The 72,089-nt window shown below is 38.6% G+C and overlaps 1 protein-coding gene, 1 long non-coding RNA gene and 1 pseudogene across 2 annotated transcripts; 1 reads left to right on the top strand and 2 right to left on the bottom strand.

Moving 5' to 3' along the window:
* Window positions 1–18,738: 18,738 nt before the first annotated feature.
* Window positions 18,739–19,219, bottom strand: LOC145077178 (uncharacterized). The gene is made up of 3 exons (XR_013693005.1): window positions 19,123–19,219; window positions 18,890–18,958; window positions 18,739–18,788 (listed from the first exon to the last, which is right to left on the bottom strand). It is a non-coding gene; the product is annotated as an uncharacterized LOC145077178 (long non-coding RNA).
* A 3,130-nt stretch (window positions 19,220–22,349) lies between these two features.
* Window positions 22,350–47,850, bottom strand: LOC145076361 (protein EARLY-RESPONSIVE TO DEHYDRATION 7, chloroplastic-like; annotated as a pseudogene).
* A 5,357-nt stretch (window positions 47,851–53,207) lies between these two features.
* Window positions 53,208–60,372, top strand: LOC145074487 (putative glycosyltransferase At3g07620). The gene is made up of 4 exons (XM_079020856.1): window positions 53,208–53,553; window positions 53,650–53,918; window positions 58,550–58,898; window positions 59,608–60,372. Exons 1-4 carry the CDS (start codon window positions 53,287–53,289, stop codon window positions 60,271–60,273), a joined length of 1,551 nt encoding a protein of 516 aa, XP_078876982.1. The 5' UTR covers window positions 53,208–53,286; the 3' UTR covers window positions 60,274–60,372.
* The last annotated feature ends 11,717 nt before the right edge of the window (window positions 60,373–72,089 follow it).

Here is a 72,089-nt window from a genome sequence, read left to right as displayed (position 1 = left end):
GATATGCTGACTAAAGACTAAGGACACAAAGGACCTACTCGCACCGAGTCAAATAACACTAAGGCAGGCATAGAGTTCACAAGGAAAGTACCTACGCATATAATAACATAAGCATAACATCTCGACGTTAAAATAAATACATGAATTACAACATACCTGCCACGACATCGGGCGCAGCGTGGACCTCCTCTGCAGTCAGCTGAAAGGCTCTTCCCCGAGCCCTCGGGGCCTCGGCCTTCACCGGTCGAGTCGCAGTAGCTCCGGCAGCAGGTGCAGATCCCTGAAGAAGCTGAGGGCACTCGGCCTTCCTATGGCCTGTCTGGTTGCAATGAAAGCAAACCGTAAATCCCTTGGGACACTCCCTAGCAATGTGCCCCTCCTTGCCACACTTGTAGCAAGCACCAGATCGACACACCCCCTCATGACCCTTGCCGCACTTTCCGCAAGTGCGGCCCTTCGAACCTCCTTTGCTCGCATCGGCGGACTTTATCCGCTTGGCTGCCGGCTGGAACTGAGCCGGTCGCCGGTTTACCCGCTGAGACACGGCCTCCTCCCTGGCCTGGGTCTCCAACTCAATCTCGCGCTTCTTGGCATTCGCCTGAAGCTCAGCAAAAGTATGGTAAGTGGAGTTTGACACAAACTCCCGGATATCCCTCCTCAACACTCCCAAGTACCGGCTTATCCGAGCCTGATCAGTGGACACCAGCTCGGGGCAGAACATCGCCCTCTCGTGAAACTTCCGCGTGATCACCGCAACAGAATCAGTACCCTGCTTGAGGGTTAAGAACTCCTGAACCAATCGTTCCCTCTCCACCGGGGGAACGTACTCATCCCTGAACATGGTAGTAAACCCCTCCCATGTCACTGCTGTAGTCTCTGCCAAAGTGAAGTTCGCCGTCACGAACTTCCACCAGTCCTTCGCTCCCAGACGGAGCTGGTTCAATGCGAACCGTACCCTCAGGTGCTCCGGGCATGAACAAGTGTAAAAGCACCCCTCTATATCCGCGATCCACCTCATCGCAGCAATCGGATCCTACGTCCCATCGAACTCTGGTGGCTTCGTGTTGCTGAACTCTCGGAACAGCAACGAGTCACCCCCCTGTGGCCTAGCAGCGGCCACAGCTGCGGTAGCTGCAGCGGTTGCAGCCTCAGTCAATGTGGCGTACCGCTCATCAAACGTCTCCATCAGGGTGGTCTTAATAGACCCAAACATCTCCGGGATCTCAGCCCGGATCGCCGCCGCTACCTCCTCGTGAATCATCTGACGAATCTCCTCGTCACTCACACCGCTCGAACTCGCTCCGTGGCGCGGTCTAACCATGATATCTCTGAAATACAACATAAAACTATCAGAGATTCCACCGAGTATAATCGTACTCGATACGCAACCCTACTCAGTCCCCGATATCCAGGGATTCTTACTTGGGTCTCCCACTGACCCGGTGTCCTCGGTAGTACAGGCCCAATACTACCGACCACACCGCATCAGCATTCATCCCAAGTCTTCCTCCCCAAACTCCGGATAGTGAGTACTCTACTTCTGATATGCACTATCTACCCGCATACTAGCAAAGCATCTCATATAGGCAAACTTCCCTAGACTAAGGCATCACAAATCAGGCCACTCTAGTCCTATCATGAATACCTAGTCTTCTAGCATGCATAACAATTCATATCATATAATATTGTAAGGTATTTTGGGGATCTTTACCGTTCGGGCGCTGACTGATCGTACACACTGCTTCTTTCTTGCTTACCACAAAACCATTTACAAAAGTTTATGCCTTTATTTAAAAAGTTTCCTCAAATCCTCGGTTTGAGTTCAGTTACCCCCGAAGGTGAACCCGAATCCCTCAATCCAAAGCTCTGATACCAATTGTAACAGCACAAATTCTCAAACAAAATTTTTCATTTTAAAAATGAATTTATTTCCATTCAAAACAAGGCATAAATAGTTTAAGTATTCTGTCAAATACAAATAATCAAAATCCCAAGATCATAAAAGCGTTCTTCAGTGTGTATCGATCACGCCGGCGCCTTCCCACGGTCCTCGCTAGTACCTGAAATACATGCACAACAACTGTAAGCATAAATGCTTAGTGAGTTCCCCAATATACAACTTACGCACATACGCCTTTCCACGCCGACTTTCCGGTCCATCACACAACATATCGCCTTCCGGCCCATAACATATTGCCTTCCGGCCCATAATATATTCGCCTTCCGGCCCATAACATACATAGCACATATAACAAATAACTTACCACATATAGCATACCTATCACATATCATATCCGACCTTCCGGTCACACAGTCAAACCCTTCCGGGTACAGTATAGTGAGAAGACTCACCTCGTAAATGCTGAAAGCTAGCAAATCCTAAAATCACTCGTGCACAATCCGACGAGCTACAACCTCCCTATAACATCACATATCTCATTAACACTTATATCTTCTAAGTGTGACTATCCCTAAGAAGTCAGACTTAGGTCAACTCTGGTCAACGGTCAACGGTCAGCTCGACCGGACTCGACGAGTACCATGGCGACTCGGCGAGTCTAGATGTCCTCCAACTCTCTGGGATTCCCTATCTACTCGTCGAGTATCCTCCTTGACTCGACGAGTTACTCCTGGAAGAATCGCGGGGCCACCCCGATTCAACTCGTCGAGTCTGAAGAACAACTCGACGAGTCCCAATTAATCTTCAAGCTACTCGCCGAGTCTGCTCATCGAACTCGGCGAGTCCATGCCATGCAACCGCTCAAACTGCATCCTAAGGTCAGAACTGCTTCGACCATTCCTAGGTATGGCCTTCCTAGGATGATCCACCACGTGAAGCCCTCATTTCAGTGCTCATGATACACCATGTGATTCATAATTTACATTTTGACCTAAGGCATAAGGATTCCAATCCAAAACCTTCATTAATTCCCGAAATGCATAGACATGGGACATTCTGGACCTCCATAGGTCTCAATACAGGGTTACACTCGTTTAGGGGACTAGGGTAACAGTCAATCTAATCATACAAGGGTTCCATAAACCCTAAATCCATAAATACATCAATATAGCAGAGCATACACGAATTCTTACCTGGATGATGTATTCTCTGTATCCCCAATCCTCAGAATGTGACCCCCTTGCTGCTCCTTTAGCCAATCCCTTCTCTTCCTTGCACAACCACTCTTCTATAATCAACAATGGCCTAAGATCCTTGCTCCAGATGCACCCAATCGATTTAGGGTTCTTCTCAGAAGGCTAAAATGAATAATGACGGCCAATAAGTCTCCTTTATACGTCCCAAACCTGAACGGTTAGGGTTTTCGCTAAACAGCGTAGACTCGCCGAGTCCATATCTGGACTCGTCGAGTCCAGTCGCGAACCCGCGACCAATTCTGCGATCCTACTCGGCGAGTCTAGGCTCCAACCCGCGACCAATTCTGCGATTCTGCTGGGTAAACCTTCTGGTCCTACCCACGCCGACCTTCCGGTCCATCACACAACATATCGCCTTCCGGCCCATAACATATTGCCTTCCGGCCCATAATATATTCGCCTTCCGGCCCATAACATACATAGCACATATAACAAATAACTTACCACATATAGCATACCTATCACATATCATATCCGACCTTCCGGTCACACAGTCAAACCCTTCCGGGTACAGTATAGTGAGAAGACTCACCTCGTAAATGCTGAAAGCTAGCAAATCCTGAAATCACTCGTGCACAATCCGACGAGCTACAACCTCCCTATAACATCACATATCTCATTAACACTTATATCTTCTAAGTGTGACTATCCCTAAGAAGTCAGACTTAGGTCAACTCTGGTCAACGGTCAACGGTCAGCTCGACCGGACTCGACGAGTACCATGGCGACTCGGCGAGTCTAGATGTCCTCCAACTCTCTGGGATTCCCTATCTACTCGTCGAGTATCCTCCTTGACTCGACGAGTTACTCCTGGAAGAATCGCGGGGCCACCCCGACTCAACTCGCCGAGTCTGAAGAACAACTCGACGAGTCCCAGTTAATCTTCAAGCTACTCGCCGAGTCTGCTCATCGAACTCGACGAGTCCATGCCATGCAACCGCTCAAACTGCATCCTAAGGTCAGAACTGCTTCGACCATTCCTAGGTCTGGCCTTCCTAGGATGATCCACCACGTGAAGCCCTCATTTCAGTGCTCATGATACACCATGTGATTCATAATTTACATTTTGACCTAAGGCATAAGGATTCCAATCCAAAACCTTCATTAATTCCCGAAATGCATAGACATGGGACATTCTGGACCTCCATAGGTCTCAATACAGGGTTACACTCGTTTAGGGGACTAGGGTAACAGTCAATCTAATCATACAAGGGTTCCATAAACCCTAAATCCATAAATACATCAATATAGCAGAGCATACACGAATTCTTACCTGGATGATGTATTCTCTGTATCCCCAATCCTCAGAATGTGACCCCCTTGCTGCTCCTTTAGCCAATCCCTTCTCTTCCTTGCACAACCACTCTTCTATAATCAACAATGGCCTAAGATCCTTGCTCCAGATGCACCCAATCGATTTAGGGTTCTTCTCAGAAGGCTAAAATGAATAATGACGGCCAATAAGTCTCCTTTATACGTCCCAAACCTGAACGGTTAGGGTTTTCGCTAAACAGCGTAGACTCGCCGAGTCCATATCTGGACTCGTCGAGTCCAGTCGCGAACCCGCGACCAATTCTGCGATCCTACTCGGCGAGTCTAGGCTCCAACCCGCGACCAATTCTGCGATTCTGCTGGGTAAACCTTCTGGTCCTACCCACGCCGACCTTCCGGTCCATCACACAACATATCGCCTTCCGGCCCATAACATATTGCCTTCCGGCCCATAATATATTCGCCTTCCGGCCCATAACATACATAGCACATATAACAAATAACTTACCACATATAGCATACCTATCACATATCATATCCGACCTTCCGGTCACACAGTCAAACCCTTCCGGGTACAGTATAGTGAGAAGACTCACATCGTAAATGTTGAAAGCTAGCAAATCCTGAAATCACTCGTGCACAATCCGACGAGCTACAACCTCCCTATAACATCACATATCTCATTAACACTTATATCTTCTAAGTGTGACTATCCCTAAGAAGTCAGACTTAGGTCAACTCTGGTCAACGGTCAACGGTCAGCTCGACCGGACTCGACGAGTACCATGGCGACTCGGCGAGTCTAGATGTCCTCCAACTCTCTGGGATTCCCTATCTACTCGTCGAGTATCCTCCTTGACTCGACGAGTTACTCCTGGAAGAATCGCGGGGCCACCCCGACTCAACTCGCCGAGTCTGAAGAACAACTCGACGAGTCCCAGTTAATCTTCAAGCTACTCGCCGAGTCTGCTCATCGAACTCGGCGAGTCCATGCCATGCAACCGCTCAAACTGCATCCTAAGGTCAGAACTGCTTCGACCATTCCTAGGTCTGGCCTTCCTAGGATGATCCACCACGTGAAGCCCTCATTTCAGTGCTCATGATACACCATGTGATTCATAATTTACATTTTGACCTAAGGCATAAGGATTCCAATCCAAAACCTTCATTAATTCCCGAAATGCATAGACATGGGACATTCTGGACCTCCATAGGTCTCAATACAGGGTTACACTCGTTTAGGGGACTAGGGTAACAGTCAATCTAATCATACAAGGGTTCCATAAACCCTAAATCCATAAATACATCAATATAGCAGAGCATACACGAATTCTTACCTGGATGATGTATTCTCTGTATCCCCAATCCTCAGAATGTGACCCCCTTGCTGCTCCTTTAGCCAATCCCTTCTCTTCCTTGCACAACCACTCTTCTATAATCAACAATGGCCTAAGATCCTTGCTCCAGATGCACCCAATCGATTTAGGGTTCTTCTCAGAAGGCTAAAATGAATAATGACGGCCAATAAGTCTCCTTTATACGTCCCAAACCTGAACGGTTAGGGTTTTCGCTAAACAGCGTAGACTCGCCGAGTCCATATCTGGACTCGTCGAGTCCAGTCGCGAACCCGCGACCAATTCTGCGATCCTACTCGGCGAGTCTAGGCTCCAACCCGCGACCAATTCTGCGATTCTGCTGGGTAAACCTTCTGGTCCTACCCACGCCGACCTTCCGGTCCATCACACAACATATCGCCTTCCGGCCCATAACATATTGCCTTCCGGCCCATAATATATTCGCCTTCCGGCCCATAACATACATAGCACATATAACAAATAACTTACCACATATAGCATACCTATCACATATCATATCCGACCTTCCGGTCACACAGTCAAACCCTTCCGGGTACAGTATAGTGAGAAGACTCACATCGTAAATGCTGAAAGCTAGCAAATCCTGAAATCACTCGTGCACAATCCGACGAGCTACAACCTCCCTATAACATCACATATCTCATTAACACTTATATCTTCTAAGTGTGACTATCCCTAAGAAGTCAGACTTAGGTCAACTCTGGTCAACGGTCAACGGTCAGCTCGACCGGACTCGACGAGTACCATGGCGACTCGGCGAGTCTAGATGTCCTCCAACTCTCTGGGATTCCCTATCTACTCGTCGAGTATCCTCCTTGACTCGACGAGTTACTCCTGGAAGAATCGCGGGGCCACCCCGACTCAACTCGCCGAGTCTGAAGAACAACTCGACGAGTCCCAGTTAATCTTCAAGCTACTCGCCGAGTCTGCTCATCGAACTCGGCGAGTCCATGCCATGCAACCGCTCAAACTGCATCCTAAGGTCAGAACTGCTTCGACCATTCCTAGGTCTGGCCTTCCTAGGATGATCCACCACGTGAAGCCCTCATTTCAGTGCTCATGATACACCATGTGATTCATAATTTACATTTTGACCTAAGGCATAAGGATTCCAATCCAAAACCTTCATTAATTCCCAAAATGCATAGACATGGGACATTCTGGACCTCCATAGGTCTCAATACAGGGTTACACTCGTTTAGGGGACTAGGGTAACAGTCAATCTAATCATACAAGGGTTCCATAAACCCTAAATCCATAAATACATCAATATAGCAGAGCATACACGAATTCTTACCTGGATGATGTATTCTCTGTATCCCCAATCCTCAGAATGTGACCCCCTTGCTGCTCCTTTAGCCAATCCCTTCTCTTCCTTGCACAACCACTCTTCTATAATCAACAATGGCCTAAGATCCTTGCTCCAGATGCACCCAATCGATTTAGGGTTCTTCTCAGAAGGCTAAAATGAATAATGACGGCCAATAAGTCTCCTTTATACGTCCCAAACCTGAACGGTTAGGGTTTTCGCTAAACAGCGTAGACTCGCCGAGTCCATATCTGGACTCGTCGAGTCCAGTCGCGAACCCGCGACCAATTCTGCGATCCTACTCGGCGAGTCTAGGCTCCAACTCACCGAGTCCCCTCTTAAATTACCCCAAAAACATAATTTAATAATACCTGAGATTTCGGGCTATTACATGTTGAGGGGAGGAGTAGTGAGTGCATTTGCTCCGGCTACTTTGAGGATCACTAATGGTCGTGAGGGTAGGGCTGGAGCCCCAGCAGAGAGGAACCGGTCATTGCAGTCTCAGATAGGGGAGGCCAGGACTCTAGCATGCAATATTGTGAGTATGTTATCTTTTTCCTTCTTTTGGTTATGATCAATATTTATGTATTTGAGATTTTTGTATCGGTTTGGGTAAGCTTCATTTGTGGTTTAGTTCTTGGCTATTGATTTCATTGTATCATTAAGGACTGTTATATGCCATTTGCATGCCATGAATTATTAGTGGGTGAGTGAGGGGTTGTATCTCGTGTAGTGAATTCCGAAGTATTTGGTTGTTGTTATGGTTTTGGTCGAGATCAATTCAGGGGTATTGTGTGGAAGGTCTATGGTCAGGACTCAGTGGGTTAGTTTCCTAGTATCATCAGGATTCGGTGGATTTAGCAATTGTGCTTGGTTGGCTCTTGGGGGTGCCAAAGGAAGTGGTCTATTGCCGAGGTTCTGGTCTAAGCATCTGTTCAGAGGAATTCAGGATTTGAGTGTTGGTTATCAGTTTGGTTGGGATTTTGGGGAGTGTTCTTCATGGTCTTCTGGGGTGGTGCGGTCTTTTGGGTTTGTCTAGTAATGGATCATTAGCATTGGTAAGCGCATGCGGTCAGCAATTTGATCATTAGAGAGTAAGATAGACTAGAAATCCTTCAAATCTTGTGTGTTATAAGAACTTAGTCGAACCACAGTCGGGGAGAACCATTCAGGTATTCAGGAACAAAAGCATGCATGAAACTAGGATAAGTTCACATCCCTGTCGGGGATGAAGGCGGCCCAAGTAACCGTCTTGGTGATTGTCCGAGTGCGAGTTAGGGAAACTACCCAATGGTTGGTTAGCGCCTTCTTGATGATGGTTAGCATGATTTTGATGGACATAGGTTGGGGATCCCAGTCATGTCTCTAGTTCAGTTTGGGTGCTTAGTTGAATGCGTGTTCGACTATGGGTATGTTTAGATTGATATATGAGCGATAAGACCATGGGAGGTGGTTATGGAAAAGTAGAAGAGTTGTAAGACTGCGGGGTGGCCCGTAGCATTCACTAGTGGCCAGTTAGGGGTGGAAGTGTTTTAAGACTGTGGGGTGGCCCGAAGCATTCACCGGTCCCTATGCAATGGTGAGAGGGTGGCAAATCTATGATTTGGTCATAGATTTCTTCAGATAGTTTAGACCAGGGTGGGTCCGTTCGCAAGGTTGTGGGAGGGCCACAACATGTTTGGAATCATGAAATGGTAGGTCGTTGGGGACTTGATATGATATAAGACTACAGTTCGTCATGTAGCATCCATTTTAGCATTGGTTTTGGTGGCGAGATGGCTTGTGCACTAATTGCCAAATAAGCTTTCTCTCAGAAGTCGCGTAGGGCTACTGTGCTTGTGTGACTTTCGACTCAGCAACCGGCCAGGATTCCGATGTTTCAGATAGTTGGCAAACAAGTTGGAACCAAGGAGGTCTTGGTTACTTTTGGAAAGCAGCTTGTAACGACCCAATTTTTCACAGAAATTTTTTTCATTTTTAATTAATCAAAACCATTTGTCATAACCATAAATCCCCAAAACATTTGTTTTCAATTCCGCATTCATTACATCATCATTTTACTTTTAAAACATCAGAGTGTCCCAAACACACGAGTAAAAGAGAGATAGAGTGCATGACGCGCCATCGCGCCTTGCCCTTGCCCTTGGGCTCAGAAGTACCTGAAACAAATCAACAACCTGTAAGCGAAATGCTTAGTGAGTTCCCCCATATCACACCATACACAATCCAAATACACATATCTTGTTAGCTATTAAAGTTATACACAAACCACAAAACCATGCAAATACGAACCAACAAGAATGTCATGGGCTACCCCACATGGTCTTTACCTAGGACTGCTGTGGGCTACCCCACATGCTCTTACATCCAATGCCATGGGCTACCCCACATGGTCTTCACCTAGGACTGCCATAGGCTACCCCACATGGTCTTACATCCAATGCCATGGGCTCCCCCCGGGGTCTTCCATGCAAAACACAGAATCACATATCATATCAAGTCACATAATGACCAACTCCCATAACATATTCACATAATGACCAAAACATTTAACATAATCACATAATGGGCCGACCTTGGTGCCTTAGACCCATGGGTATGGTGAGAAGACTCACCTCAGACTTCTGAATACAAATACTGCTCTCCTAACTGTCCGCAACCTCCCGAGCTAAATCATAATAATAATAACATAATCAATATTATGACTTTAGATTAACCAAGGGGACAACCCAACCTCCAAACCCTCACTCAAGACCCAAATCCCTATCCTTGCTAATGGGCCCCAAATTCCAAGTCCAATATCCTTAATGGGCCTTTTGGACCAAAAGGCCTAACCATTGAATCCATGGCCCATAACAGATGAAAAATCCCTAACTCACAGAATCCAATCAAGCCTAAAAATCAAATGAAGTCCAAAGGCTCAAAGACCCAAAACAGTTTAGGGCCCAACTGTGCTGCGTACGCCCAACGTACCACCCTGGTACGCGTAGTGTACTAAGGGTTTTGGGACTACGTGCCGCGTACAGCTGGTTACACCCAGCATACAATCAGTTTAAGCACTTTCTCCATTAAGTGCTTAATGCTCGATTCCATCACGTCCAAAAGTCAGATCTAGACTTATTTAAACATCCTAAGGCATAAAGTTGCCAACTTTATGCCCTTGCATGTCTTATAAACACCCAACACTTTCATTAAGACCTTTCCAAGGTCCTTAATCCATGCATGAGACCAATACATCCATCAAGATCCCATTTTTATGCTTCTAAATGACTAAGGGACCTCATATCTGACATTCCCACCTCATGGAGTTGCTTAACTCACCAAAAGAGGTCCATAACCAACCAAAAGGGGGTAAACTAGAAATCCCTAGCTGGATCTAAGGATTTAGAATGGAAAGGTGCAAGCTTTTTACCTCTAGAAGTCTAGCAAGATGACCACAACACAGATTCTTGAAGCACCAAACCGATGCAAGCTTACCTAGCAACTGCCTTCTTGAAAGAACTCCAAAATGCTCACCAAAACCCTCTTCTTAAGCTCAAACTCTCACTCACACTCTATCTCAGCTGAAAGTAGACGAAATGGGGCTAAATAGGTTGATAGGGTTTGGTCCAAGAGGCCAAAAGATGTTTAAATAGGGGTTCAAGTCCGAATTTAGGGTTTTAGCCTTCACTTGCGTACGCCCGACGTACCATTATGTACACCTCGCGTACATGAAATGCCCCCGCGATCATTCATGCAGAGTAGGCTAAGCGTACTCATAAGTACGCCCAGCGTACTCCAAGGGACCATTTATGACAAAATTGGAGTTCTTTGAGGGTTTTCAAGCCATACCTGATTTAGGGCGTTACAACTCTCCCCCACTTGAACTAGACTTCGTCCTCGAACTCTACAATTGTAAATAGATCAGGATAATGCTCCCGCATCTCCTCCTCCGGCTCCCATGTCCATTCGGAGCCCTTCTGGTGCTGCCTTTGCACCTTTACCAACTTCACTTCTTTGTTGCGAAGACCCTTCGTCTTCCTATCCAAGATGGCGACCAGCTTCTCGACAAAATTCAGGCTCCCATCCACCTGAATGTCGTCAAAGGAAACAACTGTGGTCTCGTCAACAACACACTTCCGAAGCTGAGACACATGGAAGGTATTGTGAATCTGACTAAGGTCCTCTGGAAGCTCTAAACGATATGCCACTTTTCCTACTCGAGCTGTAATCCTGAACGGGCCTATGAATTAAGGACCCAACTTGCCCCTCTTACGAAACCTGATAATCCCTTTCCAGGGCAACACCTTCAGCAAAACAAAATCCCCCATCTGAAACTCAATATCCGAACGCCGTCGGTCAGCATAACTCTTCTGTCGATTCTGCGCGACTCGCAGCCGATCACGCACCTGCTGAATCAATCTGGTAGTCTCGAGCGCTTCCTCAGCGCTCCCCATGACCCATTGCCCAACCTCGTCCCAACACACTGGGGTCGTGTACCTCCGCCCATATAACATCTCGAATGGAGCCCGATCAATACTGGCATGATAACTGTTATTGTACGAAAACTCTGCCAATGGGAGGTACGTGTCCCAACTCCCTCCAAAATCCAGCACGCATGCTCGCAGCATGTCCTCTAATGTCTGGATTGTCCTCTCACTCTGACCGTTAGTCTGAGGGTGATATGTCGTACTGAAATGCAAATAAGTACCCAGTTCCTCATGGAACTTCTTCCAAAACCTAGATGTGAACCGAACATCTCTATAAGAAACCGCAGAAACTAGCACCCTGTTCCTAGCCACCACTTCTCAAACATAGATGTCCTCCAACTTCTCTGCGGATATACTCTTGGAGATCGGAATGAAGTGGGCACTCTTCGTCAGCCTGTCCACAATAAGCCATATGGCATCCACTCCCCTCGGCGTCCTTGGTAGCTTCGTAATGAAGTCCATAGTGATCTCTTCCCACTTCCACATGGGAATGGGTAGCGGCTGAACCTTTCCATGAGGCCGATGATGCTCGGCCTTGACCTTCCTGCAGGTAAAGCACCGCTCCACAAACCAGGCGATCTCCCGCTTCATGCAGGGCCACCAATAACTCAGTCTCAAGTCCCTATACATTTTCGTTGCACCTGGATGTATAGAGAACTTCGAATTATGTGCCTCGTCCAGTAGCTTCTGCATCACTCCCCCTAATACTGGCACCCATACATGGCCACACTGCGTCAAAAGGTCGCGCCTATCCTTAACAAACAAAAGATATTGCCCCCGAATCCGCTCTATCTTCCAATTTTGCTTCTTCACTCCCTCGACCTGAGCCTCCTTAATCAAATCCAACAGAGTAGAAATCACCGTCATCATCATACAAACGTTCCTAATTAGGAACCCTGCCATCTTGCGGCTCAATGCATCGGCCACCACGTTGGCCTTCCCGGGATGGTATAGGATCTCGCAATCAAAATCTTTCAACACATCCAACCTCCTCCTCTGACGCATGTTGAGGTTCTGCTGATCCATCAAATACTTTAGACTCTTATGGTCGGTGTAGATGGTGGCCGCACCCCGTACAAATAGTGTCTCCAAATCTTGAGGGCAAACACCACTGCCCCCAGTTCCAAGTCATGCGTGGGGTAATTCGCCTCGTGGGGCTTCAACTGCCTCGAGGCGTAAGCAATCACATGCCCCCTCTGCATCATCACCACACCCAACCCTATTATCGACGCGTCATAATACACCACTAAATCATCTAGCCCCTCAGGTAGAACTAGAACCGGAGCCTCGCATAACCTCCGTCTCAGGGTCTCAAAAGCCATTTGTTATTCTGTACCCCACCGAAAAGTCACATTTTTCTTGGTCAAGCGGGTCAATGGCACAACAATCTTGGAGAAATCCTGAATAAATCTTCGATAGTAACCCGCTAAGCCCAAAAAGCTACGAACCTCTGATGCATTCTTCGGTACTTCCCACCGCATCACGACCTCAACCTTAGCTGGATCAACCGAAATACCCTCCTAATTGATGACATGCCCCAAAAACTGCACTTCTCTCAACCAGAAATCACACTTGGAGAACTTTGCATAGAGTTTCTCCGCTCTCAGGGTCTCCAGTACCTCCCTCAAGTGTTGCTCATGTTGCTCGTTGGTCATGGAATAGACCAGAATATCATCAATAAAAACGATCATTGACCGGTCTCGGCCTACATACCTGGTTCATGAGATCCATGAATGTTGTCGGGGCATTGGTGAGCCTAAACGACATCACCACAAACTCATAATGCCCATATCTAGTCCTGAAAGCCATCTTCGGTATATCCTCAACCCGAATCCTCATCTGATGATACCCGGACCGAAGATCAATGTTGGAGAACCAAGATGCACCCTGAAGCTGATTAAATAATTCGTCGATCCTTGGCAAAGGATAACGGTTCTTCACCTTCAGTTTGTTCAGCTCCCTATAATCGATGCACATCCTGTGCGATCCATCCTTCTTTTTCTCGCAAAGGACCAGTGCATCCCATGGAGAACTGCTCGGACGGATGAACCCTCGATCTAGTAGCTCTTGAAGCTTCGTAGATAGCTCTTGCATCTTGGGCGGTGCCAATCGATATGGTGCCTTGGCTATCAGAGCCGCACCTGGCACTAAATCAATACGAAACTCCACCTGCCTCTCTGGTGGTAGTCCTGGCAACTCTTCGGGAAAAACATCATGGAAATCCTGTACCATTGGCATACTGCCCATATCTAACACAGTCTCTACTCTCGTATCCGAAACATAAGCCAAAAATCCCGTGCAGCCCTGCTGTAAAAACCTACTAGCCCTCGCAGCCGAACAGAGGGTCGATCCCTCCGAGGCCCTCTCACCAAGAATAACCAGTTCTCCCCCGCTTGGGGTTCGAACTCGGACCAACTGCCGCTCACAATCAATCATGAGTCCATCCCAATGATTACCTTCAATCCTCGCAACGGTATAGGAACTAAATCAACGTGGAACCTATCGGCATGCACATTCAAGACACATTCCTGATATACCCTCGCAGCACTCACGGTGCGATCATCTGCAATCTCTACTTCGAGCGGGGTATCCAGAGTCCCCGGAGCGTCTCGGAATCTCTTGCTAAGTGCAAGGGACACGAAAGATCGGGTAGCACCCGAATCAAACAAAACATGTGCCAACATACCATTGACCAAAAAGGTCCCTATACAAGCATGATATACATATATATATATATATATATATATATATATATATATATATATATATATATATATATATAAGCACTTCAAATAAATATAAAATTGAAAAGAATAGACATGTACCAGCCACAACATCCCGCGCTGCCCGAGCCTCCTCGGTAGTCAGCTGGAATGCACGACTCTTCACCACTGGAGCTTCCGCCTTGACACGACGGCCATCGGTAATCCTCATAGTAGTGGGCGCGAGCGCCGCCACTGCTCCTCCCCCTCCCTGCAACCTCGGACAATCGGCCTTTTTATGGCCTGTTTGGTTGCAGTGAAAACATATGAAGCCCTTCTTGGGGCAATCCTTGCTCATGTGGCCTTTCTGACCACAAGAGTAACATCCCGACGTCACAGCTATCCTACATGCCCCACTATGAGACCTCCTGCACTTGGCACACCTACCCCGGCCCTGATTGCCCCTACCCAAAGAATCAGAGGTCTTAGGCTTCTTAGCCTGAACCCCTACTCCCTGCACCTGCTCAGTCTTTCGCTTCGTGCAGGACTCCAACTCCATCTCCCTCTCACGGGCCTTCTCCACCATCTCATTCAGGGTTTTACACCCCATAAAGGTCAGAAACTCCTGAATATCCTCCCTCAGCATGGAATGATATCGGGTCCACCTCATCTCCTCATCAGTAACATATTGTAGGATCAACAAAGCTTGCTCTCGAAACTTGGCGGTGATCTCCGCCACAGTCTCGGTGGTTTGCTGCAAACCGTGAAACTCCCTTACCAACCGTTGCACCTCAATAGGCGGTGCAAACTCTGAGTTGAAACGTCGAACAAACTCAGCCCATGACATCTCAGCCACACATGGAAATTGTTATGAATACCATCTAGTTCTTCTGGTAGTTCTAGCTTGCAAGCTTGGTTCCCAATTCTCTGAAGAACTTTGAATGGTCCAATAAACCTTGGACTCAACTTTCCTCTTTTCCCAAATCTTATAAGTCCCTTCCAAGGTGAGACTTTGAGCAAAACTGAATCTCCAAATTTGAATGTCATCGGCCATCTCTTTTTGTCAACATAGCTCGTTTGATGATCTCGAGCTGCTAACATCATTTCTCTAATCACCCTCAGTTTTTCAGCAGTCTTATGGACTATCTCGGGGCCCACAAACTACTTTTCTCTGGCCTCAAGCCAACAAGACGGTATATGACACTTTTGCCCATACAAAGCTTGATAAGGTGCCATCTTGATGCTCAAATGGTAATTATTGTTGTAGGAAACTCTACCATGGATAAACGCTCATCCCAGTTACCTTGAAATTCTATGGTACATGCTCTTAGCTTATCTTCCAGTGTTTGAATCATTCTTTCGCTCTGACCATCAGTTTGCGGATGGTAGGATCTATTTAAGCACAACTTCGTACCTATTTCCTCTTGTAAACTCTTCCAAAATCTAGATGAGAAACAACTATCACGATCCGATACAAACGTTAAAGGAACATCGTGAAGTCTCACTACCTCCTTCACGTAAGCATTTGCAAGCTTATCCATAGACCATCTCTCATTGGCTGCTATGAAGTGTTCACTCTTAGTAAACTGATCCACGATTAACCAAATCATGTCGTGACTGTTCTTCGTCCTAGGTAGTTTAGTCACAAAATCCATGGCGATGTCTTCCCATTTACCCATGGGTATAGGTAAAGGTTCTAAACTCTCATACGGTTTCTGATGTTGTACCTTAACTCTTGCACATGTTACACACTCTGCCACTTACTTTGCAACATCAAGCTTCATCGTCAACCACATTTTAGTGCTGCCGGGATGAATCGAGTACATGGTCTTGTGAGCTTCTTCCATCAGAAGTTCTCTTATTCCTCCCATCTTAGGTACCTAAATCCTCTCTTTGAATACCTTCAATCCTTGATTATTTGTATCGAACACCAATGTTTTGCCTAAACGTTCTTCCTTTCAGTCATTTTTCTCTGAAGCTTCTTCCTAAGCTTTCTTAAGGCTTTCCACAATTGTCGAGAAAATTTCTATTCTTAATGCTCTTGGCCTTTTTCTTTCAAGGTTTAGTTTTCGACTTAGAGCATCAGCTACAACATTTGCTTTACCAGGGTGGTAAAGTATCTCACAGTCGTAATCCTTGAGTAACTCTAGCCAGCGTCGTTGTCTCATATTTAATTCCTTCTAATCAAAGAGATATTGGAGACTCTTGTGATTAGTGAAGTGTTTGCACTTTGTGCCATAAAGATAGTGCTTCCATATCTTTAATGTGAATACTACCGCTGCTAACTCCAGATCATGAGTGGGGTAGTTCTTTTCATGCTCTTTCAATTGTCGAGATGCATATGCTATCACCTTATCCCTCTGGGTCAGAACACATCCCAACCCAACTCCCGATGCATCGCTATAGACTATGAAGTCTTTAACTCCATCAGGTTAAGAAAGAATCGGTGCTTAACACAACTTCTTCTTTAGCTTCTCGAATTCTTCTTTGTGTTTCTCACTCCATGTATATGTAGCTCCTTTATGGGTCAAAGATGTCAATGGAGTAGCCGTTGAAGAAAAGCCTTGGATAAACCTTCGATAATATCCAGCTAATCCTAGAAAGCTTTGAATCTCTGTGGGACTTTTCGGATGTTCCCACTTCATCACAACTTCAATCTTTGTTGGATAAACCATTATTCCCTCTTGGTTAACCACATGACCCAAGAATTGGACTTCTCGAATCCAAAAATCACATTTTGAGAACTTTGCATACAACTTCTCCTTCAAAACTTCCAATACTTCTCGCATGTGCTTGCCATACTCCTGCTAGCACTTTGAGTAAATCAAAATGTCTTCTATGAACACTATTATGGATTTATTGAGGAATGGTTTACAAACTATGTTTCAAAGATAATCACAAAATAAGGTGTGAAGTATCCATTCAAATTACTTGGTACTCTTAAATGTTTATCACCCAACCCATGTGTCGGTTAACCACACACGCTCCACCGGCCTATGATAAACTTTAGAAAACCTTTGGCCTACCTCGTTAAATCAAGATAGTGTGCTGGTTAACCACACGCGCTCCACTAACCGACTTAAGAAAAGTGCAAAGTGTAATTTCATGGGTTAGCACCAAATTCACATTTTCCTAAGTAACTAAGATTGCGTATTAATAAGAGTTTAGTTACTTACTATTTATCATTAATAATTTTAATGAAGGGAGAATTATAGTCCTTGTCCTACCCGTTTGGCTAATGACCCTCCACCAGTCAAGGATGCGGTGGGTGAGAGTGGACACCCATTAAACTACCATTTTATAGGCAGTAACCTTATACCCCCCTTATAGATCGGCTTCATGAATGAGGCCTACTAATGGTAAGACGACTTGCTCTTATATATATATATATATATATATATATATATATATATATATATATATATATATATATATATATATAAGTAACTTATAATATTATAAAGTATAAGGGTTGAATTTTAACTTTTAAAATCCTAAGGGCTTAATTTCACTACTAGAAAAACAGGCTTTTACGACGCTCATTGCACGTCGTAAAAGGCTCAGACGACGCGCAAATGCGTGTCAAGGAAGGCCATGTCATAAAGAGAGACGACGCGCATTTACGACGCTCATTTACGATGCGCAATTACGACGCGCGTTTACGACACGCAATGCGTATCAAGGAAGGCCCTGTCATAAAGGAAGACGACATGCATTCGCGTGTCGTAACCTTACGACGCGCGTGTTAATGACACGCAATGCGTATCAAGAAAGCCCCTGTCAAGAAAGGTCATATCATAAATGAAGATGACACACATTTTTGCGTATCATAATTTTAAATGTTTAAAAAAAATTATTTATAGATTTACTAATTTTCAATTTAAATTTGTATTTAATGTCTCATAATATAAATATCATATACAAAAAATACAATCCATTGCATAAAATTCAATGTCATACAAATAAAATACCATAAATAACAAATATAATTCATTTCACTAATATGTCTATTCCAATAGTGAGTAAATGTTAAAAAAAATGAACTCAAGAGAAGCATAATTTATATACAATTGCATTATCTAGCTTACTATCTGCCAACAACTCTCCGTGTGTTTGCTTTTTTTCTTGAGTCTCGTTTCCTCCAAAACTTCTAGATATAGTGGCTTGCTTCTTCCTCATTACTGTACAATACCTATGGCCACAACTTTGCAAGCTTGACCAAAGAACTTTGTATGCCAACTGTTGTCATGCATTAATATTTAATAACTAATACTATGCATATAAACATTAAAAAACTAATTAATTAAAACTCTCTATTTATTCACAGGTATGAATTACATTACTAGATGATTACATTTGGAAAGGGCATTGATGTCTTTTCCTCCACAGTCAAGGTTTTAATTATAATTTTTAACTACAGTGCAAGGCTAGGGTTACCAGCACCAGAGGGGAGTGTAGTCAAGAAGAACATGTCCCCACTCACGTTCCATGCAATCTCATTTACCTGCCAAAAACAAGATTAATTATTATTTCAACAAATCTAATAATAATCTATTCAACTTCACTCCATTTCAATTTCAAACCCACAAATAAGAGTATACTTGCCTCATAGTTGAATTTGCGTTTATGGATGGGTTTGAATTTTCGAACATCCAGTATTGTCAGTTCATCATCCTATTTAACATATATATATATATATATATATATATATATATATATATATATATATATATATATATATATATATATATATATAAAATAAAGTAGAATTAACATAAGCTTCCTAAATGTTGTTAAAGGAAATTTTGGTAAGTGAAAAAAAGAAAAGGAGAATGTACCCGGTTCCCAACTGCTACATGAGTCCCATCTGGTTTATAGGTAATGTTAATGTTCTCCCCACTAAGTTCTGCTTGCTGTGAACATTTTCCACCTGTTTATTCACATGTAGATCAATAAAGATTATTTTTTTTTAAAAAAAATTATTTTGTATTTTCAACTTACTGCAGACATCCCATAGACAAACATTCTTGTCACCTGAAGCAGTGGCAATCAAGTCGGCGTGTTTAGGATCCCAACATAACTGATCTACACTATTTGTATGCCCCTTTAGTTCAAGATCCTTAACCTTGCTCTGCAACACAATAGAGTATATAAACAATACTAATTGGGTGTTTGAATAGAGTATCAAGACTCGAGAGACGAAATGAAGAAGAAAACTTACATGGCCATGGGGCTCAATATGCCACACCCAATAGAGTATATCCACAGATCCCGATGCAAGCTTTGTGCCAATGCAATTCCAAGCGACTGAATGTACTTAATACACATAGCAATTATAAAAACTCACCTTTCTAAACAATTCTTTCATACCACCCCCTGCTGCACTTGGGTAATATATCATTATGCTGTGATCATCACCTTTAAACAAGGAAAAACAGAAAATAAATAAATAAATTCAAATTCCAACCATACTTAGTTATGGATAATAAATGCACATTACTAGCAAACAGGGAAAGTTGGAGAAGGTGTATGAAAAGGATTGTGAGATATGCATACCATAAACATGCTTCTCTACAAAAGGCTTCCAGAATCGCTGCCCATGAACCTCAACAAAATCTTCTTCCTCAACAAAATACTCCAAATCTTGATATGGTTTGTCCCTATTTACTAATGCATACCTTGGAACTGGAATTCCATACATTTCCAGGCACTTGATGATGTTTAAAATGAAAACAGAAAAGAGAGAGAGAGAGAGAGAGAGAGAGAGAGAGAGAGAGAATCACTATACCTTATGAAGAATATGAAATGCTCTTGATTCGTCTCCAGAAGTTCACAATCAGTGGAGCTAAACACCAAGAGGATGTGAAAGCAGTCGCACCAGATTTCGCAATTCTGAAGAGGGTTCGCGATGATTCAGTGTTTGTGACGATGGATAGTGTTCATCCAGCTGTCATCAACTCCTGGATATTCTCCTAATTCAATATCCTTCAAAAAAAATTTAAACAAGATGTTGAATTAGAAAAAAATAAATAAATAAGATGTTCAATTAGAGCTGTCAAAAATTGAACAAATGCAAAATTAGTAGGATGATTTGTGATTTTCAACAACTTTAAAGAACAGGTTTAATACGGTTTAAAGTTTTTGACCTGAAATCAAAAAACCAAAAACCAGAAAACAAAAAATAAAAAATAAAAAAGTAATAGTACTAATGATGATACTTTTAATAACAAAAGGGGATCAAAACCTAATGCATTTTGTGAAAATTTCGGTTATGCAAATGGTGGACCTGTTAATAGACCATGGAAGATAACCAATGGATTTTTTTGTAAAAAATTGAAAATGACTTTTCAGGTAAATGGCACAAAAAGAAATGTTTTTTTTTCTTTTTTTGTAAATGGGATTTTTATTTAATATTTAATTTAACAAGTACAATACATTGCTAACATGGGGTAAATAATGGGGTAATAAAGATTTGAAATTTAAATATGAACATATCGGCCATCGACTATCTTCGTCAAGCTTGGAAGCTCCTTCTTTGGCTGATGTGGAACATCAATAATGTGGATTGATCAAAGTGGAAAACTTACTCTTCTCCTACATCTCTAAGGATATTCATGAGCTGATTTTCGATGCCAAGACTGAGAGCATAATTAAAGATGCTTGATGCATGTGATGATGATTCAGGGGAGATACCTATGACAGGAACAATCATCAGAGCAACTGTTCCAACAACATAGGTTATTAAAAAAAGTAGAATATAATGAGAGGTTATTAAAAATTAAAAAAATAAAAATAAAGATATTATTGGAATGGAATGGTGGATACCTCTGTGTTTTTTAAAGAGGCGAGGGTTATACAACTTCTAAAAAGCAAGAAATCTCCAGCCAATACTACAAGCTGCATCATCATTATAGTCAAAATTTCAATGTTCATATTTATTAGTTTGCCCTTGTTTATTTTTTTCTGAAAAAAGATATAACACCTAATTTCCCATCACAAAGTTAAGACATCAAATCCCACGTGTTGCATCAACATCATCCAATACATCATCATGAAGGGGACTAGCAACCTGAGATTAAAAATATATATATATATATATATATATATATATATATATATATATATATTTTCTTTCTAATAAAATACAATTGTAAAAAGAAATATTAAAACTAATATTAAAAAAAAAACTAACATGAATCATCTCTATGATTTCAGCAATTGATTATTGTCTCAACCTCAACACTGTTGAGAACATATCCACAACCCCTTCTGATGCTGGTTTAGAAATTTGAACATTTAAAGCTGTTGCCATTAATAAAATAACCTGAAAAAAAAATTCAATATTTTACAACAACAACATGATAATATGATATCAATAATCAAAGAAATAAAAATGAACTTAAAGTTCTTCCCTTCAACTCCCATTTTAAAGAAGTACTCAGCTGCTGAAGCAAGCTTAGGCACCTGTTAATTCGGTTAATTACAAATATACCCTTGATAAATAATGTTGAAAGAAAGTAGTTTTTGAATACATACCTCAGCAACCACCATTGATCGCAGCCTATTAGCTACAATTTCAATCATATCTTTGATCGGCTGATAAAAGCCCTCAAAGAGTAAACTCTTTGTCTCTGCACATAAGTTATTTGATAAAATGCCTCAAAGAGTAAACTTACTTCCTCCTTTTTCCATCTTTTGCTAATATTTCGCAAATATAGTGTATGATTGTCCTAGCTTTCTGATATCTTTACACACTTGCCCCTCACCTAGGCATAGAAAAAATATTAGAATCTGACTTGTTGAGTTAACCTCCTGTCAATTCCCAAAATCACATAAGCATAACTCATAACTTAGGTCCCACAGTTAGTTCTTGTTGGTTGTCATCTGCTTGAGTCCCAAAGTTCTGTATACTCAATTGTGGGGCCAACAACAAGAGGAAAAGGTAAGATATAATGTTTATTGTGTTCATAAAAGCCACACACAAAGATAGATAAAATTCATAATGTCATCAACATATACTTTTGTAAAGCGATTGAGAAAAGATTTAGGAAGGCCTTTCATAGACTTACTTGTGGCTGACAAGTTCTGTTGTCACAGTAGATGATGTTGACATTACATTCTTTCAAGAAACTTTAAAAGCATCATAAATTTTGCCTATAGACAAACATTTATATCAAATTAGTTGATAGCTTTTAAATTTAAAAGTTGCAGTTTTTAGTTTTTGTCAAATTGATAATAATGTAAGAGAGAACTTACTAAATCCATCTAGAGTCGCGAGTGCAATTTCCCCAGGCAAAATGTGACAACCCCAAATCTATTCCCGTTACAAATCCCATTTTCACTAACGGAATGCATCACTATGCATTATTTTAATGTAATATTGGAATCGTCAATAACTGAATATCTAGTTATATACATGTCGTGATCATTATCATAAGAAATATAACTCGTATGTGTAACCCTGTTTAACCTAATAGCGTTGTATTACTTTTTCAACCACTTCACCCGGGTAAAAAGTTTTAACCCAGTTAACTTTAAACATCGGGTAGCCGTGTATCGGGTGCGATACCCGAGACATATGAAATGGGTGTACACAGCATTTGAACACTCTTTTACCACACACCCACTTTCTCTCTCTACTTTCTCTCTCTACTTTCTCTCTCTAGACTCGAAATCGGCCCCGATTCCGCTAATTTCCGACTTCCAAACGTAAGTACTCATCCTCTATCTTAATCTAGTCATGCTTCATTGAATTTAGGGGCCAAAATCATAGAAATCAAGGACCATAAAGGAGTTTACGGCCTAAGAAGCTCCTTAGGCCGTAAACCCCCAAAACCATGCCAAAGATCAAGTTTTTCCTTCTTTTAAGCTAGTATACTAATTAAGGCATATATCTAGAAGAGTTTGGACACTAAAACACAAGGATTTGACATGTAAAAAGGAGTTTACGGCCCAAGCTTGTGCTTAGGCCGTAAACACCTCAAACACCCCCATAAATCTATGTTTAAAGCCCCAAAAACTCTTCTAAGATGTTTGGTAAATTGGACTTGACTCCAAGGAACACTTAAATGCATCAAACAACTCCATTTGAGGACAAAATGAGGAGTTTACGGCCTAGCTTAAGCTTGGGCCGTAAACACCCAAAAATTTGTGTCAAACAAGCCCCTAAACTACTCAAGTGCATGTAAGGAATTTATCTAAGGCCATTGGAGGGATGTTGTACCATTAAACTTCACATTTGGATACAAAATGAAGAGTTTACGGCCAAGGATGTTCTTGGGCCGTAAACTCCCCAAAAATTCATGCCAAATTGTTCCAAACTCACTATAGGGCCTTCTAGGATTTATCTAAGACATATGAGACCATGTTGTACAAGTAAAACCTACATCTTGAAGGATTTATAGGAGTTTACGGCCCAAGAACAAGTCTTGGCCGTAAAATCCCCAAAATGTCACAAATGGTGATGTTTAATCCTCCCCTTTTGGTCCAAAACACACACCACTAAATTAAGGAAGTGAGATAAGGCCCTAAACACACATTTTGGAGTGTCACAAGAGTTTACGGCCAAGCCTAGGGGGCTTACAGCCTTAAACTCCCAAAGGATGGCTTTTAGGCTACAAACTATAAGAGAGTGAGCTCATGGACCCTCCCGTAAATCATCCATGGCCTTGTACCACTCCCGGGAACCCTTTCTAGGCCTTAAAACCCCGAAAACGATGCTAAAATGTCCAAATACTATAATGAAAAGCATAAGATGATTAACTTCTTGTAAAATACATATTTCATGTGACATTAGGGTCCTAAAAGGTGCTCAAGTGGTTAATTGGTACCAAACGCTCAATCGACACTTTTACCCGATTCACCCGATTTCCGCGATATCAGGTGAGTTCATACCCCTTAATGAACCTTTCAAATGTTTTAAATGTCTTAGGGGGGAGATACAAGTTGCTTACAAATATTTATGTAAAGTTTTACAGAACAAATTCCGCATTACGAGGATTAATCACATGTGATTCACTACCCTTAATTCAAATCACATGTGATCTGTCCCTATGCCTTATAAACGGGTTTCACCCTTTTCAAACTAATTTTAAACAGTGAATCAGAATTTAAATGTTCTTTTGGAAAAATACTTGTATTAATTCAATTTACTTATAAAATGTAACCACTCTGATATATTTATATAAGTAAGACTTGGAGGACTTAGGACCGATATCTCGCCTTATTTCCTGTTCTTGTTTGATTGTGGGCTTAGGGTAGTGGTTATCCGTCCGACTGTCGTTGATTTCTTAGTTATATATCTGTATATCAGTATGGGGTATAAATGTTACTGCTTTCACTTAACAATAAAGTCGCTAACGTGCTAAGAACCATCCCCACTAAGATAACCATAATAGGTATGGTTACGATTGCTACAGTTACTACTCGCTAAAGTCATTACTATCTACACTATAATACTCACTATTACTAGACGATACACTAGTAAGAGAATACACTATGATCAACACTAAAAGAGTACTATACTATAACAATAGAGAAAACACTAAACAAACAATAATATACTAACCCACTACGAGATACTCTATTCGCTATCCACTACGCCCGGAGTTTTCCAGCAGGGAGACGACTCTACATGTATAGATCTATACGGGGCAGACGCTATTACATCCCGACTGTTAATCTCAGTCCGCGCCGTGCAGGCCCAGGGATGCCACTACTTCACTATATTGTGCATGACTGGGTAGGTCATGGGATCCTCTATTATCCTCACTATTAGTGATATACAAAGAACACACTACAACTACTCTAAATACTACACTAAATGTTAAACTACATCCCGAAGTAAGTAAGTATCTATCACTAAAGGAAGCTTGCACCTCTATCACTAACTTCAGGCCTAACCTATTCCATTACATTTACTATTTGGAGATTTTCCGTTATACTTTACTATAAACGGTTTCAAAGAAATGAAGAAATGTATACTTTTCACAGATTGTCACTTAAAATGTATTTCTGGAAAAATATGGGACTTCTCTAAGATTCTACTACTTATGAATATAAATGATACATTCTTCGTACTAATGCTTTGTATACAAAAACTCACACTAAACTCTTATGAACTCACCAGCTTTATGCTGATAATCGTTTTCAAAATAACTTGTATCTTCAGGTCAAAGATAGACAGGTACAGACGCAGCATTTTTGGAGAAGGTGGAGCACACAAGACCCATCTCTTATTTTTGATTTACTTTTGGGTGATTGTTAAACATTACAAATCACACTTGTAATTAAACTCACTATGTAAATGCAATGGTTGTATGTTTCTTGTTTTTACTATTATGCGATTGTGATGATACTGTTCACTACGTCATCCACCCCGAAACGTATTCCGCTGTTATCGGTTTTGGGGTGTGACAGATTGGTATCAGAGCATTGTTTATAGTGAATCAAGTATATCAACCCATATAAGATATACGAACTATAAACACTACGGGACTAAAACACTCTGACCAAGAATATATACTGTTAAGTATCTAAAAGATCTAACTAAGTATATATATACTCACATCACTATAAAACGCAGGAATCCGTATTATCCTAGAACAAAACGAAAGTATTAAGATTGTTAGGCAGCGCAATTGGGTTTAGAGACATATAGTCACGTTCAGGATGATGTAGCCTGATCAACTACGTTTTCCTGGGAGTGACTAGCATGTGCCTAAGTTTGGTTGTGATGTTGCAACAAGTCTAAAACTTACCAACAATACCACAATAACGCTACCATAAGAATACTATAGGAGTATTCTGTATCTCTAGATTATACATATGTGTTAACAAAAAGGGCCGTTACTAGTAGGACAATAGTTGCTAAGTGGATACACCACGATTACATGTGACTAGGGCGCTATAGACTCAGAATCTGCAGCCCTTGCTTCATTCCCTGTTCTTGTTTGATTGGGGGTCTGGAGTTAGGGTGGTTTATTCGAAGGACTATCTTGCTTCGGTCACATGTAATCGGTATGCACTATGCAAGTATTGGGTCAACTAGTAATGATTCTTCCTATAAGTGTCTAGGATAGTACGTCCATTAATCTTCTTTTCCCCCTTTCTCGCGTAGATAGCATGGCTGGCTTCCATCTACCCGGTGATCCGTACTTTCCGAACCAGGGCAATGGAGGATGGCTCGAAGAGGAGTCAGACGACGATTACCCTATTCCTTTGGATGATCATCATGCTGAAGGCTTCTCGGATAGCTCGAGCTCCGAGCCAGAAGTCAACAACCAACCTCCTGAAGCCCCGAACCCTAACCCCCGACCGGCATTTCAGGGCCCCACTCCTATGTGGGCAATATCCTTGCGTCGATGGAGCGAGGAGCAGGGTCAGCCTTTACCTTACAATGGAGACCGAAGTTTCTACAACATAAGCGAAGGAGGATCTGCAGATCGGGTTCTGCCCATCATGATCAGAAGAATTTCCAGGAATATTGAGCAAAGTCAAGTTGCCATTGGTCGAGTTGTAGAAGTGGATGCCAACTCAAACCTCAACACTGTTCGCATCCGCCAACTCGAAGAAGCCATGGACAGGACAAGGAGGACCAACGAGGCTCTGCAGCATCAGATGGCTGCACCCCGAGCTGAAGTTAGGGAACTCCGAGCACGCCAAAGGACTCATGATCGACACATTCAAGAAGTTATGCGTCAACTAGAGGATCTGAGGATTCGCCCAACAAGCAGTCGTCGTCAGTAGAAGACATCTAGTTACCTCACTCTTTTGCTTAAAGGACTAGCCTTTTATCTCTATGTTCCGTAGGTCTTTAGTCTGTAAACATTCCTAGTTTAAAAGTACTCTAGTCGAACCTCTAAGCTGCCAACATTTTCTCTATGGTGTGATGTAAGACCTACTGCTAGGTCAATTTTCATGAACTTCTGTTGCATCATTAATACCAGTATATGGGCAGATGATTTCTCTATTACTATAACTCTTACCCTGATCTTGGAATATGTTGACTTAATCCATGAAACACTCTATTCATATTCGCAATAGGCTCTTACTATTGCTATCATTTCTATGATCTTCCAGTGAAGGATGCCTCCACGAAAGCGTCCCAACAGAGGAAGACCTGAAACTCAAACCCCTCCTCCACCACCTCCTCCTCCTCAGTTCGATCCGGTGTTGTTCCAAACGGCTGTGACTGCGGCTGTAACAGCAGCCATGGCCCAAATGAACTCGGGCGATGCGAGTGGTGGAAATTCTAGATTTGGTGAAGTCCACCAACGAGTGCAGGGATGCACTTATAAGGACTTCATGAATTGTAAACCTGCTTTCTTTGATGGTACCGGGGGAATTCTGGCATTGTCCCAATGGTTCGAAAGAACCGAAGCTGTGTTCGAGATGTGCTCTTGTCCCGAAGAGAGCAAAATCAAGTTCGCTACTGCTACCCTCACTAACAGAGCTTTGTCATGGTGGAATGGCCATGTCAACGCACTCTCCTTGGTCACAGCCAATGCCATGGGCTGGGACACTCTAAAAGATCTTATGAGAGGAGAGTACTGCCCTAGGGGCGAAGTTCAGAAGCTTGAGGAAGAACTCTGGAACCTCAAAATGAAAGGGACCGACATAACGGCTTATACGGCCAGATTCTGCGACTTGGCGGCTATGTGTCCCAACATGATCCCCTCTGAAAGCAAGAAGATTGAGCGTTACATCTGGGGTTTAGTGCCCCCGTATCGAGGAAATGTTCTGGCTTCACGCCCTGCCACTTTTGACAGCGCCAAGGAATTGGCCCAGAGTCTGATCAACCACGAAATCTCCTCCACTCCAGCAACAACAACCACAACAACCACTGCACCATCCGGATCATATGATAGAAAGAGGAAACGATGGGATAAGAAGAAAGGCAAGAAAACTCAAACCGCCCCCAAGGATCAGCAAATTGTGGCAGTTCATGCTGCCACCATCCCAGCCGCACCAGCTGCTCCAGTCCTACCAAAGGCTTACAGTGGGAACTTGCCTAAGTGTCCCAAGTGCCCTTTTCACCACAACGGTCCATGCCGTGAATTGCAGTGTTCCAACTGCGGACGGAAGGGCCATACTGTCCGATTTTGCAAGGCCCCTCCCAAACCCATCACACAGGTTCCTGGTACGGGAGTGACCCCGACGTGTTATGGCTGCGGTGAAGCGGGCCATTTTAAGAAGAACTGTCCGAAGGCTGCAAATGCTGGGGGAACTGGAAGGTTACTTGCTATCGGTCACAATGAAGCGGTAGCCGATCCCACGGTGGTCACGGGTACGTTTCTTCTCAACAACTCTTATGTCTGTGTCTTATTCGATAGTGGTGCAGAACGAAGCTTCATAAATCAAAACTTTAAACACTCACTCAAACAAACTCCTCAACCACTAAAAGAAACATTTGTCGTAGAAATGGCTAATGGGAAGACAGAAAGCTCTAATGAAATCTATATAGGTTGTACCCTCACGTTAGATGATCACCCCTTTTTAATCGATCTTATACCAGTCTCAATCAAAAATTTCGATGTCATTGTTGGTATGGATTGGCTAAGCCTTCACTACGCCGACATCCTATGCTCCGAGAAAGCCATTCGCCTGAACTTTCCGAATCGAGAGACCCTATTGATATACGGAGATAAGCCAAGTACAAACCTTCGTATCATCTCTAGTATTCAGGCTCAGAAATACTTGCGCAAGGAATATCGCGCCTTTCTTGCTCACGTTGTCGACACTAACCAGAAATCGAAAGAGCTAAAAGACATTCATGTAGTATGTGATTTTCCCGATGTCTTTCCGGAGGATCTTCCAGGACCACCTCCCAAACGACAGATTGAATTCAGAATCGACCTAATCCCAGGAGCTACCCCCGTAGCTAAGTCGCCCTACCGTCTAGCGCCCGCCGAAATGCAAGAACTATCCGGTCAACTCAACGAACTGCTCAGCAAGGGCTTTATAAGACCGAGCTTCTCACCTTGGGGAGCTCCAGTCTTGTTCGTGAAGAAAAAGGATGGGTCATTTCGGATGTGCATCGATTATAGGGAACTCAATAAACTCACGATCAAAAATCGCTATCCTCTCCCTCGTATCGACGACCTATTCGACCAACTCCAAGGAGCAAGTTACTTCTTCAAGATTGATCTTAGATCGGGGTATCATCAGTTACGGGTGTTAGAGGAAGATGTTCCGAAGACAGCCTTCCGAAACCGCTACGGGCATTTTGAGTTCGTAGTGATGCCCTTTGGACTGACTAACGCCCCCGTGGCATTCATGGACTTGATGAATAAGGTATGTCGTCCATATCTAGATCAGTTCGTTATCGTCTTTATTGACGACATACTTGTCTACTCTCGAAGCGAGGAAGAGCACATAAATCATTTACGATTAGTCCTGGAAACCCTGCGATCCGAGAAGTTGTATGCAAAGTTCTCTAAGTGCGAGTTTTGGATCCGGAGAGTTGAATTCTTAGGGCACGTGGTCAGTGAAGACGGAATCCACGTGGACCCCTCCAAAATCAAAGCTATTGAGAACTGGTCAGCACCAAAGACGCCTACGGAAATTCGTCAATTTCTAGGCCTCGCTGGCTACTACCGTCGGTTCATCCAAAATTTCTCTAGGATTGCGAAACCTCTCACCATGCTAACACAGAAGGGTGTATCATTCGACTGGGAAGAGAAACAGGAGAAGGCATTTCAGACCCTGAAGCGAGCCCTATGCACCGCACCAGTATTATCCCTTCCCGAAGGGACAGAAGATTTCGTCGTATACTGTGATGCATCCAATCAGGGGCTCGGTTGTGTCTTGATGCAACGAGGCAAGGTTATCGCCTATGCCTCGAGACAGCTAAAGAACCATGAAGTGAACTACACTACTCACGACCTCGAGTTAGGAGCGGTCGTCTTTGCATTAAAAATCTGGAGACACTACTTGTATGGGACGAAGAGCGTGGTGTACACTGATCATAAAAGCCTCCAACATATACTAAACCAAAAAGAACTCAACATGAGACAGCGTCGATGGGTCGAATTACTTAACGATTACGACTGTGAAATTAGATATCATCCGGGGAAAGCCAACGTAGTAGCGGACGCCCTGAGCAGAAAAGAGTATTCCGGACGAAGGACCAAGTTGTTGACAATGACTATACATTCACATCTATCCACGCAGATCAAAGAGGCTCAGCTGGAAGCTTTAAAGCCTGGAAACGTGACGGGAGAATCCCTGCGCGGAATGGATAAAAATCTGGAGGTTAAGGGTGACGGAGCCTATTACTTTATGGACCGAATCTGGACTCCACGCCATGGAGGTTTCAGAGATTTGGTTATGAGGGAAGCACACAACACTCGTTACTCCGTCCACCCGGGTTCAGATAAGATGTATCTGGATCTCAGAAAGCTATACTGGTGGCCAAACATGAAAGCGGAGATCGCTACCTTTGTAGGTAAATGCCTTACTTGCGCGAAGGTTAAAGTAGAATGTCAAAAGCCATCAGGACTCCTCCAACAACCAGAAATACCAGAATGGAAGTGGGAGCGAATCACAATGGACTTCATCACCAAGCTGCCCAAGACAGCAGGTGGATTAGATACCATTTGGGTCATCGTTGACAGGTTGACCAAGTCCGCCCATTTCCTACCCATCAAAGAGACGGATAAGATGGAAAAGCTCACTAGGACTTATATAAGAGAAATAGTGTGATTGCATGGCGTCCCTATATCTATTATATCAGACAGAGATAGTAGATTCACCTCTAGATTTTGGCAATCATTACAAGAGGCACTAGGGACGAGGCTGGACATGAGTACAGCCTACCATCCGCAGACTGACGGACAAAGTGAGAGGACGATCCAAACATTAGAAGACATGCTGCGAGCTTGTGTGATCGACTTTGGGAGATCGTGGGATACACACTTGCCTCTTGTGGAGTTTTCCTACAACAATAGTTATCATACGAGCATCAAGGCAGCTCCGTTCGAAGCCCTCTACGGCCGGAAGTGCAGATCCCCTTTGTGCTGGGCCGAGGTTGGAGACACTCAGTTAGCTAAAGGACGAGTTCCTGACAGCTCCCTCAATGGTCCACTCATCATTCGAGAGACGACCGAGAAGATTGTGCAGATACGTGAACGACTAAAAGCCGCTAGGGATCGACAGAAAAGCTACGCCGACAAACGAAGGAAACCCTTGGAATTCCAGGTCGGAGACCGGGTCCTTCTGAAGGTCTTGCCCTGGAAAGGCACGATACGCTTCGGGAAGCGGGGAAAGTTAAACCCAAGGTACATAGGGCCTTTTGAGATTCTTGCTAGAATCGGCCCTGTAGCTTACAAATTAAACTTACCCCGCGAGCTAAGTAACATACATCCTACCTTTCACGTCTCAAATTTGAAGAAATGTCTGTCTGACGAGACTCTTGTGATACCCCTCGACGAGATCGAGATCAACGAGAACCTCAACTTCGTGGAGGAACATGCGGAGGTTTTGGATCGTGAAGTAAAACGGACGAAACAAAGCCGCATCCCAATTGTGAAGGTTCGGTGGAACGCCAAGCGAGGACCGGAATTCACTTGGGAACGCGAGGATCAAATGAAACTCAAATATCCTCATCTCTTTGCTTAGTGGTATTGTAGAAACGTATCTGTTTGTATTCTAAATTTCGGGACGAAATTCCCCTAACGGGGGGATGATGTGACAACCCCAAATCTATTCCCGTTACAAATCCCATTTTCACTAACGGAATGCGTCGCTATGCATTATTTTAATGTAATATTGGAATCGTCAATAACTGAATATCTAGTTATATACATGTCGTGATCATTATCATAAGAAATATAACTCGTATGTGTAACCCTGTTTAACCTAATAGCGTTGTATTACTTGTTCAACCACTTCACCCGGGTAAAAAGTTTTAACCCAGTTAACTTTAAACATCGGGTAGCCGTGTATCGGGTGCGATACCCGAGACATATGAAATGGGTGTACACAGCATTTGAACACTCTTTTACCACACACCCACTTTCTCTCTCTACTTTCTCTCTCTAGACTCGAAATCGGCCCCGATTCCGCTAATTTCCGACTTCCAAACGTAAGTACTCATCCTCTATCTTAATCTAGTCATGCTTCATTGAGTTTAGGGGCCAAAATCATAGAAATCAAGGACCATAAAGGAGTTTACGGCCTAAGAAGCTCCTTAGGCCGTAAACCCCCAAAACCATGCCAAAGATCAAGTTTTTCCTTCTTTTAAGCTAGTATACTAATTAAGGCATATATCTAGAAGAGTTTGGACACTAAAACACAAGGATTTGACATGTAAAAAGGAGTTTACGGCCCAAGCTTGTGCTTAGGCCGTAAACACCTCAAACACCCCCATAAATCTATGTTTAAAGCCCCAAAAACTCTTCTAAGATGTTTGGTAAATTGGACTTGACTCCAAGGAACACTTAAATGCATCAAACAACTCCATTTGAGGACAAAATGAGGAGTTTACGGCCTAGCTTAAGCTTGGGCCGTAAACACCCAAAAATTTGTGTCAAACAAGCCCCTAAACTACTCAAGTGCATGTAAGGAATTTATCTAAGGCCATTGGAGGGATGTTGTACCATTAAACTTCACATTTGGATACAAAATGAAGAGTTTACGGCCAAGGATGTTCTTGGGCCGTAAACTCCCCAAAAATTCATGCCAAATTGTTCCAAACTCACTATAGGGCCTTCTAGGATTTATCTAAGACATATGAGACCATGTTGTACAAGTAAAACCTACATCTTGAAGGATTTATAGGAGTTTACGGCCCAAGAACAAGTCTTGGCCGTAAAATCCCCAAAATGTCACAAATGGTGATGTTTAATCCTCCCCTTTTGGTCCAAAACAAACACCACTAAATTAAGGAAGTGAGATAAGGCCCTAAACACACATTTTGGAGTGTCACAAGAGTTTACGGCCAAGCCTAGGGGGCTTACAGTCGTAAACTCCCAAAGGATGGTTTTTAGGCTACAAACTATAAGAGAGTGAGCTCATGGACCCTCCCGTAAATCATCCATGGCCTTGTACCACTCCCGGGAACCCTTTCTAGGCCTTAAAACCCCGAAAACGATGCTAAAATGTCCAAATACTATAATGAAAAGCATAAGATGATTAACTTCTTGTAAAATACATATTTCATGTGACATTAGGGTCCTAAAAGGTGCTCAAGTGGTTAATTGGTACCAAACGCTCAATCGACACTTTTACCCGATTCACCCGATTTCCGCGATTTCAGGTGAGTTCATACCCCTTAATGAACCTTTCAAATGTTTTAAATGTCTTAGGGGGGAGATACAAGTTGCTTACAAATATTTATGTAAAGTTTTACAGAACAAATTCCGCATTACGAGGATTAATCACATGTGATTCACTACCCTTAATTCAAATCACATGTGATCTGTCCCTATGCCTTATAAACGGGTTTCACCCTTTTCAAACTAATTTTAAACAGTGAATCAGAATTTAAATGTTCTTTTGGAAAAATACTTGTATTAATTCAATTTACTTATAAAATGTAACCACTCTGATATATTTATATAAGTAAGACTTGGAGGACTTAGGACCGATATCTCGCCTTATTTCCTGTTCTTGTTGGATTGTGGGCTTAGGGTAGTGGTTATCCGTCCGACTGTCGTTGATTTCTTAGTTATATATATGTATATCAGTATGGGGTATAAATGTTACTGCTTTCACTTAACAATAAAGTCGCTAACGTGCTAAGAACCATCCCCACTAAGATAACCATAATAGGTATGGTTACGATTGCTACAGTTACTACTCGCTAAAGTCATTACTATCTACACTATAATACTCACTATTACTAGACGATACACTAGTAAGAGAATACACTATGATCAACACTAAAAGAGTACTATACTATAACAATAGAGAAAACACTAAACAAACAATAATATACTAACCCACTACGAGATACTCTATTCGCTATCCACTACGCCCGGAGTTTTCCAGTAGGGAGACGACTCTACATGTATAGATCTATACGGGGCAGACGCTATTACATCCCGACTGTTAATCTCAGTCCGCGCCGTGCAGGCCCAGGGATGCCACTACTTCACTATATTGTGCATGACTGGGTAGATCATGGGATCCTCTATTATCCTCACTATTAGTGATATACAAAGAACACACTACAACTACTCTAAATACTACACTAAATGTTAAACTACATCCCGAAGTAAGTAAGTATCTATCACTAAAGGAAGCTTGCACCTCTATCACTAACTTCAGGCCTAACCTATTCCATTACATTTACTATTTGGAGATTTTCCGTTATACTTTACTATAAACGGTTTCAAAGAAATGAAGAAATGTATACTTTTCACAGATTGTCACTTAAAATGTATTTCTGGAAAAATATGGGACTTCTCTAAGATTCTACTACTTATGAATATAAATGATACATTCTTCGTACTAATGCTTTGTATACAAAAACTCACACTAAACTCTTATGAACTCACCAGCTTTATGCTGATAATCGTTTTCAAAATAACTTGTATCTTCAGGTCAAAGATAGACAGGTACAGACGCAGCATTTTTGGAGAAGGTGGAGCACACAAGACCCATCTCTTATTTTTGATTTACTTTTGGGTGATTGTTAAACATTACAAATCACACTTGTAATTAAACTCACTATGTAAATGCAATGGTTGTATGTTTCTTGTTTTTATTATTATGCGATTGTGATGATACTGTTCACTACGTCATCCACCCCGAAACGTATTCCGCCGTTATCGGTTTTGGGGTGTGACAGATTGGTATCAGAGCATTGTTTATAGTGAATCAAGTATATCAACCCATATAAGATATACGAACTATAAACACTACGGGACTAAAACACTCTGACCAAGAATATATACTGTTAAGTATCTAAAAGATCTAACTAAGTATATATATATACTCACATCACTATAAAACGCAGGAATCCGTATTATCCTAGAACAAAACGAAAGTATTAAGATTGTTAGGCAGCGCAATTGGGTTTAGAGACATATAGTCACGTTCAGGATGATGTAGCCTGATCAACTACGTTTTCCTGGGAGTGACTAGCATGTGCCTAAGTTTGGTTGTAATGTTGCAACAAGTCTAAAACTTACCAACAATACCACAATAACGCTACCATAAGAATACTATAGGAGTATTCTGTATCTCTAGATTATACGTATGTGTTAACAAAAAGGGCCGTTACTAGTAGGACAATAGTTGCTAAGTGGATACACCACGATTACATGTGACTAGGGCGCTATAGACTCAGAATCTGCAGCCCTTGCTTCATTCCCTGTTCTTGTTTGATTGGGGGTCTGGAGTTAGGGTGGTTTATTCGAAGGACTATCTTGCTTCGGTCACATGTAATCGGTATGCACTATGCAAGTATTGGGTCAACTAGTAATGATTCTTCCTATAAGTGTCTAGGATAGTACGTCCATTAATCTTCTTTTCCCCCTTTCTCGCGTAGATAGCATGGGTGGCTTCCATCTACCCGGTGATCCGTACTTTCCGAACCAGGGCAATGGAGGATGGCTCGAAGAGGAGTCAGACGACGATTACCCTATTCCTTTGGATGATCATCATGCTGAAGGCTTCTCGGATAGCTCGAGCTCCGAGCCAGAAGTCAACAACCAACCTCCTGAAGCCCCGAACCCTAACCCCCGACCGGCATTTCAGGGCCCCACTCCTATGTGGGCAATATCCTTGCGTTGATGGAGCGAGGAGCAGGGTCAGCCTTTACCTTACAATGGAGACCGAAGTTTCTACAACATAAGCGAAGGAGGATCTGCAGATCGGGTTCTGCCCATCATGATCAGAAGAATTTCCAGGAATATTGAGCAAAGTCAAGCTGCCATTGGTCGAGTTGTAGAAGTGGATGCCAACTCAAACCTCAACACTGTTCGCATCCGCCAACTCGAAGAAGCCATGGACAGGACAAGGAGGACCAACGAGGCTCTGCAGCATCAGATGGCTGCATCCCGAGCTGAAGTTAGGGAACTCCGAGCACGCCAAAGGACTCATGATCGACACATTCAAGAAGTTATGCGTCAACTAGAGGATCTGAGGATTCGCCCAACAAGCAGCCGTCGCCAGTAGAAGACATCTAGTTACCTCACTCTTTTGCTTAAAGGACTAGCCTTTTATCTCTATGTTCCGTAGGTCTTTAGTCTGTAAACATTCCTAGTTTAAAAGTACTCTAGTCGAACCTCTAAGCTGCCAACATTTTCTCTATGGTGTGATGTAAGACCTACTGCTAGGTCAATTTTCATGAACTTCTGTTGCATCATTAATACCAGTATATGGGCAGATGATTTCTCTATTACTATAACTCTTACCCTGATCTTGGAATATGTTGACTTAATCCATGAAACACTCTATTCATATTCGCAATAGGCTCTTACTATTGCTATCATTTCTATGATCTTCCAGTGAAGGATGCCTCCACGAAAGCGTCCCAACAGAGGAAGACCTGAAACTCAAACCCCTCCTCCACCACCTCCTCCTCCTCAGTTCGATCCGGTGTTGTTCCAAACGGCTGTGACTGCGGCTGTAACAGCAGCCATGGCCCAAATGAACTCGGGCGATGCGAGTGGTGGAAATTCTAGATTTGGTGAAGTCCACCAACGAGTGCAGGGATGCACTTATAAGGACTTCATGAATTGTAAACCTGCTTTCTTTGATGGTACCGGGGGAATTCTGGCATTGTCCCAATGGTTCGAAAGAACCGAAGCTGTGTTCGAGATGTGCTCTTGTCCCGAAGAGAGCAAAATCAAGTTCGCTACTGCTACCCTCACTAACAGAGCTTTGTCATGGTGGAATGGCCATGTCAACGCACTCTCCTTGGTCACAGCCAATGCCATGGGCTGGGACACTCTAAAAGATCTTATGAGAGGAGAGTACTGCCCTAGGGGCGAAGTTCAGAAGCTTGAGGAAGAACTCTGGAACCTCAAAATGAAAGGGACCGACATAACGGCTTATACGGCCAGATTCTGTGACTTGGCGGCTATGTGTCCCAACATGATCCCCTCTGAAAGCAAGAAGATTGAGCGTTACATCTGGGGTTTAGTGCCCCCGTATCGAGGAAATGTTCTGGCTTCACGCCCTGCCACTTTTGACAGCGCCAAGGAATTGGCCCAGAGTCTGATCAACCACGAAATCTCCTCCACTCCAGCAACAACAACCACAACAACCACTGCACCATCCGGATCATATGATAGAAAGAGGAAACAATGGGATAAGAAGAAAGGCAAGAAAACTCAAACCACCCCCAAGGATCAGCAAATTGTGGTAGTTCATGCTGCCACCATCCCAGCCGCACCAGCTGCTCCAGTCCCACCAAAGGCTTACAGTGGGAACTTGCCTAAGTGTCCCAAGTGCCCTTTTCACCACAACGGTCCATGCCGTGAATTGCAGTGTTCCAACTGCGGACGGAAGGGCCATACTGTCCGATTTTTCAAGGCCCCTCCCAAACCCATCACACAGGTTCCTGGTACGGGAGTGACCCCGACGTGTTATGGCTGCGGTGAAGTGGGCCATTTTAAGAAGAACTGTCCGAAGGCTGCAAATGCTGGGGGAACTGGAAGGTTACTTGCTATCGGTCACAATGAAGCGGTAGCCGATCCCACGGTGGTCACGGGTACGTTTCTTCTCAACAACTCTTATGCCTGTGTCTTATTCGATAGTGGTGCAGAACGAAGCTTCATAAATCAGAACTTTAAACACTCACTCAAACAAACTCCTCAACCACTAAAAGAAACATTTGTCGTAGAAATGGCTAATGGGAAGACAGAAAGCTCTAATGAAATCTATATAGGTTGTACCCTCACGTTAGATGATCACCCCTTTTTAATCGATCTTATACCAGTCTCAATCAAAAATTTCGATGTTATTGTTGGTATGGATTGGCTAAGCCTTCACTACGCCGACATCCTATGCTCCGAGAAAGCCATTCGCCTGAACTTTCCGAATCGAGAGACCCCATTGATATACGGAGATAAGCCAAGTACAAACCTTCGTATCATCTCTAGTATTCAGGCTCAGAAATACTTGCGCAAGGAATATCGCGCCTTTCTTGCTCACGTTGTCGACACTAACCAGAAATCGAAAGAGCTAAAAGACATTCCTGTAGTATGTGATTTTCCCGATGTCTTTCCGGAGGATCTTCCAGGCCCACCTCCCAAACGACAGATTGAATTCAGAATCGACCTAATCCCAGGAGCTACCCCCGTAGCTAAGTCGCCCTACCGTCTAGCGCCCGCCGAAATGCAAGAACTATCCGGTCAACTCAACGAACTGCTCAGCAAGGGCTTTATAAGACCGAGCTTCTCACCTTGGGGAGCTCCAGTCTTGTTCGTGAAGAAAAAGGATGGGTCATTTCGGATGTGCATCGATTATAGGGAACTCAATAAACTCACGATCAAAAATCGCTATCCTCTCCCTCGTATCGACGACCTATTCGACCAACTCCAAGGAGCAAGTTACTTATTCAAGATTGATCTTAGATCGGGGTATCATCACTTACGGGTGTTAGAGGAAGATGTTCCGAAGACAGCCTTCCGAAACCGCTACGGGCATTTTGAGTTCGTAGTGATGCCCTTTGGACTGACTAACGCCCCCGTGGCATTCATGGACTTGATGAATAAGGTATGTCGTCCATATCTAGATCAGTTCGTTATCGTCTTTATTGACGACATACTTGTCTACTCTCGAAGCGAGGAAGAGCACATAAATCATTTACGATTAGTCCTGGAAACCCTGCGATCCGAGAAGTTGTATGCAAAGTTCTCTAAGTGCGAGTTTTGGATCCGGAGAGTTGAATTCTTAGGGCACGTGGTCAGTGAAGACGGAATCCACGTGGACCCCTCCAAAATCAAAGCTATTGAGAACTGGTCAGCACCAAAGACGCCTACGGAAATTCGTCAATTTCTAGGCCTCGCTGGCTACTACCGTCGGTTCATCCAAAATTTCTCTAGGATTGCGAAACCTCTCACCATGCTAACACAGAAGGGTGTATCATTCGACTGGGAAGAGAAACAGGAGAAGGCATTTCAGACCCTGAAGCGAGCCCTATGCACCGCACCAGTATTATCCCTTCCCGAAGGGACAGAAGATTTCGTCGTATACTGTGATGCATCCAATCAGGGGCTCGGTTGTGTCTTGATGCAACGAGGCAAGGTTATCGCCTATGCCTCGAGACAGCTAAAGAACCATGAAGTGAACTACACTACTCACGACCTCGAGTTAGGAGCGGTCGTCTTTGCATTAAAAATCTGGAGACACTACTTGTATGGGACGAAGAGTGTGGTGTACACTGATCATAAAAGCCTCCAACATATACTAAACCAAAAAGAACTCAACATGAGACAGCGTCGATGGGTCGAATTACTTAACGATTACGACTGTGAAATTAGATATCATCCGGGGAAAGCCAACGTAGTAGCGGACGCCCTGAGCAGAAAAGAGTATTCCGGACGAAGGACCAAGTTGTTGACAATGACTATACATTCACATCTATCCACGCAGATCAAAGAGGCTCAGCTGGAAGCTTTAAAGCCTGGAAACGTGACGGGAGAATCCCTGCGCGGAATGGATAAAAATCTGGAGGTTAAGGGTGACGGAGCCTATTACTTTATGGACCGAATCTGGACTCCACGCCATGGAGGTTTCAGAGATTTGGTTATGAGGGAAGCACACAACACTCGTTACTCCGTCCACCCGGGTTCAGATAAGATGTATCTGGATCTCAGAAAGCTATACTGGTGGCCAAACATGAAAGCGGAGATCGCTACCTTTGTAGGTAAATGCCTTACTTGCGCGAAGGTTAAAGTAGAATGTCAAAAGCCATCAGGACTCCTCCAACAACCAGAAATACCAGAATGGAAGTGGGAGCGAATCACAATGGACTTCATCACCAAGCTGCCCAAGACAGCAGGTGGATTAGATACCATTTGGGTCATCGTTGACAGGTTGACCAAGTCCGCCCATTTCCTACCCATCAAAGAGACGGATAAGATGGAAAAGCTCACTAGGACTTATATAAGAGAAATAGTGTGATTGCATGGCGTCCCTATATCTATTATATCAGACAGAGATAGTAGATTCACCTCTAGATTTTGGCAATCATTACAAGAGGCACTAGGGACGAGGCTGGACATGAGTACAGCCTACCATCCGCAGACTGACGGACAAAGTGAGAGGACGATCCAAACATTAGAAGACATGCTGCGAGCTTGTGTGATCGACTTTGGGAGATCGTGGGATACACACTTGCCTCTTGTGGAGTTTTCCTACAACAATAGTTATCATACGAGCATCAAGGCAGCTCCGTTCGAAGCCCTCTACGGCCGGAAGTGCAGATCCCCTTTGTGCTGGGCCGAGGTTGGAGACACTCAGTTAGCTAAAGGACGAGTTCCTGACAGCTCCCTCAATGGTCCACTCATCATTCGAGAGACGACCGAGAAGATTGTGCAGATACGTGAACGACTAAAAGCCGCTAGGGATCGACAGAAAAGCTACGCCGACAAACGAAGGAAACCCTTGGAATTCCAGGTCGGAGACCGGGTCCTTCTGAAGGTCTTGCCCTGGAAAGGCACGATACGCTTCGGGAAGCGGGGAAAGTTAAACCCAAGGTACATAGGGCCTTTTGAGATTCTTGCTAGAATCGGCCCTGTAGCTTACAAATTAAACTTACCCCGCGAGCTAAGTAACATACATCCTACCTTTCACGTCTCAAATTTGAAGAAATGTCTGTCTGACGAGACTCTTGTGATACCCCTCGACGAGATCGAGATCAACGAGAACCTCAACTTCGTGGAGGAACCTGCGGAGGTTTTGGATCGTGAAGTAAAACGGACGAAACAAAGCCGCATCCCAATTGTGAAGGTTCGGTGGAACGCCAAGCGAGGACCGGAATTCACTTGGGAACGCGAGGATCAAATGAAACTCAAATATCCTCATCTCTTTGCTTAGTGGTATTGTAGAAACGTATCTGTTTGTATTCTAAATTTCGGGACGAAATTCCCCTAACGGGGGGATGATGTGACAACCCCAAATCTATTCCCGTTACAAATCCCATTTTCACTAACGGAATGCGTCGCTATGCATTATTTTAATGTAATATTGGAATCGTCAATAACTGAATATCTAGTTATATACATGTCGTGATCATTATCATAAGAAATATAACTCGTATGTGTAACCCTGTTTAACCTAATAGCATTGTATTACTTTTTCAACCACTTCACCCGGGTAAAAAGTTTTAACCCAGTTAACTTTAAACATCGGGTAGCCGTGTATCGGGTGCGATACCCGAGACATATGAAATGGGTGTACACAGCATTTGAACACTCTTTTACCACACACCCACTTTCTCTCTCTACTTTCTCTCTCTAGACTCGAAATCGGCCCCGATTCCGCTAATTTCCGACTTCCAAACGTAAGTACTCATCCTCTATCTTAATCTAGTCATGCTTCATTGAATTTAGGGGCCAAAATCATAGAAATCAAGGACCATAAAGGAGTTTACGGCCTAAGAAGCTCCTTAGGTCGTAAACCCCCAAAACCATGCCAAAGATCAAGTTTTTCCTTCTTTTAAGCTAGTATACTAATTAAGGCATATATCTAGAAGAGTTTGGACACTAAAACACAAGGATTTGACATGTAAAAAGGAGTTTACGGCCCAAGCTTGTGCTTAGGCCGTAAACACCTCAAACACCCCCATAAATCTATGTTTAAAGCCCCAAAAACTCTTCTAAGATGTTTGGTAAATTGGACTTGACTCCAAGGAACACTTAAATGCATCAAACAACTCCATTTGAGGACAAAATGAGGAGTTTACAGCCTAGCTTAAGCTTGGGCCGTAAACACCCAAAAATTTGTGTCAAACAAGCCCCTAAACTACTCAAGTGCATGTAAGGAATTTATCTAAGGCCATTGGAGGGATGTTGTACCATTAAACTTCACATTTGGATACAAAATGAAGAGTTTACGGCCAAGGATGTTCTTGGGCCGTAAACTCCCCAAAAATTCATGCCAAATTGTTCCAAACTCACTATAGGGCCTTCTAGGATTTATCTAAGACATATGAGACCATGTTGTACAAGTAAAACCTACATCTTGAAGGATTTATAGGAGTTTACGGCCCAAGAACAAGTCTTGGCCGTAAAATCCCCAAAATGTCACAAATGGTGATGTTTAATCCTCCCCTTTTGGTCCAAAACAAACACCACTAAATTAAGGAAGTGAGATAAGGCCCTAAACACACATTTTGGAGTGTCACAAGAGTTTACGGCCAAGCCTAGGGGGCTTACAGCCGTAAACTCCCAAAGGATGGTTTTTAGGCTACAAACTATAAGAGAGTGAGCTCATGGACCCTCCCGTAAATCATCCATGGCCTTGTACCACTCCCGGGAACCCTTTCTAGGCCTTAAAACCCCGAAAACGATGCTAAAATGTCCAAATACTATAATGAAAAGCATAAGATGATTAACTTCTTGTAAAATACATATTTCATGTGACATTAGGGTCCTAAAAGGTGCTCAAGTGGTTAATTGGTACCAAACGCTCAATCGACACTTTTACCCGATTCACCCGATTTCCGCGATTTCAGGTGAGTTCATACCCCTTAATGAACCTTTCAAATGTTTTAAATGTCTTAGGGGGGAGATACAAGTTGCTTACAAATATTTATGTAAATTTTTACAGAACAAATTCCGCATTACGAGGATTAATCACATGTGATTCACTACCCTTAATTCAAATCACATGTGATCTGTCCCTATGCCTTATAAACGGGTTTCACCCTTTTCAAACTAATTTTAAACAGTGAATCAGAATTTAAATGTTCTTTTGGAAAAATACTTGTATTAATTCAATTTACTTATAAAATGTAACCACTCTGATATATTTATATAAGTAAGACTTGGAGGACTTAGGACCGATATCTCGCCTTATTTCCTGTTCTTGTTTGATTGTGGGCTTAGGGTAGTGGTTATCCGTCCGACTGTCGTTGATTTCTTAGTTATATATATGTATATCAGTATGGGGTATAAATGTTACTGCTTTCACTTAACAATAAAGTCGCTAACGTGCTAAGAACCATCCCCACTAAGATAACCATAATAGGTATGGTTACGATTGCTACAGTTACTACTCGCTAAAGTCATTACTATCTACACTATAATACTCACTATTACTAGACGATACACTAGTAAGAGAATACACTATGATCAACACTAAAAGAGTACTATACTATAACAATAGAGAAAACACTAAACAAACAATAATATACTAACCCACTACGTGATACTCTATTCGCTATCCACTACGCCCGGAGTTTTCCAGCAGGGAGAGGACTCTACATGTATAGATCTATACGGGGCAGACGCTATTACATCCCGACTGTTAATCTCAGTCCGCGCCGTGCAGGCCCAGGGATGCCACTACTTCACTATATTGTGCATGATTGGGAAGGTCATGGGATCCTCTATTATCCTCACTATTAGTGATATACAAAGAACACACTACAACTACTCTAAAATACTACACTAAATGTTAAACTACATCCCGAAGTAAGTAAGTATCTATCACTAAAGGAAGCTTGCACCTCTATCACTAACTTCAGGCCTAACCTATTCCATTACATTTAATATTTGGAGATTTACCGTTATACTTTACTATAAACGGTTTCAAAGAAATGAAGAAATGTATACTTTTCACAGATTGTCACTTAAAATGTATTTCTGGAAAAATATGGGACTTCTCTAAGATTCTACTACTTATGAATATAAATGATACATTCTTCGTACTAATGCTTTGTATACAAAAACTCACACTAAACTCTTATGAACTCACCAGCTTTATGTTGATAATCGTTTTCAAAATAACTTGTATCTTCAGGTCAAAGATAGACAGGTACAGACGCAACATTTTTGGAGAAGGTGGAGCACACAAGACCCATCTCTTATTTTTTATTTACTTTTGGGTGATTGTTAAACATTACAAATCACACTTGTAATTAAACTCACTATGTAAATGCAATGGTTGTATGTTTCTTGTTTTTACTATTATGCGATTGTGATGATACTGTTCACTACGTCATCCACCCCGAAACGTATTCCGCCGTTATCGGTTTTGGGGTGTGACACAAAAACTTGAAGAACTTCTTGCCAAGTTTAGAGCTAGCAACAGAGCTTGTAAAGAATCCAGTAATCTTCAGAACGCCAGAAAGAAGTCCACCAACAACTGTCTCTGTCATCTTCGTCACCTTATTAACCCTAGAAGAATCACCCACATAATCAAAATGCAAATATTCACAGAAGAATCTTGGAAAACATATAAGAAAATAGTTTCAACATGAACTTCAAAACCTGTGTATAGCCTTTAGAAGTTCAGGATTAACTGCTGTGTTGCTAGCAGGTCCGATCTTTAGCTTCAAAATCTCATTACCCTTGATCAATCTATACACTGTAACATCTCCACACCAGAGAATCCCTTTAACAAGTTGCCCTGAACCCGCAACAATTAATTTTGCAGCCTTCGTATTGTAATCCTCCACATTTGGGGCTAATGTCGTCCAATAAGCTCTACAAATATGCTCCATCTGTTCCTTATTTGCTTCCATTTTTCAGATCTGAGGGACTCATTCGTTCCGCCATTGTTAAATCCAAAGCGCCCTTCTTCTCCTCCTCTTTCTGCACCGAGAAACTACTACAATGCTCCAATAACTCATCCATTTCTTTCAACAACTTCTCTTGTCCTTTTCAAGCAAATGTCAGTCCGTAATTTAACATCATAGCTTCGTGTTCTTTCTCCTTTGGAGCGCGTAACGAGAAGAAATAATGAGACTGGTCTAACTTAACGTAAGCCTCATGTCTCGCCAAAGGCCATTGGATCTCTTCACCAACATGTGATATATATAGCTCATTAAGAAATAGAATTAGGGTTCTTATATGGTATTATCGGACAGAGGAACCACCGCTACACATAAAAAAAAACCTGCGATTATTTCATGGATTCTTTATCTTCTTCAAAGGATGTTAAAGAGAGGAAGAAGATACGTATGTGAGAACGAAATGGACGAGGAGAGAGAAGCGGTGGCGGGTCTGGGTTGTCATCTTCAATTTGTGAAACGGTTCCATGTGTGGTTTCATCAGACACAACAGTGTTAATGTTGATGTCATCAGATGCACTCCGAACTCTTAGAGCAAATGAGGTTCGATGCTGGTGGTGGTGGCTTAGGGCTTCCAAAGAGAAGGGAGAGAGAGCACAGATCGAGGTACAGGAAGACGGGCTTAGGGTTCTTTGGTAGAGGATTTTAGAAGGAGATGCATCAAGCGGGGTGTTTATCTTTTTGGGATTTCATTTCCCCCCATTCTACGTTTAAGAACGCGCTTTCCTAAAAAAAAAATATAAAGCGACATCTTTAGACGACGCGTTTTTTATAAGAGTGCCCTCCGTGTTTTTTTGTTGGACACAAATTTCAGGCACGCAAAAATGCGTTTCCACTATCCTTCAAATTTTAGAAAACTGACAGTATTTTTAGGATGCCCTAAAAATGCGTATCGTAAATTAGTGCGTGTCGTAATTTGCACGTCGTAAAAGGCTGTTTTTCTAGTAGTGTTTGGAATTAAATTATTCATGAAAGAAAACTTTTCAAATTCCAAAACTTGAGGGCAAGTTTTGAACTATTCAAAAACTTTTCAATTCCATAACTTATGTGTTTAAAGTAGTTTTAATTTAAAAAACTCTTCAAGTTCCATAACATGAGGACAAGTTATGAAAGACTTTAAACTATTAAAAGAATATGACTTTTTTTTATTCATAACCTATGGAAATATTTATGAGTTTTATGAATCTTAAATGTGACTTTTCATCTAACTTGAGGATAAGTTACAAAAAACACATTTTAGAATCAACACTTAGATTAATTTGGATTGAAAACAATAATTCCGCATAACATTCCTATTAATCTAAGCAACTCATAAGAACAAGATAATTCAATCAAACTTTTTCATGTAATTAGCCTAATCACTAAACTAATACAAAACATGAATCTATTGACAATTATCTTTGAAATTGGATTAGCATGAACATTACCACATCAAAAACAAGTTTATAAGTTGAAAAACAGCTTAGGGCAATGTTCCTAGTCCAATTCCAGCCAAAACAGTCGAAGATATGTTGTCTGGGGGTCCAACTCGTCGAGTGCATGAACCAAATCGTCGAGTTGGATGCGTTTTGCCTTGGACTCGGCGAGACCCTTCATGGACTCGGCGAGTCTGCTGTCCAGACAGCATACAAACTTCAATTTTCAGACAATTTTGCAAGTATAACAAGAAAACAAGCCTAGTCTCTAATACCACTATTGGGTTTTGAGCATTCCAACAGTCCTAAGTTTACATGCAACCCTAAATACCTTGGATCTATGTTTTCTCTATTATACATGCAAATATGAATATTTCCAAGGTATTACCCTATCTAGCATACAATCTTTGATACTTGGGTAATAAAACAAGTTAGAAGACATACCTTTTTATGTAGCTTGATTTCTTGATGCTTAAGAGCCGAGTGCCCTATGTGTGACACCTCAAATGGTTCACACAACATCAAATGCACTTGGAATAACTTAGAGAGAAATGAACACTTCATGAAATTGGCTAGCCCTCACCATTTCTTCATAGTCTGACATGGTTTCCAAGTTTGAGAAGAATAAGATGCTTATATAGTGTGTCACAGTTAGGGTTACACCATGTAAACCCTAATTGTCATGGCCTTTCATTTCCATGATCCATGGGTACAAAAACACCATGGAGCATCCTAAGGGTGTTAGCCCAACTTGATAATCCATGGAGCATTAGCCCACTATATAAGTATGGATGATTTACACAATCAACCCATATATTTAATTAGTCTCCTTTTTGATCACTTAATTAATTCCAAATTAATTCTTGATCAATACTAATTAAATAATCTTATTAATATATTAGAACTTATAATATATTACCAAACCTTAAGTGTTATTTCTCTCATTTTAGTCTATCCAAATGCATGATGCCATGCAACCCAAATGGACCATGCCGAGTCGGGTCTAGTACATACCAAATATAGTTATGGACTTAGACAGTAATCCAACATAATTTGATTGGATCTTCCTTCCTAGTAAAATTCGATGGCTTGCAAGTCATAAAGTGTTTGTACTTGCATCCGTTCCTTTCGATTCCTTCATCTTGGTTATTCCTTCTAACCACTGGCGGTTCAGCTTGACCAACGGTTCTATTGTAATGCCCTTCTTCTGACTGTCTGTCATTTAGTTCAGACTGTTCAACATGCATCGTTGGCTCATCCCTGTTATGTTGAAGTAAACTCCATGTTTCCTCCATCTGAAAAACCAACATCATTTGGATTATTTCTTGTACTCCTTCCATCGTGATTGGCTCGGGTGCAACTGCTACTACCGGTACATGCTCAATCACTTGGGGATGGGGATGCTGATTGCCATTAGAGTTAGCATTTCCGAATCCGGTTCGGGTTCTTGCCATGTCGATCTATATACCAAAGTAGGCGAATTTAGGTCTTTATTTTCGATAGACGTTTAAATCCTCCTTGTCACTCCGAAAAGTAACATGCTAGTTCTAATACCGTAATTATACGTTTATAATTCTGAACACATAAATTTTCCAGATCCGGTTGGCAACATACCATAGATCCGGTCAAATAATATCACATAAGGCATTTCTATATCTATAACATAAATCATTTAGCACATAAAAGCAATTTAGGAATCTTTCCAAAAATAAGCTAGTGCTTGTGTCTAAAATATAGTAGACACTCATCTCACAATCATCGCTTAGCATTCTAAGTTTAAATCTATAAATCCTCACTTAAACTAATGCTCTGATGCCAACTGTGACATCCCCACTTTCACAGCCAGAAAAGACCGATTTTGTTTATGCTTTATATAAAAATCAGAGTACCTTTAAAAAAAATGTTGCATAATTTGTTCCCAAAAATATGATAAAGATTTTATCAAAGCATTTCCAAAGAAATGTATTTCATTATATTAAAAACCTCGAGATTTCATTGTGAATACAGTTCAAAAGCTAAAACAGAACAACATAGGCCTTACAACATTTATTTATTTATGTTGGCCTACAATCCATTATCTTTCATCAGATCATCACATCTATGCTCTTGAGCCACTACCTATAATACAAGAAACTGAGTGGGTCATACTTGGGAGCCTGGTGAGCACATAGGGTATTCAACCCACAATAATCACGTTTATTAATTTCATCAAATCAATCAACCTGATTACCCGTTCCCGTTATCCTCACTTTACGTCCCTAAAGCGACTATTATAAGGGACCTATCCTAAGAATTTTCATCGGGGTGACAACACTGCTCAGATAATTCCTTAGCAATACATGTCAAATAAGACAACCATGAGGGGGATCGAGTACATCTAGTGAACATGTAGTTCAAATAAACACCTACAGGTTACGAGTCTACTAGCGTTCCACTAGACTGTCTAGAATAGTTCGTGGTCGTCATCTATACTCCGCTAGATGACTAGATCATCGTAAACATCGAGGCCTGTCATCAATTTTATTTCATCACACATCATCTTTTTCATCTACCCATGTTTACCCAACATATTTGTAGATATAATATACATATACAGTTTTAATCAATTAAAACATGTATAAATTGTTCATCCAACATTGATATCAAGTACACAAATAATATTCACACATAGCACGTAATATTTATCCCGATTATTTACGAGCGATATTGTTTTATAAGTGTTAAATAATACTTTTCAACCACTATGTACAGACAGGGGCCATTATGAAACACCAGAGGGCAGAACTATTTTGGCATTATAGCACTTCTGAAATCCAACAACCCAGACGGCCCTTCAAACTGGATTCCATATACCACGAGTAGCTAAAAGATATTATAATAACACTTTTTATATCATATATATATATATATATATATATATATATATATATATATATATATATATATATATATATATATGGTTTATAAGTTCCTAATAATGATAATCAATTTAAACTTAAGCTATACTTAAAATAAGGTAAGCATATCTCACTTACTTGAGGTTTGGCTAGGAACCGGGCTCTGTGGGGGTAGAATTTCCGAGTCGAAAAACTCTTTTTCTCGGAGCCTTCGGGCGTTATGGGGCTTTCCTCTAGCACTTAGAAGTTACTAGGGCTTTGGGACGGTTTTGAGAGAGGTTAGAGAGAGAGAGAGAGAAGGGTTATGGTGTGAGGAAAAATGCTGGCCTTCGCATGGTATTTATAGGATGGAAAATGGCCCAACTCGGTGAGTTTTGAGCCTCTAACTCATCGAGTTGAGTGCAAAGTGTCACCATCTAGTGGCAAGGCGTGGGGAGAAAGCAAGGGCTCAGATCATGCCATGTCGCTCCCTTCGCAGTAGCACCCTTCCGACTTTTAACTTCAGTAACTTTCGCATACGACACCCGTTTTCAACGTTCTTTATATACACGCATATGTATTGACAAGATCTGGAACTATGCTTTTGAAACCATCGGCTAATTCTCGACCGATTTTAAAATTAATAGTATAAGAAAATTACACTGTTTAACGACCGTGTAAAATTTATAACTTCTACATACGGACTCCGTTTTCGACTGTTTTTTTTTATCGTGGAACAACTATTAATGAGATCTTTAATTTTAATTTAGGTTGTGTCGGATAAAAATCGGTCGATCTAAAATTCGAATTCTGGGTTGCATATTGTTATGTCAAATCTTAGAGAAATCATTACTTCCTCATATGAAGATGGATTTGGACGTTCTTTTTGTGCATGCTCTATGTGTAACGTATACTACGACTTTCGTTTAGATCGCTATAGCTAAAAAGTAATTTTTTCAGAAATTCACTTTTTACGTTACGTTGTGCCGTACCGGTTTTGCCATAAAACTTCGACATGTCATAAATTCTTCGTTATAAGTCGGATTCAACGTTCCTTATATCCTTGAAATCCTTGTTATGAATACTTCAACTTTCTTTATAGATATTGGGTCTATCTATTACTTTATTTTTGACGCTTTGTCTTTATTCTTAATTGTTACATCGTTATAAGTAAGTTTAATGCACATAAAATCACATAATATTCAAATAATTCATCTTTATTACTTCAAAATAAGTTACAATTATTGACCCTACTATTACATCATCATAATAATGCTTATCCTAGAAACACTGACGTTACCTTTTCTAACATTTAGTGTATCAAGAGTTGGGCCAAGTCCACACATACGTCTAGCCTAGCTGATGTCGCGAATGCGCAAATGGCACAATTTAGGAGCAGCTCGAAATTCGCACGACACATTGGTCGTTGGGAGCTGGGGAGCCTTTAGTTTTAGCAATGTTCAGGATCGGTCAAGTCGTACCAACCCGATTCACGGAATTTCGCGCTACGACGGTGGGGTCGCGTCATGTTTCTCACAAGAATATTCTGGAAGGTTCAAAAACAAGTTGCTTGGAGAGCAAGGCGTAGCCTTAGGTCTTCTAATGGCCGACCATATAGGGTTTTTTGTTGTCTACTTGCCTTATAGGGTTCCAACAACTATAAATACAACTCTCTAGGAGTTGTATTTACTACCACAAAAAATTAAGCTCCCTCCCTCCCCCCCCCCCCCTCTCTCTCTCTCTGAGATTTCTCCTATCTTTCCGAATAATCACTTTGCTTTTATTCCTCTTCCATAGTTGTTGGACCGAAGAATAAACTGCATCAAATCCTAGGTGTTTATGCTGACACTTACAACTATAGGTTGACATAAAAACCTTTAAGGACAAGAAGTTCTCCCATGCAGTCGTTCACCAGTCAAAGATTTACTACTACAAGGTTGACTTTACTTTGTTGTTTCGTCTTTTAATTTCGTCTGATAACATGACATTCTGCTTCTACCTCTTTCTTATAATAAGATTTGATCGCGAATGGTCGATTTGGTTTCTGGACGAAACCCAATAATTGAATTTATTATCTCGTGACATCTCAACGTTTAATCTTCAATATTAATTGTTAGTTGTTTAATTATGTGAAAATATTTTGGATATTTAATCATAATATTATCTATCCACTTGATAGTACATCAATAGTAAAGTAAAGGTTATATTAGTTTACTAGTTGTGAGACCCGTATGTTATACGGGTTTGGTAAAACAAAAAATATATATGAATGTTTAAAGAAAACTTTATTTAAATTTGAAATTTTAGATTTGAAAATTTTGAATTTAAAAGGAAACATATTAAATACAATATATAAGTATTAATATTGTAATTTATTTACTATTTTTAATTAAGACAATTAGTAATTGGTGTGTAAATTTGATTGTTAATTAATAAAATATAAAAAATGAGAAAATGACAAATGAAAAAAATTCTATTCAAAAATACCAAAAAATAACATGTGTCCAAATTAATATAAAAGTGACAAGTGACAAAAAAAACTTTTATTTATTAGAAAAAATATAATATTAATTATGGGACTGTTTGAAAATATGAAATCTGAAATTCAACTCTTACATTTTTTTATTATCCCCACCGTCACATACTACTACTGCCACAGTCTTCTTCTAAGAAGCACAATCATAGATTATATGATAATTTCATAAAATCGATATTAAATGAAAACTAGAAAAGCAAACATTAATTTATCTTTAATGTTATTCCAGATTCAGTAAATCACAAAGTCAGGCAAAAATTAAAAGCAAAATAAAATCCAATAATCGATTATGGTATGAACATCATCTTCATTTTCGTTATAGGTTCACAAAATGCCAAAAAAGTAAATTACATAAGTTCAAGAACAAATGGGGCAGCAAAATTAAACCCTGAAAATCGAATGTAGTTGTGTCTTTTTGGAAAAGAAAAACAAACCTACGGCCACCTGCAAATTCCAGATTAAAACAAAAACCACTAATTGTATCCACCACAGAAGAGAGATGAGAAGCTCCATATAAATCATTTGGGGGGATTGAACAATGGACAATTGGGTATATTACTATTACTAGTTTATAACCCGTGAGAATCACGGTTATAAAATTAATTAAACTTTTATACTAAAAATTCAAAGTTATTAATCAATTATTTTAAATAGATTATTAATTAAGAGATTTTTTTTAACTATATAAAATTATAATCATTGAGTTAAATAAATATATGAAATTATATCACTTTATAATTTGTATTAATTTTATTTTAATTTTTATTTTAATATTATTAATTTAATGTAGATAGAGTGAAAATTTAAAATGAATAATCAATAGGTTGACAAGTGGCAAGTATTAATTATTAATTATGAGACATAATAGGGTAACACATGGCAAAAGAAGAATAAAATATACATTAATTAAGAGGTCTAATAAGGTGACACATGTCAAAATGAGAATAAAAGTATTCTTTTATTAGAATAGGGATTCAAGGCTTTTACTTCATTTCCTGTCATTTATATTATTTAGTCCCTAAGTTTATGTATTTAGTCCCTAGAGTTTATAAAATATAAAATTAACTAAAAATAGAAAAACATTTAGTGTCAGTTATACATTTAGTACCTAGAGTTTATATATTTAGTCCTAGCATTTATAAAATATAAAATTTACTAAAAATAAAAAAAAAGTCTATGACTATATTGGCCATTTTACTCGTACTTAATGTCTGATTTTTGACAGGTTAGCCCGGATGACCATTAATGCAAAATATGTAAATAATTAAATTGCGACCATTAATCCAATTTTTTACAGATGGACTGAAACTGCGAATATAACCATACCTAGGGGACTATTTTCGTAAATTACTCTAACATTAATTCTAGAGAATCGGAAGTTTCCTAATTGCATGCAAACCGAACCACCTGGTTTTCTTATCTCTCTCTCTCTCTCTCTCTCTCTCTCTCTCTCTCTCTCTCTCTAAACTTGTCGATCGATGATCTGCAGAACGCAGATTTGCAGATCGAACAATCAATGGTGTACTCTCATCTCCGTCACACTCTTTGCCGTAGCTTTTGTCGCCGCTGTCTCATACGCCTCCAACCGCCTCTCTCTCCTCTCTCTTCCTTCCTCACTATCGCCATGGCGATGGCCTTCTTCTTCTTCATCATCCTTCTCTATTCACTCCTTCAATCTCCACCACCTACAACCACCGCTACCACCACCGTTAAACCCCAAAACTGCACTGTACTCGATGTTCCATGTAATCCATCAATCTAACTCTCTAGTAATTAGCCATCTAATTATTATTTTGAATTAAACATGTTAGAATATTGATTATTTTTATCTGTTTGAATAGTGTGATTCTGATGCGTGTAAGAAGCAAAACGGGAAAATGAATAAGGTGGTGAGTAGATTGATTAAGGAGTTGAAAGATGAGACGTTGTTGAGGAGATCGAAGAAGAAGAAGAGAGATGAGAAGTTGGAGAAAGTTGAAGCTGAACTCGCTAGAGCTAGAGTTTTGATCAGAGATGCGGGGATGAATCTCAGCCGTTCATCTTACCCTCTTCATGATCGTGATTATGTCCCCCATGGAAGTATCTACAGAAATCCTTACATGTTTCACAGGTATATTTTTATTTTCATTTCAGTTCAAAATTGTGTTTTGTGTGATATTCGGGTTGTCGGTGGATCGCATATTTAACGTTTGAAACCCCTTTTTTCTGCATATGAAAAGACTTTCTTTTAATTAAGACAGGTTTTAATACACTATAAGCAATGCACAAATGAAAAGACTTTTCTTAGCTTGTTACAAAAAAAAAATCAAGAAAGTGAGTTTTTCATTTCTTTTCAATTGTACTACTTTATCATTATTGTGACTCAATTATGTTTTGATACAACCATCAAACAACCTCAAGATAAAACTTAAAAGAATGGTGGAGCTTTTAAAAATTTTGTATTTAAATCGGTATAAATTATTGTTGGTACTTTATGTTGGAAATCGATCTTTTTTCAAGTGCGTTTTGTATTTTTGCAACAATAATAAGTCTATTTTAATTTTTTTTTTTAAATAATAAGTTCATTTTAATTTAAAAAAAAAAACAGTGATTCAAAACCAGTGTAGCCCAGCGGTATCCGATGCTATCTCGTCCTTCAGGTTTAGGGTTCAAATTCCGTTTAAGAAATAAGTGAAATAATTTAATTTCTGCTGTAGACATAAACGGAATAATTTAAAAATAGTTTAGTATATTTGACGTTTAAAAAAAAATTAATTTAGTTGATATTATATTCTTTGTGTAAAGAGAAACTACAAGGATCGGAATTAAGAAAATGGATATTAAAAATGTTAAATAATCCAAATTAATTATTCCTTCTACTAGTTTCCTAATATAATTATATGTAATAAAAAAAATACAAAATCCCAATATTTCTTTTAACATATGACTCTTCTGGAAATTAAATTCTTCAAATTGAAGTATTAATTATATGGTTGGGTATTAATCCAATTAATGTTTGATTAGATAAGATATTATAATATGTTATATCGTGTAGCATGAAAATAATGTTTTTCTACTTCTGAAAGCAATTAATGAGGCACGATGCATGATTCTCGGCCCTTAAACCTTGCTTTATTGGTTAATGCATGTGATGTTGTACAGCATAAAAATTAGAATAAATTACAAATTTGGTCCCTATGTCTTACCAGAAATCATAAATTCAGTCCAAAATCTGAAATTCTTAACATTGTCCTTAACATGGAATTTGTTTACGGATATGGTCTCTTACCTTTATAAATGACTTCAAAAGTGGACTGGATTTTTGTTTTATGTAAAGCATAGGGACCATATCACCATTGGCAGACCTTTGTAGTGCTCGAAGGGTCCAGAACCACTATTCCGATTCAGTCTGTCCTGCAGTGTAAAAAAAATATATTTTTCTATTAAGTGTAACATCTTTAAAATATAAATGTCATTATTATCTTTTTGGTGTCACCGCTATCCAAATGTTATGCATCTATCACTGCATATCAGTGATGAAGTGCAAATTGAAGGAAGAGACAACTTCAAATACTGAATTTATAATTTTGAATAACATTAAGGACCAAATTGGTAATTTATTCTTAAATATATAAGAATATCCCACAAGCCTCACAAAAACCTGCGGGTGCTTTGTCGGTTCGTTTTGTGTCTTTCTAAATTTTCTTACTAAAATACAAATTATGAACATAAAAAATAATGAACATTATAATAAAAATTTAAAAATTATTGATAATCAGCCAAAGAATTATCTTTTTAATCTGTATATATTAACCCAAATTTCAGTGCAAGAAGACGTATACATAATTTAATAAGATGACGCAAAATGATGTTTCATATTATCACATGCTATAGTATTTTATTTCACTTTATTTTGACACAAATCTAGCAAGCTTTACATGAATAACATATGATATCCTTATGATATGAGTATGAGACTATATATAGTAATGATATGCATATTTCGTATGTGTATATATTCTATATATGTATGTATTTATGATGGATATGTATAGTTGTATGCATTTTGGGTAATTTAGGCCTAACAACTATATATATATATATATATATATATATATATATATATACTAGGTGTGAGACCCATGTATTACACGGACTGATTTTAAAAAAAAAATTAAATATTAAATTAAAGTGTAAATAGAAAATATTTTTTAATGTACAATTTTAAAATAAAAATGGAATAAACGTATTTATTGCAATTTAATATCATATATATTGTATTTAATATTTTACATATATAAGTATATGACTTTAATTTTAAAAATTGTAACAAACCAAAAATTGACAAATGGATAATATTTACTTCAAAAATATCACAAAATGACAAGTGTAAAAACTTATGAGAGATTGACATGTGGCAAAAAAATCTTCATTTATTAAGGAGGATATATATATATATATATATATATATATATATATATATATATATATATAATAAATGAAGGTTTTTTTGCCACTTGTCACATTCTCATTTAATTTGTCAAATGTCATTTTATGGTTATTTTGAATTTTTTTCTATGTCATTTTATGAGTTTTTCTATTTTATTAAATTTTATATAATATTTTAATGCAATAATTGCAATAAATATAGCAATAAATACATATTAATTTGATTATTAAATTTGCATTTTAATTTTAAAATTTCCAAAATTAAAGTTCATTAATTTCTTTTTTTTATTTAAATTATTTGTTTAAATTGAAAAGATAAAAAACATTTACATTATAATAATTTAATATTTTGCTTATTTTCTTATAAATTCAAAGTTTTCAAATATTTTGACATTTATATTTATTTTTTTTTAAAATAACTAATGTAATACATGGATCTCACAACTATTTGACTAATATTTTTAAGATGAATAGTAAATCTTAATAAAAATGCATAACAATGTTTACATAGTATTAAAAAATAAGAATTTTCTAACATATAATAAACATGAATTATGAGGAATATTATGATAATTAAATATGAAATGCATTAATTATAATGAATATTTTCATAATTATTTTATCTCATATTTTTAAATAAAAATTATTATGATAATATTCCTTATAATTAATATTTCTTATATATGTTCATAGGATGCATGTTAGAAAATTCGTATTAATAATAGTTTTTTTGTTATAAAGAGAGTTGATTTGTATAGTTTTTCTTAAATACACAACAATTTAATATTTTATAAATTATACATAATGCATAAATATGAAGAGTTTCAGAGTTTTAAAAGAATATGGTTCGAGATAGATGATTTATTTTTAACTATATTGATTTGAATGTTTAATAAATAAATAAATATATATGACCTGGTAAAAAACAAAATTATTGCAAAATCAAGTTTTATTTGGACTTTTAACTAGATCTTTTTACGTTCTTTTGTAGTTAATATTCCTTCTGTAAAACAAAACAAAAAAAAGTTCAGAATATTACAAAAAAAATGTTTGTTTAGATCGAATAAAAAATTACGAAAAAAATTCTTTTTAACAATAAATTTTTATTTTATTTTTTTAGTCTGGTAAAATAGAAAATGTTTGATTTGAATTTTGTATATATTTCTTTTATAATTTTCTTTGATCTATTTAAATGAATAATTAACTTATATATAATTAAATAAGAAAAGACCAGCATAAACAATTTCCTCCCTCACGCACCATTCAACCCTTCCCTTTCATCTGTGTCATCTCGTTGTTGTACTTATTGTATTTTCCTTTTAGACCACTCATTATCGTGGCCATGTTTCGTAATTTATACTTCAGGCATCATATTATTATTACAAAAAACATAACCATTTATCTATTAATATTAATATATCAAAAGGTCTTTAACCTAGCGGTAAGGAGTGACTCTCTCAAATGAGAGATCATAGGTTCAAGTCTCATTAGGAGACATAGGTGGTGTTTAGGATTAAATTAGGACTATGATAGTTTGTTGTTTAAAAAAAATCAGAAAAAGACATGACATTTATCTTTTTCGGTTTTAGGTTAACATGAAAACAAAAAATCAGAAAAAGACATGACATTTATCTTTTTCATTTTTAGGTTAACATGAAAACAAAAATAAGTGATTTTGTTTTTTGTCTAAAGTAAACCGTGAGAAATAAACATTTACTCAAACAAAAATAAGTGATATTGTTCATTTTTTTCTTATGTCATCCTAAAAACAAACAAATAAAAAAAAAAATGAATGCCATGACACAAAAAATGGCAACTTCTTAAAAAGAGAAAAATGAATATTTTGGTATATATAAAAGGTAAATAAAAATATAAGGGTTTTTTTAATTGTTGGTAGATAAATGGTTGAGTTTTTCTTTATTTTGCAAAGTAAATGAAAATATAAAGGTTTTTCTATATAAATAAAATATAGTAAATTTTTTTTTTTTATTTTAATTTTTGTTAAATAAAGTAAGTTACGAAGAAACCTAAAAAAACTTTTAAAAAAAACCCCAAAAATTTGAAAAAGATAAAAATTGATTGTTTGTCTTTTCTAAATAAAAAGTCAAAATTTGCGATCAGGGATTAGTAGTAAAAAGTTCCAAAACTAACACCGCGTATCATATCATAAATATCTTAATTTGGAATTACTTATAATTTAAAAGTTTATATCTATCGTTATTATCACTATATTTTAAAAAACCACGTTGCCATTTTTTTTACATATTATTGTTATACTTATAAAAAGTACATTGCTATTCGGTTTACATGCAGGAGTTACTTGCTAATGGAAAAGTTGTTCAAAATATATATCTATAAAGAAGGAGAGCGACCGTTATTCCATACAGGCCCCACCACAAACATTTACTCCATGGAAGGACTCTTTTTAAACTCTATAGAGAACGACCCGAATTTTAAGGTATCTAACCCGGATAAAGCCCATGTCTACTTCCTCCCATTTAGTGTTGTCATGATTCTCGATACCCTTTTTGATCCTATCGTTCGTGATAAAGCTGTCCTAGAACGTGTTATTGGCGACTATGTGCACATAGTTTCTTCAAGATACCCTTATTGGAATAGAAGCCTTGGATCCGATCATTTCATGCTTTCTTGCCATGATTGGGTAGGTAATTACTTAAAAGGTAAAATGTATTTTTACAATATGGTTTCATATATTATTTTTTTTATAAGAAATATGTGATCACGTTTCATTTTAGGACAGAATATTTTAACTTGTTACTTCAAATGGTTATCTAACATATCCCATGACAACACTTTTTAGAAGATATAAAATAATGTACACAACTATCAGCGGGTGGCTGACATAAAAGTCTAGTGACCATAAGGAGACCGATTCATGTTGGAAATTAAAATTCTTAGACTTTGGCTACTATGATCCAAACCCTTACAATTTATGCAAGTATGGAACGAATTGTCTACCTTGTATTGGCATTTGTAAATATTCATAGGTGTGAAACGTGGTCACATAATTCGTTTAATTTATATAAACGTTATAAAGAATATAAATCATTGTTGTATAAATTGATACAAAATTTAATATCATTGCATTAATTGGAGAAAAAAAAAAACGAAAAATTGTTGGATAAATTTAATACAAAATTTAGCCCGGTCCACATGATTTGCAGGGGATTTTAAGATTTTTGTAGGTCAATAAAGTTGGCTTTGGATGGAGTTTAGCCTCATCATTTTTTATTTATTTTTATTATTTTTTTTATTTTTATTTATTATTATTATTATTTTTTTTGCATAGATAGACATTTAACTATTACTTATATCATAATGAGTTATTATAATTCTTGTAATGTTTGCAGGGTCCTAGAGCAACATGGTATGTTCATTCACTATATTTCACTTCAATACGACTACTATGCAACGCAAACACCTCAGAGTATTTCAATCCGAGAAAAGATGCATCTATTCCCGAAATCAATCTTCTCAGAACCGAAACCACTACAATCACCGGAGGTCTACCACCACCTAATCGTACAAACCTAGCGTTCTTTGCAGGCGGTGAATTTCATGGAAAGATTAGACCACTACTTTTCCAACATTGGAAAGATAAAGATGAAGACATACAAGTATATGAAAAAGTTCCTAATAATGTCTCATATCTTGACACAATGAAAAGAACTCGGTTTTGCATATGCCCTAGTGGATTTGAAGTGGCTAGTCCACGAATAGTTGAAGCGATTTATGCAGAATGTGTGCCCGTGTTGATTTCTCAAAACTATGTTCTTCCATTTAGCGATGTTCTTAATTGGGATGCATTTTCGGTTCAAGTGTCGGTGAGTGAAATACCGAATTTGAAGAGGATTTTGTTGGGAATATCAGAGGATAAGTATAAGAAGTTGCAAGAGAATGTTAAGAAGGTACAACAACATTTTTTGGTTAATAATCCAGCTAAAAGATATGATGTTTATCATATGATTTTGCACTCGTTATGGTTGAGACGGTTAAATTTACAGATTTATAGTTGATAAATTAATGTTCATTAGCTCTTATAGGTAGATTGTTACAACTAGTATAATTTTGTTGTACCTATACAAGTAATATATATATCAAATGTTTAAGAAAAACTATTGATTAAAATCCCTAAGTTAATTTTTGGTGATTGATAATGGATTCTCCTATTTGTGATCATCAAGTGGTTGATTTTGATTATTAGGTTCAATGTCACGAATTATTGTTGAGGATGGAAACCTCATAATACTTTAGGTGGATCTAATTATAGATAAAAACTCCAAAATTTCCAGTTTATTTTTATGAAATAATAATAATAATAATAATAATAATAATAATAATAATAATTAAAAGAATTGTTAGATAGCTTTTTAGTTAAACTTTGAAAATGTAATACTAAGGAAAGATAGCATTATGTCTTTGTGGAATGGAATGATAGAAATAAAAGACATTTTTCTCTCTCTTGGGAAATATAGTTTTTCTAAATAAACAATTGTTGGGTATAATTGTTTAAAGATACTTTTTGATTTTTTTTTGATAAAGCAAGTGACACGTGTCTTTATTGGTTACTTTATTAATAAACTAGTTGTGAAACCCGTATAATATACGGGTTGATTAAAACAAAATTTTAAGTACGAACGATTAAATAGAAATTTTATTTGAATTTGAAATTGAAATAAGTGAAAATTATGAGAAAAAAATATGCAAAGAATAAATTAATTAAAATTATGAGTTTAGTGTGTACTAAACGGGTTAATTATAACAAAATATTAAACATAAAGGTTTAAACTATAAATTTATTTGGAATTGAATTTGAAATTTAAAATTTGATAATCATTATGGTAGTTTAATTTATAGAAAGTAAATCAATGATATATTGAAAATGAAAATTAAAGTAATGACAAGTGGAAAATAAATATATTTCAAATTATGACAAAATGACATGTGGCTAATCTTATGAGAGAAGAACATGTGGCAAAGTCATTTTCATTTATTAGAGTAGATAAATATAATAGACTTTCCAGGATTTAGGAGATCTTCTCTAGATGTGAATAATTTACGTTTTATTATAATATTTCTCTTCTTAGGCTATATATTTGTGTGGTGTTCAGTTATGTTCTTGTAATCCAAATGTAACCGTCTGTTTCTTTTATAAAAGACTAAAGCTTTTAAGCTTGCAAAAACATTTGCCTCATTTATTTTCTCTTATGTATAATTACATCGTGGTAGCAACGATAATTCACCTTTAATATTGTATGCAATTAGATCAATTAATTTCCAACAAGTGGTATTAGACTGTGGTTATTGTATTCCGAAGTATATGCCAAGGTTACTGATGACAGATAAAGGTGATGGTGTTCAAAAATTCGAGAAGAATGGTAGTTATATGCTATATTATCTGATGCTTACTAAGTTAAATTACTCGGTGTGGGTTATAAAGATGTGAGGGTGTTTGCAAGCACAAAGAGTATGAGATGCAATTCAACATAAAGATGTAAAAGAACGGAAAGATCGAATGGATCTAGGGGCTATATATCAAGTGATTCCAGAGGATGTGGAACTTATGTTAGTTGAGAAGGACGTAGCCAAAGAAGCATGTGAAACGCTTAAACGGATGTACATTGGTAGTGTCGATCAAGTTAAAGAGGCTAAAGTACAAATCTTGATAAGTGACTTCGAGGTTATCCGAATAAAAGACGGTGAAACAATGGATGATTTTTCATGAGATTGTGACCAATATTTGATCTCTAGGAAAAAAATTGAGGAAGTAGTAGTGGCGAAGAAGTTTCTTTGAGTCGTCCCATTACGATTTATGTAAATCGAAATATCTATCGAATAATTTGGAGACTTAAAAGCATGACTGCAGAAAAGGTTTTGGATCGTTTAAAAACCCATGAAAAGAGACTTTAGGGTTATGGAGAATAAGGAGACGAACCTTCCTTGTTGCTTATACATGTCGAGTAGGCATCATGATCCAAGAAACTCGACGAGGGGAGCTCGTCAAACATCTCAAGGATAGAGGTAGTCATAGTGGTCGAGGCCAAGGAAGAGGCTGAGGATGAGGGTGTGGCTAAGGAGGTGGACGTGATTCCAATGCAAAATTGAATGACCATAAAAAGGTTAAAAAGTAAAGTAAAATGCTTAAATGTGAAAATTTTGGTCATTATGCATGCGAGTGCCCAGAAAAGAACCACGATGAGGAGGCGAACCTCACACAAGTCAATGAAGAACTATCCATCTTAATGATGGCAATCTCACATGAATATGTACCCGGAAAGGTGTCACTAAAAGAGAATATTTATGTTAATTTTCTTGCATCGGAGGAGAGTCGAGTTGATTCCGAGGTGTAGTATCTCAACAATGGTGCCAACAATCATATGACAGGAGACTACTAACAATCCAATGAGTTGGATGGAAATGTTAATTGGTCATGTGATATTTGGCAACGGTTCCAATGTTGCTATTTTGGGAAAATGGTCAATTTTATTCGATTGTAAAAATAGCGACCAAAACCTTTTAAATGAAGTATATATTACATTCCAAGTCTTAGAAATAACATCATTAGTCTCGGATAAATGACGAAAGAAGAAATTTGAGTCATTATATACGAGTCGGTTCTGACATTATACAATAGAAATAAAATTCTACTTTTGAGAGTTCAAAGATCACCAAACCGGTTATAAAAAACTCCTTTAAAAATTAGTAGACCAACATGCCTTTTAGCCACTAAGGATGCTTCGGCTTGGATATGGCACTCTAGACTTGGTCATGTTAATTTCTGCCTTTAAAAAGTTGTCTGAAAGGAATATGGAAACTAGAGTTCCAAGGATCGAACATATAAATCAAGTGTGTGAAGGGTGTGTTCTTAGAAAACAAACCCGAATTAGATTCCTGGAACAAGCGCTTTTTCGAGCTCAAAAACCACTTCAACTTGTTCATGCGGACTTTTGTGGTCCCATTACACCAACCTCTATTACATGAATCAAATACTTTCTTCTTTTTGTAGACGATTATAGTTTGTGTATGTTGTTTTATAGTTAATTTGGGGAGTTTGAAGTCTTGGGTGCTTTTAAATGATTCAAATTGATGGTTGAAAAAAGTTAGGGTTATGAGTTCAAGAAACTACACACGGGCCAAGGGGGAGAGTTTATGTCAAAATAATTTTCATCATTTTGTGAAGAAAATAGAGTAAAAAGGAATCTTACAACTCGACACTTGCCTCAACAAAATGGAGTTGTTGTAATGTCTGCATTTTTCGTTAAAGCCTCTCGTAGAAGAATCATTATTTACATAAATAAATAAATAAATATAAATATGATTATAAATAAATAAATAAAGGATTCTTTGTACGTGTTATCTGTTTAGATAAGTGTTATTTGTGTGTATACATTATATTATTGTTATATAGATAAATATTATGGTGATATAATATTTGTAGATAATATTGTTATAAACTTAATAAAGAGCGATAAATAAAATTAATAAATAAAAGATTATTTATGATAAATATCAAGGATATATATATATATCATAGTTAGTTTTTTGTGATATTGTTTCTATGTATATTATAATTCCTATTTTATAGGATCTTGTTGTAATCTCCTTTTGTACTATTTATATGGAATAAATTGATCCCCACAAAGTGTACATGGTAGAATTTACAATACTTTACACGGTATCAGCTTAACCCTACGTACCTTTTTCCATCGTTAAATTTTCATGGCCGCCAGTGACCAATCCAACTACCCCCCCCCCCTTCTCAACCCTCCTTCATCTTCTCACTATCAAACTTTCTTCTTCTAATTTTATGCTATGGAAAAATCAGATCCTGCCTTTGCTTATCTATCAAAAATTGTTTGGGAATGTTGATGGATCGCTTAACCCACCACCTGCTACTATTAGTGCTCCAGCAACTTAGACTCCTAATCCCGCGTCACCTGCTACTATTACCGCTCAATAAACTCAGTCTCCAAATCCTGTGTTTCTTTTATGGCAAGAAGATGATCAACATCCACTTATTATTCTTCTGTCATCCCTTTTCTGAAGAAGCCATGGCTAATGTTATTAGTCTTACTACTACTCGAAAGGTGTGGTGTGTTTTTTGAAATGCTTACAATCATGAATTAGTTGAACACATGTAAAATCTATGGGACTCTCTTCAGCAATTGCAAAAAGGCACCATGTATATTGCAGATTATGGTCTCCATTTAAATCTCTCTGTGACCATCTTACAGCCATTAGCTATCCCGTTGATGAACATGATAAATCACATTGGTTTTTATGTGGTCTTGGACAATCGTTTGAGACTTTATCTATTGCTCAACATGCTATTAAATCACGTCCATCCTTCAGTGATCTTCTCGCTCAAGCTGAAGGTCATGACTTCTTTCTCAAAGCTATGCATGGATTGTCCACTCCTCAAGCTTCCTTTTTTACTGAAAAATCTCAAGGTTCCTCTAATACCTCTTCTGGTCACGGTTCTTCAAGCAACCGCAGTAAACATGTTATAGGTCGATGTGGCTATTTAGGTGGTCGTGGTCATGGACATCGCTCACCTCATTTCTAGTTGTGTCGTAAAATGGCCACTATGTGAATCGTTGCCCTGATCTTGCTTCTTATGCCAATCGCACATCGTCTATTGATGCAAATCTTCCCACTGCTTTTCACTTAAGTTGTCATGTTTCTGAAAATACCCCTCATTGGTATAATGACATAGGTGCTACTTCTCATATGACACCATCTCCAACAAATCTTGATGCTACTAAACCTTAATCAGGCATTACTCAGGTTACCATTGGTAATGGTTCCTCTCTTCCTATTTCACATGTTGTAAACTATTCATTCTCCAAAGATATTCATCTTTTTGATGTTCTTGTGGTCCCATATATAACAAAAAATCATTCTTATAGGTAACCAATTCAATTGTTTATTTTTTTCCCCTTAACAAGGGGTTTGCAATCAATGTCTTGGGTCTAATTAGCTATTTTCTTGGTCTTGAAGTTACCTACACTAACGATGGTCGGTTTTTGAGTCAAGAAAAATACGCCAATGATGTTCGTACCGGTGCTCGCCTGCTTGATTTTAAACTCGTGGAAACTCCTTTATCTACATCTGATATTATTTTGAGTAGCAGTGACCCATTTCCTGACCCTACTACATATCGTTCTCTTCTTGAAGCAATTCAATACCTCACCATCACTCAGCCGAACTTATCATATGCAGTGAATCAAGTGAGTCAATTTCTCCATGCTCCAAAAAACAGACCACTTTCAAGCAGTAAAACGGATTCTTCGGTATGTGAAAGGGAGAATCTCATATGATCTTTCTTTTACACATTCATCCAAACAATCTCTACTTGGCTACTCTAATGTTGACTGGGATCGTTGTCTTGAAACTCATCATTCAACATATGGTTATTCAAATTTTATTGGTGGAAATCTTGTCTCATAGAGTACCATGAAACAACCTACAATATCTCGCTCTAGTTGTGAATCCGAATATTGAGCCATGGTAAACATTGCTGCAGAAATAGTATGGGTTACTCATCTTCTTAGAGAACTGAATATTTTGCCTCTTGACCATCCCACTTTTCTTTGTGATAATCGGAGTGCTCTTTTCATTGGCCAAAATCCTATTTCGCATAAACGAGCTAAGCACATTGACTTAGATTATCATTTTGTACATGAGCTCGTAGCTTCTGGCAAGCTTTATACTCATTATGTTCCGACCAAGCTTCAACTAGCGGATATTTTCACAACGAGTCTTCCTAGACCTCTGTTTGAGCACTTCCATGCGTTATTACTTGTTGGTCCTCCGTCGTCTTTCTTGAGGGGGGGGGGGTTATTAAGGATATATATCATAGTTAGTTTTTTTGTTATATTGTATCCATGTATATATTATAATTGCTATTTTATAGGATCTTGTTGTAAACTCCTTCTATACTATTTATATGGAATAAATTGATAACCACAAATTGTGGTAGAATTTACAATACTTTACAATAAATAAAACATTTTTTTACGATAAATAAAATATTATTAGGATAAATAATCTTGACAAAAGTTGTAGTAGTCGTGATTACGAACTTGTGAGTATAAAGAACGTCAAAATATGACATCGTATAAATAACTTATGATTTTTCGAAGTTCCGCGTTCGACATAGTACATTAGTATTTCTCATAAAATATGAAATGAAGATAGATTACTTTTTAGCCAAAGTAATGTAAAGAAGGGGCGATGTCCTCGTAAATACGAATATGTCGATATAAAGAACGCCGGGAACGGAGCTCGTACGAAAAATATATGAAGTTCACAAAGTCTTTTACAGTGTAATATTTATAGACTGTAAAGTGAAAATAGATTTCAAATTAGCTGATGGAATCTAAATAAAAGTTGTAGTCAACGTCAATACCAATTTGTGGATATAACGAACGTGGAAAATGGAGCCCATATACGAGAGTTACATTTATCAAAGAAGGCATAAAACTACCTAGCATAATAAGAGCTCCCAACCCGGAAATGACATGGCGCCATGAGAATGTGCCACGTGGCAGCAGATATTACTTCCCTTACCAACTGACGATGACGTGTCCCACTAGATTTCTGACACAAGGTTTCAACATGCTCAAGCTTTTGCGTGACGTGATTTGTCATCTTCTATATATATTGGACGAATTTCTCTCATTTTATCACACATTCTCTAGTCCATTACCAACTAATTCCCGCACTCTCAAGACCCGACTTTCTAAGTTTTTGAGCATCTTAGCGAAAGCGTTTCAACAATGAAAAGTCTGACGAAAGAAGTATTCAGAGTAAAAGACCTACCCGCGAAGTTTCTGTGTTTTGTTAGAAAACCTCGTAAGGTGAGGTGCATTTACTATGCTTGTTAAGTGTAACTTATATTCATGCTTATTGTCATTGTTATAAACCTACAAATAAAGATTTATCAGTAATACTAGTTATTATACCAATCAATGTACTTACGGGAGTGATGTCTAGGCAAGATCTAGGGAGGTGTTTAAAGTGGATTTCCAAACAGTATACCTACATACCAAACGAATCCTACCTCCAATGTGATCTTATCTAGTCCTTCCTTATCTGATAGAAGTTAGTATTCCTTTGGGATTAATGATGAATATGAGATATTGTTATTATAGTCTTGAATAATATAAATGAATACTAAGTCTTAGTAATATATGTATTTAGGTCGTTACAAAGGAAAGTCGAAGTGTTAGTCGAGAACTAACTTTCCCACAAATCTTTCACGTCAATCAGGTGAACGCATAGTTACTTGTAAGAGCATGATTTTAATAAACGTATATATTGCTTAAAAGATTGAATATATGTTATAAGCTTATTATTTTTATTATATGCTAAAAGTATACCTTGTATGTGAGTGTGTAGTCACTTTCATAGATATGATTTTAATAAAAGTATTAAATATCAGTAGAAAGATTATATGTGAATTAAATGCTTATTATCAGGAATATATGTTAAATGTATATTTGGTAATACTACATGACATACATTATAAGGGCCAAATATATTATTGTCACACCCTTCTTTTGAAACAAAGTACACCAAAAAAATTTCACTTATTATTTATAAAAACACATTCTGTATACTTACATTAACTATCCAATACAAGTGGTTATAAACAAGATCAATTCTAAGAAAATTTAATACAATGATATGAATTGAATATCACAATATCTCTTCTTCAAACATTGCTTCTTAAATAAAGTTACCTTCAAAACCTATCTTAACAAAAGGATAAGCTACAAAGAACTTAGTGAGTAATTCCTTATTTCAAGCACACACAAATCATAACTACACCAATCAAATAGTGTATAGTTTTTCAAGAATCTCTTATCAATTAAGGATAAACAACTCAACCATTTTATTTAATAATAATAGTAATGTACTTACAACTACTCAAGTTGCCATTAGACTCTTATATGATACTCATTCTCATTCTTTACTTTCTCTTTACTTATTCTCATTGTCTCTCTAATCTTTTTATGTACACATTTTCTTTCGTTTTTTATTCTCTTGTTGTCTACTCATTTTCTATACTAATTCTCCTTCTTTTTGACTATTCTCTCTATTTTAACCTTATATATATATATATATATATATATATATATATATATATATATATATATATATATATATATCTTGTGTCTCCGACTCTCTCTCTCTCTCTCTCTCTCTCTCTCTCTTTCTCTCTCTCTCTCTCTTACATCTTTATTTCTCTCTTTTTATTTACACTCGTTCTATCTTTATAAATCTCAATTATACTAACTCATTAGCAAATATAATAGTACTCTATTATGTGTCGTGATAATACTCACTCCTAGACCACTATAGCAACATACAAATATACATCTCAACTATAGTCAGTCATTAACACACTATTTAATACTCAATTTCATATCTCAAGTGTACACGCTAAAATTATAATACTTTACTATGGATCTCAATTATACCCGTCTGTTTACTCGAATAGTATTAACATACTATAAATTTTGACTACTCTATTTAATAACTCGTGTAGCATTAAAAAACTATCATTCTCAATTATCACAAATACTCAAATCATACAATATATATATATATATATATATATATATATATATATATAGAGAGAGAGAGAGAGAGAGAGAAAGATAGAGAAAGATAATGTTACTCACCTTGTTAGTTTGCGAATACTAACTACTACTCTCACTCCAAATCTCCAATTGATGTACTTGATTAATCTTCTTTGACAAAAACATATTCACATATCATGTAGAGTTCCTTAGAACTCATATCAAATGATTAAGATCTTGATAATATTCCAATTCACCGAAATCACATTGTTTGTCCCAAAATAGTAACTCGACAATTTATTGTCAATAAACCGATTAAGTTCTATGAATTAAGATTATATATGACTTAATTCATTATATTATATACTCAATTTCACTATTTTATCACTTTCATCAATTAGTGTTTGAAACCCTAATTTTCAATAAACGAATTCAACCATGGAATCTCAACATAAGGTTTGTAATTGGGTTATAAACATTGATAATGTCACCATGATCAAGTTATCAATAAGTTATTTCAAGTTTCTAACATGAACTGAACATTTTCTATTAAATCTCAACGGCTTAATAAAAGAGGAAATCAATTCTTTTATGTTTTTCTATAGACTAGAACTTGTTTCCCTTGATTCTAGCCTTCTCTAGACAACTTCACAACCTCAGAATTACCCTAGCAAAACCTTCATTCGAAGCCCATGAAATATGTTCGAGAAAAGAGGTCTAACAGATTATATATGTGTTTTATGTACGTTATAATGTCGTGATAAGTATATAGCCACATGGTGGTCTTTGGGAATCAGCAAAGTACATTGCTGATTCCATTCCGCCTTTGTAGACATTTTTGTCCCAACTTCAAAGATGCATATATATTATTCGTTTATTACCCATTTTCGATGATGTTTATATATCACACGAAGCTAGGAACATATTCTACAACTCTATTAAGTCACTTCTCACTAAATTAATACAGGTCTTAATCTATTAAGTCATAAAGTAGGCCTAAAGTGCATAACATTCCCTTTTACGCTTCTGACCAAAATGCATCTTCTCATGCATTCTTACTCTTGAACTTACTCATCCAACCTCTTCTTAGCGGCTTCAACTTTTTTTGGACTTTTTCATGAAGTCATAACTTTATAATCTCATCTTTTTATCATAAATGAACAAATTGCCCTTTTGGTCAATATTTGACTAAAAGGCAGATCTTTCCAAATTTTGGGTTGTTACAAGTATATATGTGTTAAATGAATATTTGATAATACTACATGACAATCTTAATAGAATGATTATTACTTAAAGTGGTTAAATATACACTGAATACTTACTATTCTGTGTTAAATGTATACCCTCTATTACGATAGTATTGGATGAATAGGAAAACGGTATTAGAAGTTGATGTATTCTGGTCTAATTATAAACTAAGGTTTTTCAAGAATACTTAGTTCAAAGTAAGATGCATAAGCGGGTAGTTTTATTTTGGATGTGAGTGTGAGATTTGAACAGAGAGTAGAGCTATGTTATGTGGCATTATTACATGCTCGTGTATGGGTTGCACACCAGAGTATTGAACTAGTATTCCTTTAGAAAACCATAAATGGTCGGTGGTGTGTAATTTATATACTACCAATTTTAAATTTATGAACCTAACCTAATTAACTAACTAATTTCACTTAGGTAGTGTACCTAGTCAATTTATAGGATAGTTTAGGTAAGTTGGATGTCGACCGCAGGGAAAAAAATTTAATATAGAAAATAAAATAATTAAACTAAGAAATAAACTTAAAGTGAGGGGTTTTACTGATTTTGCAAGTTCTGTAACGTAATTTAAACAATTAACAATTAAACAACTATAAAAACTAAGCAAGAAAAGAAAACGATTTTTAATTCAAGTTTAAAGAGTAATTTCATTTAGTTCTAAATTCCCCCTCTCATATGGTTGATTTCTAGTGGATAAATTATATTGATCACCAATTCGTTAAATCACTAGTTATCATGGTCTGATACCTAGTTTTTCTAATTTATGAATTACCATGCAATGATCAAGCACAAGTTAGACACAAATTTGATATAAACATGAATTGGATTATGAATGGTAAATCTGTGAACTACATATCCTAGATCAAGATAAGCAACTATAGCACAAGTTATAGATCAATTATGCTCTCTAACAAAATCAAAGTAACTAACTTTTATATACCTAACCCTAGGATTTGTTCAATCACTAGATCTAATTATTTAATGATCATAAACAACTAGGTAACAAATTCATGCAATTATAATGATCGTCTACTACAAAAAACTTGTTTAATAAGCAATATAAGTTAGAACTTCAACATGCTAGGATTGTGATTATCAAACACTAGTAAAATCAACATAAAACATCCATGAATTCGAACTCAACATATAGGATACATGTTCATCTTCACCAACCATAAGTATAGGGTGATTAGCCCGTAACTAAATCAGAAACAAACATAAACTCAAAGCTAATTAGACTAGACATGGTTAAAGTTAGCAAACCGAATGATTGTAAGTGGTTCTTCTTCTAATTATCTTCAAAGCTTGATCTCCAAATGAATTCTTAACTTTAAAGGGTTCTCCAGAGGGTTTTAGTATCATCTCTTAACTTAATTCCCAAACCAAGTCCCAAAATTCGACCTAAAGTTTGATTTATATAATTTCCAAATTTCGCTTCCCACGTCGTGGCAAATAGGCTCCACGGCGTGGCGACAATTAAAAATGTGGACGCCCTATGTCTCGGGAATCTTCTGTGTCCGGAAAGATGTCCACGACGTGGCCTTGAGAATGTCACATCGTGGCAAGTATCCATCTCTCTTCGATGTCAACTCCTTTTCCTCGAGAGTAGTGTTGGATTAGGTGTCTAAGCCAATAACAAAATTAGTATAATCTTGAATTATTAGCAAAGTCATTTTAGGTTGCCCTCAAACCTAATAATTAAAAAATGATGACTTTTAGAGAGACAAACTGATTTATTAATTTATTATGTGATTAATAAATTAATAAAAATCAAAATAAATAATTTATTAGTGTATTATGAGAATAATATATTAATTAGGAATTGTATTGTTTAATTATAAATTAATCAGAAATTAATTGGAATTAATTAGAATAATTAAAAGTGGAAGGACTAACGATGAAAATGTTCAAAAGATTGAACATTGACCAATTATAGAATATCTCTATGAGGGAGAAAATTTCTAGAGGTCTTCTAGGGTTTCCTTGGG

This window comes from Lactuca serriola, chromosome 9 (assembly GCF_051521515.1).
Source record: "Lactuca serriola cultivar US96UC23 chromosome 9, Lser_US96UC23_V15, whole genome shotgun sequence".
Taxonomy (NCBI): Eukaryota; Viridiplantae; Streptophyta; class Magnoliopsida; order Asterales; family Asteraceae; genus Lactuca; species Lactuca serriola.
Note: the sequence above shows the minus strand (reverse complement) of the source record. Positions and strands in the feature narration are given on the sequence as shown.

What these genes read in the sequence shown, in the direction of transcription:
- LOC145074487 (XM_079020856.1), top strand. Translation starts at nt 53,287, where the DNA reads ATGATCTGCAGAACGCAGATTTGCAGATCGAACAATCAATGGTGTACT. An exon ending in AATCCTTACATGTTTCACAG is followed by an intron (nt 53,919 to 58,549) that starts GTATATTTTTAT and finishes GTTTACATGCAG; the next exon opens with GAGTTACTTGCTAATGGAAA. An exon ending in TGCTTTCTTGCCATGATTGG is followed by an intron (nt 58,899 to 59,607) that starts GTAGGTAATTAC and finishes TAATGTTTGCAG; the next exon opens with GGTCCTAGAGCAACATGGTA.